Source organism: Hyperoodon ampullatus, assembly GCF_949752795.1.
Source record: "Hyperoodon ampullatus genome assembly, chromosome: 7".
Lineage (NCBI taxonomy): Eukaryota > Metazoa > Chordata > Mammalia > Artiodactyla > Ziphiidae > Hyperoodon > Hyperoodon ampullatus.
Genome location: NC_136920.1, coordinates 74,980,070 through 75,052,158, shown reverse-complemented (window position 1 = coordinate 75,052,158; position 72,089 = coordinate 74,980,070). Strand labels below are relative to the sequence as shown.

Below are 72,089 nucleotides of genomic sequence, written 5' to 3'. Positions count from 1 at the left end.
TGTTGTTTTAAAGGCCCTTTTATTGATCTCAGAAATCCTAGAAGTCACAGGGACCCCAACAAAGGGAAAAGGTAGTCTGAGTCAGACCTTTAGAGCTTTCCCTCTCTTAAAGCTTCTGTGTAATTAGTTGGCCCTGTGGGATGGAGCTTTTAGCAGGTTCCATTAAAAAATAAAGCAAGGCATATGTTCTGTCAAAGCTTTGCAGCATCACATCCATTAGCAGTAACAAGTGTTAATCTTAACAAGGTCATAAATCTTCCTAGATAACTAAGTACTTCAATCTCCTCCTATAAATGCATTTGAGTAGGGATTTGGAGTGTGTAGCCTAAGGTAACCTTTACAGAATTCGTCTATCAAATTTCTGTGGTGTCAATTAAGGGACCACGTGGCTGTGATGTTGGGATATTGCAATGGGATCCATGCTCAGTGAAAGCAGTGATGAGGCTTGGTTTACCCAATACCATGTCCCAAGTCCACCCTGCCCTTCTGAATGGCCTCCCTCCATGGTCTCTCCAAGAACCAGAGACTTCCTTTGATCATCCCTCTGCCTCTTCTTCCTGACCCCTAAATATTGGGGAGACTCAGGGCTCAGTCCCCAGTCCTCTTCTCTTCCAGCCACACTTCCTCCTATGTGTTGTCATCCAGCCTCCTGGCTTTAACTACTATCTACACATGGATAATTCTCACATGCGTATCTCCAGTCCCCACCTCTCCTTTGAACCCCAGGCTTACATACCCAACTACCTATCAGTGCCTTAATTGTAATATGGCCACATCATCAAAATTAAAAATATTTGTGCTTCAAAGGACATCATGACAGGTGAAAAGACAACCCACAGAATGGGAAACAAATTTTCAAGTCCTATATCTGATTGAAACTTGTATTTATTAAAAATTATTATAGGGCTTCCCTGGTGGCGCAGTGGTTGAGAGTCCGCCTGCCGCTGGAGGGGACACAGGTTCATGCCCTGGTCCGGGAAGATCCCACATGCCACGGAGCGGCTGGGCCCGTGAGCTGTGGCCGCTGAGCCTGCGCTTCCGGAGCCTGTGCTCCACAACGGGAGAGGCCACAACAGTGAGGGGCCCGCGTACCGCAGAAAAAAAAAATTATTATAACTCAATAGTAAAAGACAGATAACCCAATTTTGAAATGGGCAAAGGATCTGAATAGACATTTCTCCAAAGAAGATATACAATCAGCCAGTAAACACATGAAAAGATGCTCAGCATCATTAGCCAGCTGGGAAATGCAGATCACAACCACAATGAGACATCACTTCACACCCACTAGGATGGCTAAAATCACAAAGCCAGTAATAAATATTGACAAGGAAGTGGAGGAATTAGAACCTTCATGTACTGCTGGTCAGCAAGAATGTAAAATTGTTCTTCGAACAGTTAAACATAAAGTTACCATGTGATCCAGCAATTCTACCCATGGGTACATACACAAGAACAGAAAACATATGGCCACACACTAAGTTGTACACAAATGTTCATAACAGCATTATTCATAATAGCCAAAAAGTAGAAACAGCCCAAATACCCATCAGCTGATGAGTGGATAAGTAAAATGTAGTATATTTATGTAATGGAATATTATTCAGCAATAAAGAGAAATGAAGTACTGATACATGCTAAAATAGGGATGAATCTTGAAAATATTATGCCAAGTGAAAGAAGCCAGTCACAAAGAACCACATGTCATATTATTCCATTTATATAAAATGTCCAGAATAGGCAAATCCATAGAGACAGAAAGTAGATCCTTGGTTGCCTAAGGCAGGGGGAAGGGGAAGGGGAAGGGTTGGCAGGCGCCAGCTAAGGAATGCAGGGTTTATCTGGGGGGTAATGAAAATGTCCTAAAATTGATTGTGGTGATGGACGCAAAACTCTCACAGATATTCACAATATTCTAAAGGCCACTGACCTGTACACTTTAAATGGGTGAGTTGTATAATATGTGAATTGTATATCAATAAACCTGTTTTTAAAAAACTTCATTAATGGGCTTCCCTGGTGGCGCAGTGGTTGCGAGTCCGCCTGCCGATGCAGGGGACACGGGTTCGTGCCCCGGTCCGGGAGGATCCCGCGTGCCGCGGAGCGGCTGGGCCCATGGGCCGTGGCCGCTGGGCCTGCACGTCCGGGCCTGTGCTCCGCAGCGGGAGAGGCCACGGCAGTGAGAGGCCTGCATACCGCAAAAAAAAAAAAAAACCACTTCATTAATGATCATGAAAAAAATTGTAATATGGCCAAATGAGGACTTTTGATTCCGCCCCCCAAACTCCCTTCCCGCTGCCTACTAAGGAGATGGCACCAGCCTTCATCAGGTGTTCCAAACAAATGACGTGGGGTCATCCTTGACTTGCTTTCCCTTAGACCTAGAGAAAAATCCCAAATCAACTACTTCTCACCACCCTTCACTCCTCCCACCTTCCTCCAATCCATGACTACCCCTTCCCTCGGCTACTGCCCTAGACTCTCAATCATTCTCTCAGCCTCCACTCTTGCCCCTGACAATTCAGCCATCCCCCAGCAGGCATAGTCTGCTTTTTAAAACATGTATCAGATCACGTTCCCTTGCTCAAAAATCCCCTGCATTTTTCCATCATATCTTGAACAAATCCAAACATGTTACAAGGTCTCTGCCCACCTTCCCAGCTCTCTCTCCCTCTCCCCTTTATGCACTCCAGAATCTTGCTATTCCTCAAACATTCCAAGTTCACACCCTCCTCATGGTCTTTGTATGTGCTGCTTCCTCTGCCTGGAACATTCTTTCCATAAATCTTTGTGTGGTTCACTTTTTTTTTTTTTTTTTTGCATTACGCGGACCTCTCACCGCTGTGGCCTCTCCCATTGCGGAGCACAGGCTCCGGACGCGCAGGCTCAGCAGCCATGGCTCACGGGCCCAGCCACTCCGCGGCATGTGGGATCTTCCCGGACTGGGGCACGAACCCGTGTCCCCTGCATCGGCAGGCGGACTCTCAACCACTGCGCCACCAAGGAAGCCCCATGTGGTTCACTTTTTACCTGACTTAAATCTCTGCTCAGATGTCAACTCCTCGGGGAGACCTGCCTAAAGAAGCTTCTCACTTCACACCCATGGCTCTCTGTCTCCTAACCCTGCTTTATTTTTTTATAGTGCTTACTACTATCTGAAATATCAATTGATTTGTCGACCTTTATTCTGTCTCCCCCCAGAGAATGCCACAAGAGTAGGATTTTCATCTTCCTTGTTCACCGCCATATCTCTCTACCTAGAACAGTGCCTGGCACATTTTAGGAGCTCAATAAACCTTTGTTGAATGAATCAATGGATGTTCTCCCAGGAAGCAGCATAGAGAACTGACATTTCTCATTGACCATCACCAAGGCAACAGTAAGACTGCCATGTCCCACTGGCCCTGAGAGCTGCTCCACTGCTGACTCTATGGAGGGCAGCGGATTCCACAGAGGAAGAATGAGGAAGACTCCTTCTTAGTATCCAAGGCTGAGAAACTCTCCATCTCATACACTGCCCTCCAGTCCCCCTCCATAAGTCACTCTCCTTTGTCCAAACAGCCTTCCAACTACCTTCATATTTATGGGTGCACAACACATTTCCTTGTAAAACTGGAGAGAATAGAGGATAGTGCTGTTATGGATAGGATTGTGTCCCCCCAAAAAGATATGTTGAAGTCCTAATTCCCAGTGCCTATGAATGTGATCTTATTTGGAAATTGAGTCTTTACAGATGTCATCAGGTGAAGATGAGGTCATTAGTGGGTCCTAATTCAATGTGACTGGTGTCCTTATAGGAAGAGGAAAATGCCATGTGAAGACAGAGACGTAACAGATGTCAGCATGTGACAGGCAGATACTGAAGGGCTGCGAGCCAGAGAGTGCCTGGGGCCACCAGAAGCTGGAAGAGGCAGGGAAGGATCCTCCCCCTAAAGGCTTTGGAGAGAGCATGGACCTGCCAACACCTTGATTGCAGACTTCTAACCTCCAGAACTGAGAGAGACCAAATGTCTGTTATTTTTAAGCCTTCCGGTTTACAGTGCTTTGTAGCAGCCTTAGGAAACTAACGCAAGTGCCAATTTGCTGACAGAGCCCAGGGAAGTGCAAAAACTCCCAAGATTCCTTCACAAACCCAGCAAGCCCCAAACTCTCTAGAACTATGCACGCCTGGACCTGGGTGGGTATTTTCATTTCCTGAAATGCACATGCAATCGTAAAGAGGGGTAGATGAATATATTCACGCCCATACCTCTGTTTCAATATGAATATAAGGATTCTACACACAAAAAATGTATTCCCTACTCCAATTACTACAATCAATTTCAATGACATCCAGATTAGAGGGACCCATATTTTGTGAAGATAACTATTGTCCTTCTGTCTTGCAGCTTCAAACACATTTTAGAACAAAGCTAGGTGTAAGTCCGTAGGAAGACATAGAAAAATCTGTACATAGACATATAGATAAAGGCATCTCATAATTCTTTTGGATGAAACTCTCCTAATCCATAAAATCAATAATCTGAGTTTTGAGTTTCTAAGGAGAAGGACCAAGGTGTACATAATATCCAGGTTTTAAGTGTGATATAAGTACATGTCCATTCCTATAACCAGGGGAGAGCAGAAACCCTATCCTCTAACAGGCCCTAGAAGCAGACCTTGCCCCAACACTAACCAGAATGATAATGGCCCCATTTATTAAGTGTAACTAGGTGTGGGTTACTGAGCCAAGTGCTTTCTATGGATTTATTCCTCAAAGCAGCTCAATTAAGTAGGTGAGATTATTATACCCATTTTACAGATATGGAAACTGAGCCATTTGTCAAATGTGTGCCCGAGCAAAGCTTCAAACCCAGACAGTAGGACTGCAGAACCTGTGCACTTAACAGTTGAGCTATACCACTTCTCCTGGGCTAAAGCCTGTGGATTCAGTCTCCTCGTTGAGGTCTTGTGGGAGACTAATAATACATAGCAGCCCTATTTCCTGCATGAGTTCTGACCAACTGAGAAATAAAAGAATTAGCAGGAGGCCAAACATGGCCTTTATGAATATAGAGACAGTGTTGGGAGAACACAGCCTCATGTGAAAGCCAGAATGGACTGGCCATCTGCCCTCCTCCAGGCTGGACTTTGGCACAGCCATCTGCTCTCACTGATCAGGGTGGAGAGAGAAAGTGAAAGAGAGCTCATTGAGAAATGAGGACCAGTGGCCATCCGCCTCCTCTATACAGGTGGAGAGAGTAGGGAGTATAGTAAAGGGCCAGGAGGGTCTAAGGAAAATCCCTCACTTGGAAACCAAAAGGTTGGGGAAGAAACAATCCTCTTGATCAACTCTCAAACTTTCCTCCATAAAGCCTCCTTCTATTGTCCCGTGGCCCTGGGCTGCCCACAAAGTGCTCACCAGCCTTCTTTTCCAGGGCTGAAAATGAGCCTTTATTCCTGGTAGAAGGCCCATGTTCTCAACAGTGTTACCGTCACTCTGCAGGAAAATTAGGAGGAAGGCATCCTTTTGTACTTACACTGAATTAGGGAAGATGGAGCATCCCTCACTAAAGTACCACATCAATGAGCCGGCCTGTTGACACAAAGCAATGAATATCTACTGGAGGGAATTCAGACCGTGGGATACTATAGTGGGAGAGGTATTTTTGAACAGGGATAGCCTGCTCTAGGTACTTTAGGCAACAACCTATCACATCAGTTCTTGAGACTGGCTCTGCCCATCTACAATACATAAAACAGAAATGGTCATTTCCAACACTTTTAAGACTGCTTTCCAGAGTCACAGGCCATGAAAATTCTCCTCTCCAACAAAGTAACATTAAACTCTCCCACATCTCCCAGCGGTTCCCTGGGTCTCCTTCTAGTCAGCCCAGTTCATTTTATTACCTATTATCAGTAAGGATTCTATCTGCCTTCATATAACAGGAAAAACTCCCAAGTAATAACTTACATAAGAGACGTTTAAGACTCTCTCAGGCAAAAAAAATATCCTAGAGTTGAGTGAACCAGGTTTAATTTAGTGGCTCTATGAAGTCCACAGGGAGCCAGGCTCTTCCCAGATCTCCGCACCATCATTCCTAGAATGTAGTTCTTGTCCTCATGGTTCAGTATGGCTACTGGTACTCCAGCCATTACATCCACCTTCCAGACAGCAAATATGGAAGAGAATGAGAAGGAGAAGGGTATGCCTAGGAGCCCCATGTATCACTTCCACTCAAACTTAGGCAGAACCTAGTCACATGGTCACTCCCTATGTATCTGTTATCTACTGCAGCATAACAAACAACTACTAAATTTCAGTGGCATCCAACACTAAGCATTTACTCCCACACATCTGCAGGTTGGCGAGGATTCAGCTCATTCAGTCTCATTCAGGCATGTGTGCTTCAGGCTACAGTGGCTGGGCTGATCCCACTTCTCACAGCAGGCCTGTGTGTCAGCTGAATGACTCTGTCCCACATGTCTTTCATCTTCCTTGGACCACTGGGCTAGCCAGGACATGTCCTTCTCAAAGCACAAAGAGGACGTGGAAACAGGCCAGGTCTCCTAAGGTCTAGACTCAAAACTGGCACGCTGTCACTTCTGCTTACATGCTAGTAAAGTCAAGGGACAAGTACAATCTGTCCACGATGAGGACATAACCCGGGTGTGATTCAGATTGGGGTGAAAAAAAGTAGAGCCAGTAGTCCATCTACCATACCTGGCTGCAAGGGAACTAGGGAACATCATGTTTTGAATGGGTGACAACAAGCCTAGCTAAAGTCAGAAATGTTACTGAGGAAGGCAAGAAAGAAGCTCAGAGAAATTCAGTCTCTGTAGCACTCCCTCACATTGTTCCAGCTTTGCAAAATACCAATACCGGTCTAGTGCAAGTTCATCATCATTCTTACCCTCACCCCAAGACACAGGGTGTATAAGAAGCACTCACCGGAAGGCAGGAAAAGAGAAGGACCGCACACCAAGATTGTCACAAGCCTATGCTTAGCAGTGCTCTCCACTTTCAAGCAGGTAGGGCAGAGTGATTTTTTTTATTATTATGGTCTCTTCTCAAAACCCACAGCCAAGAAAGATCAAATTCATACAACCTTGGAAGGTAGCACCCAAAGCTCTCTCGGTGCATCTCTCCCCAACACCAGCATGGGATGTAGATGGCATGCAGTCTAGATGCAAATGGTACAAATGAGTATCCCTCATAAATAACCACAGAATGCCTTAGCCTCCCCTTCCTGAGTGAGAGGAGAAAGCAGGAGGAACCGAGTAATGGGATAAGAATATCCAGGCTGTCCTGAGAATCCTGAGACCCACTTCAAGGCCCCACATGTCCCAGCACCTCCCCTGGACTCTGAGAATTTGCCAAGATCCAGAAACTAACATGGCAGCACCTGGCAGGGCAAGAGTCTCCAGGACCATGCTCAAGCCTCTGTCTCTATTGGCTCATGTCATCTCCATGCTGATTGCTCACATTTTTAAATCTAACCCCTGATGGCCCCAGTCACTTGAGTCAGAAAGGAGATTACCTGTAAACAGACCCCTATGTTTCTAGGTTTATGACCTGGTGTCTTGGTGTTCCTTCTAACATTTTGAAAAGGCTGGTTTCTTGAACAATCAAACCAGTGTTCTTGCCCCAGGTCTCTCCCCACTTCCACCCATCCTTGACACTGTGACCAGGTCAATATTCCGAATGCACAGATCTGACTATAACAGTAAATATCCAACATTTATCTGTGGTGTTAAATTTGCACATACAGATTTTAACTTAATGCTCATAGCAATTATGTGAGATGGGTATAAGTTTTCCAACTGTACCAGTAAGAAAACTGAGACTGTGCTAATAAGATATAGAGCTGGCACTTGAACTCAGGACAGTGCTTTGTCTCTGGCATCATGGATGCCTCTGCTGGGAAATATCTCTCCATGATTCAATAACTGTCCCTGGTAGCCTCTGAACTCTTCTTGTTGCCACTGAAGGCACCTGACTGTCAAGTCCTAAACTCTATTTTCAGCCTTAGTTCTCATTTCCACAAGCATATGTGATACTTTCCAATTTCACCCACCACTCTTCCTTGAAAGAGTCCTATCCTCATACCATCACTCACTTGCTTTCATCCACCTGGGAAGCTCATCCTAATACCTTCCTCATGGTCAAAACCCTCCCCATGTCCCTATCTCCTGAAGTCCTGCCTAATCCTCTCAGCCAGAAGGCATTTCTTCCTCTGCATCCCCTCAGTATGTTCTTGTCCTAAATCCTGTGGCCACACTTGGTACTTGCCACCGTGTGTCATGGCAACGTGTGTACCTGTCTTAAAGCCCCACTCACTCTGAGTAACCTGGAGGGAGAGACCAAGTCTTACTCGTGTTTTTCCTACATGTTATAACACTGAGCTCTGTTCCTTGTACAGAGCCAGTACTCAGTATTTGCTCATTTGATTAAAAAATGCATTTATTACCTACTGTGTCACAAATTATTAGGTACTGGAACTATATTACCATCTTAACATAATTAACACATTGAGTAGAGGGTAAAAATAAATACATGAGTGAATGGATCAATAATGATGAAAATGTGATTGTTTCAATGCCAATCCACACTATATTCCAGATGTTATTTTCTCCTCATCCTATAAGCAACAGGAGAAGTTTTCTGCAAAAGGGAATGGGGCTGGGTTCAATGACTAACAATATGAAAATTCTCACAAAATTACAGATTACACTAAAAGGCAAGAAAGGAGCGGCCCAAACCACACACAGTCTCAGTTTATGCAGTAGAATGTGTAACTCAGAGAAGTAAATCCACTTTTGTCAAGTTGAGAAAGGCACTGGAGGAGCTTTCTCCTGTAAAAGGCTCCTATGGTGAACCTTTCAGACAGCGACTACCCACCCTCCTTGCATTGCCTTGTAAATCCAGTTCCCACAAAACAGACTGTCATAGAAGAATCTGTGTATCAGAGATGCTGGAATAAATGACCTTGGACTTCTATGCAGCTGTGAGATTCTGAATGTCTGGTTCCAGGAGAGACATCTGGGGAGACGGAGGAAGGAGGCAAGAACAAAAGCAGAGAGCAAAGGGGCAGGAGTGAGCTCCTTAGGAAAATAGCCACAAAGTCCAGGGGGAGGAATAGTTGCCAAACAAATGAAAACAAGATGAAAGACTGGACGCGGGAAGCCAGGGGAGGTATCAGAGCAAACACCGTTAGCTCCTTCCAGACAGATCCTTGTACCCTCTTTAACAGCCCAGAGTAGATCAACCTGCTCCAGATGTGTGGGCGCTAAGCTTCCCACATTTCATCATCATCATCCCCATTCAGAGAAAGACTGTTTAGAGGGGTACATACACATATATACGCTACTATATATAAACTAGATAACCAACAAGGACCCACTGTATAGCACAGGGAACTGAACTCAACATTTTCTAATAACCTATAATGGAAAAGAATCTGAAAAAGTATATACACATTCACATTCGTATAACTGAATCACTTTGCTGTACACCTGAAACTAACACATCATTGTAAATCAACTATACTTCAATAAAAAAATAAATAATATAGGGCTATAAAAACACAACAGCACATTTCCAAGTGAAATTCCATGGTGTCTGGCCTCTATTTTGAAATATACCAAAGAAATAAAGTTTCAGTTCAGAGTGGGGAGAGGGATACATGAAATAAACTTGGACATGAGTTGGTAATTGTTGAAACTGAGTGATATGGACATGGGAGTTCATTATTCCACACTCTCCACTTTTATATATGCTTGAGAATTTTCCAGAAAAAGTTAAAACACAACTGAGCAAATACATCACAGGAAGGAAATCAAGGATGACAAGCCAGCACCAAATTCTGATGCCATGGAGCGTTCTTCTTTCAAGATGAGGTCTTCACTGAGTTTGGTATTTGAGGCTCCGTCTGCCTGCTGAAGCAAAGTATTATGGACAAGCCTGAGGGGATGGGTGGAAGTCTCCTTACCACAGGATGGACACCTATGCTCATGGCCTGGGGTTTGCAGCATCAGCTTCTGAGGGCATCTCTTTTCCCAGCAAGAGCTCATGCCCATAGCCTGCCCACGTGGCAGCTGAAGTTGGAGGTGGAATGCGAGTGTCTGTGTTTATTGGAGGAGGACAGGGTCAAGCTTCCGGGTTAACATGATCAGACAGGAGCGCCCAGCTGCCAGTCTCTACACATGACACCAGAGATCAGGGCCCCTCTCTGGGCAGGGAATGTGCGGGCTCCACACACTTAAAAGGAGAGGAATGACATTTATTTATTTGCTTGTGTGTCGGTTTAATATGAGTAGTCTTTCTGCTAAGCTCTGTGTTCCATGAGCTCTGGGACTGTTTTATATTTTATTCAGTGTTGCCTGGGGTCCGACTCAGTGGAGGAGCAACATAAATGTTTGCGGAACTGAAATAAAGTTGAATTGAAGACTGACAAAAATGGTCATTAAAACACACCCAAGGGGCCTCCCTGGTGGCACAGTGGTTGAGAGTCCGCCTGCCGATGCAGGGGATACGGGTTCGTGCCCCGGTCCGGGAGGATCCCATATGCCGCGGAGCGGCTGGGCCCGTGAGCCATGGCCGCTGAGCCTGCGCATCCGGAGCCTGTGCTCCACAACGGGAGAGGCCACAGCAGTGAGAGGCCCGCGTACCGCAAAAAAAAAAAAAAAAAAAAAACACACCCAAGGATTTAACTTGCCCAATCCTTCTGTTCAGATTCACTCAGATCCTCTCTCCCTCCCCCTCCCTCTCCTTCTCCAGGAGGGATGATTAATAAATCAACAAACAATAGTGTATTCCGATGGCTAAGAATATAACAATTTAATTGATGTTTGTTTCTGCAGCAGTGCAATATCTCATTTTCCCAAGAAGGCAGTTTTCCATTTCTGTTCCAGGTTTCTCCCAACAAAACAGATCAATCTTGGGAATACCTGAAGACCATTTGTTAAGAAAGAAAGAATGTGGGTAACGGGTTTGAAATAGACACAATTCTGTAATCATCAGGTTAAACACTGACATTTATTTAGGGTTTTGCGAACTCATACATTATTAGGATAAATTCTAATTTATATCAGTATATAATAGGCAAATATATAATACCATAAATTGCATTTGTACACATAAATACAAAATTTGAGGTAGGGCCTCAAGAATAATGACTTCTTAAATGAATAATGCACAGTATATAATATGTACTCTATAAGATATATATATGATGCATCATTTATAATGTAATATATTTTCTTCAAGTACAGTTAATGAAAAAATATAAGGACCTGATTAGGGAACATATCTTTATTCATAGGCGACAGGACCATGTAAGATGCCTGCATTTAGGACATTAGCCAAGTACAAATTTAAGAATAAACCTATTCCATGATAGGTCCATATAAAGTGCAAAAAAAGACCAAAAAAATGAAAGGAAAAACAGTTCCTAGTCAGTTATTAGGTATCACCCTAACAATAAAATACACCTATAAGGCAAATGGTTACCTGAAGATGTATTTAATCCATAGCAGGCAAATCTAACCACTGCTTGCTCTTCAGAGGCGATGAATGCCCAATCTGCGAACACATTCTCTTTCGCAGCAGGCTGCTCAGAGGTGACCCGAGCAGAGACCACAATTCAAAATTACTTGGCCTTTCTGTACAGTTGAAGCAAAATCCAGGAAAGATAGGAAGCTTCACTTTTGCAAATCCTAGGGTCACTTTGCAGAGAAATTAGTATCAAGATTAAATCACCCAAACCTTTGCTCCCAGCCTGGAGGTTTTCTGCATGATGCCTGGTACGAAACATAGGTAACGCTCATTCCATTCGTTGGCCTTGGTCTTTATTTCTCTGCAAGATAACCTACCACCCAGCCTGCCCTTGCTCGAGGCATCTGCCTCAAAGAAGTGTGTCACAGACCCAAATCCAAGTGCAGCAGCAGTATGATCTTGCCCTCACACTTACTTTAAGCAATAGTTATTGTGCAAGTCTCTGAGAAGAGAATGATGACCAATAGCCAAGGGGAAAAAAGAGGAAAGAAAAATATCTTACTTTTAGGCATGGGAAAACCATGCTGACAGGTTAAGGTTATCAGGAAGCACTGAGGCACATGTAGATAACAAAACTAGAACTTAATTAAAGGAAAACTCCACTCCAGTGCAACATTAGCAAAGACAACCCAAGTCTTATCCATTCACGGGTCATTTTGTTCAGTGTCCTTTTAAAGTGCCGCTCACTGAAAAACAAGTTGATTCCGTTTCTGACATATTAAAAACACCTTGGAAATTTCAAAGACGTTGAGGTCATCGAGATTTTGCATTGACCACAGATTTCATGCAATAAATAAATATAAAAGAAAAAGAGAAAAAAGACCAGACTGGACACATTTGTACATGGCAAACACACAGCCTTAAAGAGATTAAAAGTTACTAATATGCAAGACAAATATTTGCATAAGAAGCCACAACACCAATTGTTAAGACATATACATTTTTTTTCTCCTTTAAGGATATTACAGCGTTACTGTTGTTAACATATGGCTTTTTTTTTTCTCTGGATGGGTTTCTGGCATTTGTTGGTCTTAGGAAATAATCTCACAAGTGGAAAATACCCCACCATTCTGCACAGTGAACCAATGAAAGTCTTTCCTCAGCAACTCGGTTTTTGCCTCAGTTTGAAGGGGAACTCTCAAGTGGCACTTTATGACAATGCTGCTCATTTTATTTTTATTCATTCATTTTTTTCCCTTCCACTTGACTGTGCATTTTAATAGCATGGAAACATCCATCTGGTCATATGCATCTCAGCTCTTAGCGTCCCAGCCAAGTCTAGGGGAGGTGCAGCGCGAGTAGATTGGTGATGACTAGAAACAGCTCAGATACTGAACACATCTCTGGCAAGGAAAGCCTCAAAAGTTAAACACGACTGTAGAAACTGGCAAAACTAAACTCACAAGGTAACTATTTCCAGATAAGCTTAGAACCTTCCACCTTTAAGGAAACTGTACATAAAACTTGAAAGTTGTAGGAAAAAGGAAAAACAAACAAACAAAAACCCAGCTGCTCAGGGAACAGGTCCTGGGTCTTAACTGGACAAATTGTAATGAATACAAATGTCGCTGCCCCCAAATGCAAAACACACTAGCTAGTGAGGCTGTCCCCATTCTGACAATTAAGTTAACTTGCAGTGCGTACAAAACAAATCTGGCAGCATCCATGAGTTTTTCCCCCTTTCTTTTAATCACAACAGCAATAATTAACAGAAACTGGGTTGGCATCCAGCATCAGACTTGAGTTTTAGCCAAGAGGCAAGAGAGGAAAGCCAAAAACCACTCATCCTGACACAAACATACCAGTCCTATGGGAGAATGCTAATTGATTTCAGCTCTCTTCTTCAACCTTCAAATTGGAAAGGCTGCAGAACATTTCCAAACCTAAGTTAGTCCTTCCTTCCTCTCCCACCTCATCAGATATCAACTGGAGAGGCTAATTTTTGGTACCACTATGCAGAATCTGCTACAGCAAAGGGAGCTTCTCTACAATATGGCTTTCTTGGGGAAACCAGTGTTAATGGCGGACAAGTCACTATGGGAAACACTGGGACAGGGGAAGCCACAACTCAGATTCCTAAAGCTAAGTCTAGGGGAAGCTTAGGATTTAGTCTCTGTGATGGATTCTAGTAAGTTCTAGCTTTGGGAGGTAAGCAGAAGAAGAGAACGAGGAGGGGGAAGAACAAACGTGCCCTGCAGACAAAAGAGATGAAAAGCCTAAAGTTCAAAACCCATCTTTGTTTCCTTTTCTGAAGTTTCCACAGGCTACTCTTGAAAACCGGAGGTTCACGTCGGTGTTGGCAAATGACAACAATATTTGCCCCAGAAAAGGGAGAGCTCAGTAAGATGAGTTGAGATTTTCCTTTTTCCTTAACAAATGAAGTCATTTTTTAAAAAGTGTTATTTTAAGGTCTGTTGTTGGGTTTCATTACTGTCCAACAGGATGAAAATGTCACATCAATATACAAGATTTGAACTGAAAACTTTGCCTGAGACCCTGTAATATGAAGACAAACAAATAAGAAAATGATTGAAATGGTCTCCCCTAAGGAAACAATTTTAGGTTTAGATATTATCACTGTAAGGGAAAAAAAATAAAACAAAACCCAGACTATGCTATCCTATACTCACCATCTCTACAGTGATTAATAAGATATTTATAAAGACAGAAAACACCACTACGAGTACACACTACGTGAACACGTATCACATTATAGAAATCTCATATATGTATGTTCAGGATACAAGAAGGTAATAAAGGTTACGGCTTCACCAACCTCTGCAGACATATGATTCGCTCTCATTAGAGTGTGGTTATGAGTACTGTGAATTGGGGACTCTTAAAATTGAATTAGCTAAATGTAGTCTTAAAAGCTATAGCTTTAATTAGCTCACTTGCTACTGACCTAACCTGTACTTATCAGAAATCTCTGTAAATACAGTGACCTAAAATGTACTACCAGTGCAGTGAATATTGTGGTTGCTGTCTCTTCAACTCTCCATTTCTTTGATTCTATGGCCACAATCGGCATTGACTGTGAATGAAAAAATGAAGAGCAAAAACCGAGACATTATGTTTTTTAAGAGTTTGTGTCTTATATATATAATATATAGACAGAACCAGGGTAAGTCTTGTTTTCCCAGAGGCTGAAAGACAAGGTAGCTACAGCTCATACAAAGACATTTAGAAGAGAAGAAACATGGAATGGTGACATTGAACCACAGTGCTAGACATCATGGAGAAACAAAAAGGGCACTCTGCTATGAATGTACAACTTTGGGCACAAATAATACGATGCAGAGGTGGAGGAAAGGATCCAAAGAATTCACAAATACAGTTATTCAAAAAAAAAAAGACAACTGAGGGGAGAGAACCAACTCTTCACTGAGATTTGCAATTTGCAGAGAGAAAGCATCTGAGTCCTTGGTACACTTGAGGCAGTTGGTCCAGATGAAGGAAACAGAGCCCCAATCATGAATGGAAATGGGAACTTCACCACCTCGGGGGTGTCCAAATCCACCGGCTCGTCTTACTCAAAACCATTTTCTGACCACTGCTGACCCTCCAAAGGTACCCAGTCCTGAACTTTGTGTGTCAGAATGAAATCACTACATTGCTCACGTAAGTCCAAACTAACAGCCTGGTTATCCTGCCATTCTGCTGCATAAGCCTGACTGGCACCACCAGTGACAACCACAGAGGATGCTTCTCTATTGACCAATGCACGCACATCTACTTGTGACTTCGCTGGAAAGCGCTCCCCTAGTTGATTCGAGCCTGCGGGGTAAACCCCACCAGAAACTGACAGCATGGACACAGGCAAACCATTCTTCAAGTGGTCCATCTAGCTCCTGGCTACAGCATGCGACACTATGTCCTACTTCTAAGTCACCACTCGTGCATGGGTATGAACCAAGATGTGGGGAGAGAGAAGAAGAAAAATGGGAAGAAAGCTGGGGAAAACGCTAGGGGAAGGCAGAGAGGAGAAACGGAATCAAGTCTGGGCCACCCCATGCCATTGGACTAGCACTGGGTACCCAGTTCCAAATCCTTCACTGGCAGTTTGAGTCCCAGGGAAGAGGTTCCCAAGGGGTCGATCATGTTCTTGTAACGCTCCCCACGGTGCTGAGCTAAGAAGGGGCCCCAGTCCGGCTGCGGCGAGCACACCAACTTCAGCCTCTGCAAAGAAGCCAAAGACACACAGGGTCACAGAAGCAAAGCACCCTCTTCCCCCAGGTACCACCCACCCATCCCCAAACTGCGTGTGACCACATTCGCCAGAACGCCTCCTGGAACCAAGAGGTCCCCCACCAAGAGAAGCAGTTAGGAAGATCAGCCCCATTAATTAACAAGGCCAGGGATGCAGTTAAGAGGAGACTTAGTTTAGTTCACTGGAAATTATTTACATCATCCTGCAAGCAATATTAGAGTTGCCCAGGGTTTGCCTTGCACAAGATTAATAGAGAATAAAAGGCCCAGATTTTAATTATACATTTTTTTCCCTCCAAATGGAGAGGATCTACAAGCTGCTCTCTCCACTGCCAAATGCAGTCTGCAAAGGACATGTACTCACTTTTGTTCTGTAGCCTCAACAGTGAGTTGTTACATCAAAATAATTGGATTTTGTTTAGCATATTTCCCCAAAGTATATAAATGGCCGGGAAAAAAAACCCTCAACCACAAAGCTACACTGCCAAGAGTGAGCAAAGATTTTAATTATCTGTTGACAAAAATATACGTTTCTGACTTGGTTCAGAAGTGTGGGTTCTTGCAGGCAAGCTAAAAATAATGGGAATGTCTCTAATTCGTCAACTGAACCTTTCATGGAAAACATAATTTGACTGGAGCATTTTCTAGAAAAAGGAAAGAAAACATATTTCTGACTACATAAGAGGGAAAAAGTATGTGTTTATTACCTATTAAAGTGAAGCTGCTTCTTATAGCTGTTTTTTTTTTTTTTTTTTTGGCGTTACGCGCGGGCCTCTCACTGTTGTGGCCTCTCCCGTTGCGGAGCACAGGCTCCGGACGCGCAGGCTCAGCGGCCATGGCTCACGGGCCCAGCCGCTCCGCGCCATGCGGGATCCTCCCAGACCGGGGCACAAACCCGTGTCCCCTGCATCGGCAGGCGGACTCTCAACCACTGCGCCACCAGGGAAGCCCTAACTGTTAGTTTAATCTCCCGTTAATCATCAGTTTGCAACCTTTGTGTCCCGAAACAACCATAATAAATGTATAATGCTGACTCATCAGTTTAGAGGATTTCAGCCTAAGACAAAAGTAGCAGAGGCTAAAGCAGCTTCTGTTCAGAGGGAAAGAGATTTCTGGGTCAGTGGGTAGGAGGAGGTCCATCTGAGGCTCGGGCAAGCCATCCCTGGCGGTAAGGGGGCTGAGTCCATTTACCTTAAGGAGATAACAGACAATTTCCTGAGGATGGAAACTGGAACACTGCTTCAGTAAGAAGACTCCTGCATCTCCCTTTGTCAACTCTGCCTCCATCTTTAGTCCAATAAAAACAAAGGCCACCTCCTCATCGCGTGGACATTCGTGTAAGGTGTTTACTCACATGCTCTATTCCCATCGGCTTCTCCCCTCCCGAGGCTGCGAGAGATGCTCCGGAGCCCTCTCCTCCTCAATATGGCTGACCAAGAGCAAAACCCACCCAGCTGTTCTTCATTACCCTCATCAGCAGGTGTTTCTTTGCCTGGGTCTCATCCAATGCCTCTCAAGCTTGAATTTGCATCAGAATCACCTGGGGGCTCATTAAACAAGGGACACAAGAGTCCTACTTCCCTGAGAGTCGAGTTTAGTGGTGCAGAGTTGGAGCCCGATCATTTGCATTTCCAACAAGCCCCCAGGTGGTGCTGATGTTGTTAGTCCCTGGGCCAGACCTTGAGCAGCACCGGTCTGGTCCTAAACGGCAGCCCTCTGGACCGCCAAGACAAGGCAGTGCTGATCTCTTCCTAACACGTCTGAGCACGTGATTTCTCATGAATAACAAAAGCCTGAGCACACTTCACTGGTGGCTCAGCAAGTGGCAATCCCCTTACCATCCTCTCCGGAGGGTGGGGAGTTTTTTGCCTTAGAAATGGGAAATGGGTCCAGCAAGGGACTAACCGACAAAGACAACCAACATGCCTTATACCAGGCATGCTCTGGACCTTTCATTACATCCTTCGGGGAGGGTGACATTTTAATCAGCTTGGACCCCTCAGCCATGCCGAACACAGGCAAAGCAGGAACGGGGGGTGATTTTAAACGTAATCGCAATAGGTGTTTGGGGGGAGGTACCTCGGACAGAGAGGAACGTCAGGAAAGGGGGAATCTGATGTGTGGTTAAAAACCAAACACTGGGATTTAAGCTCTGGATGAGGGGAGAGGAGGGGGAAGCGCCAGGAGAGAGGAGACACTCTGATCGTTTATCCCCCAGAGCCGTCACTGCTCAGAGGAAGAGCATAATAACAGCTTGGCCTGTGGGCTGGCTGAGTCCCTACGTTAGAGGAGTAATACATAATAAAAATGGGTTTAATAGAAACGGTAGCAACTGTAACCACTTAATCACCATGTCTCCCCTTAGAATAAGTGCACCAAATCTTTTGTTTTTTTAAAGCACAGAGCTCTCAGAGCTTCTGCCCTGGGAGGGGACGGCAGGAGAGGGAGCTGATACAATTACCTCAATAAATCTGCCAGGAGCCAGATGCATTTTTATCACAAACATAATCGGGATCCAGATAACAGAGCAGGCGAGCATTAGCCATCCGAGCACCATGGACCAGTTAGGGTAGCGGTAAGAGCCATAGGTCATGGGCTCCCACTGGTAAAAGCTGAAGCAAAGGATAAACTGGGAAGAAAAGAGAAACACACGCGTTAGGGTGGGGATGTGAAGTATTCCTTCAACAGTCATGTACTGGACGCCTGCTGTGAGTTGGCTGCTTTTTTGTCTATTATCTCATTTTACCCCAATAACGACCCTGAAAGGGAAGTATTATTACTTCATTTTCTAAATGAAGAAACTGGATTTCACAGAGATGAACGTGACACACACTGAGCCACTGATGCTGAATTTGCCATCCCATAAAAGCTGAGCAATGCATATGGGTGTCTATACACACAGACTGGCTGAGAGGACGATTTTAAAGGCTATACACCGAGGTGACGGAGGGGTGGAGGCAGGAGAGGGGATGGTGGGTGTGTTTAAGGAGAGGGGTGTCTCTACTGTCTATAATGGATAATCAAGCTTTTGTTATAAGGAAAAAATCCATTAGATTAATGTGAAAAATGAATAAAATCTACTTTGCTTTCACCTTGAATGGGGAAGAGCCCATCTGCAGGAGCTGCCTCTAAAGCCGGCTGAGAGGTCCCCAAGCAGTGGCTGAGCAGGAAGTTTGGTCCTATAATCAGCTGTGGGACAAAGAGAGTGGAGGCCCAGCCCACCCCTCAACTGATACAAGGTGAACAGGGCCTCGTCAGCAACCCGTGAGCCGAGAGGCCGGGGACGGGCAGGCTAATCCCAGCTCTACCACTAATTGGCTGAGGGACCTGTATGTCTCAGACTTCTCTGCTATATAACAGATCCACTTCACACCAGGTATACAACACAGGGATTTTCTGGGAACAACAGTCTGGTATTTACTCAGGAGCCCCCCTCACTTTATTTTTTATTTTTATTTTTTTTCAGTACGCGGGCCTCTCACTGTTGTGGCCTCTCCCGTTGCGGAGCACAGGCTCTGGACGCGCAGGCTCAGTGGCCATGGCTCACGGGCCCAGCCACTCCACGGCATGTGGGATCCTCCCAGACCAGGGTACGAACCCGTGTCCCCTGCATCGGCAGGCGGACTCTCAACCACTGCGCCACCAGGGAAGCCCTCCCCCTCACTGTTAAGAGAGGTGATGATGCATCGTCTGCCTGTTTTCCCCCATCACCGCACACTTTGGCTGGCAACAGTGATGCGAACCCTCTGAAGTCTTGGTTAGTGCAGCTGAGGAGGAACAAGGCGACAGATATGCTGGAAAAAGAGGCACTGAAAAGGACAGAAGAGGGGTCCTAACGCTCTAGCTAAGCCTCTGTTGGGGGAGGGGGCACTGCCCTCAGAAAACTGAGTTCTTCCCGCCTATGGCGGCCTCCGCCTAGAGCAATGTACCTGCCTGAGTACTTCCCTCCTCCTCAGCTCCCTCATTCTATCTTAAGCAGTAAAAGAACTGCCTGAAAACGATTAGAGGGAATTATGTCAGGCAAGATCATATATGGAAGTGTTTTGCAAAAGTGTGAAGCATTAGACAAATGTAAGGCATCTGTATGATTGCTGTAAAGCCCAGGCTGCCGGGGCAAGTGATTATTTCAATGCAACAGCAGTTCAATATATGGATTCGAAGCAACATGAGACTGAAAACAGTGGTTGAGAAAACTGCTCCTATACGAGATATCTACTCTAGGCCCCCTTTTAAATATTTGCCCCTAGAGTTATAAGCTTTATTAACCAGTCTATTGGAAGTATGGCCTAATGTAATTATGGTAAATTGCTCCATTTCATTTACTATATAAATAGCAATACATCTGCTTATGTGTGTGCATAATTCAGTAACGTGATCTGCCTATGTATAAAATAATTGCATGCAGAATATTTATAGCTCTATAAATCCATGAAGGCACATAATGATCAATTTTATTTCAGGGTTTTTTGTTTGTTTGTTTGTTTGTTTGTTTGTTTTGCAGTACGCGGGCCTCTCACTGTTGTGGCCTCTCCCGTTGTGGAGCACAGGCTCCGGACATGCAGGCTCAGTGGCCATGGCTCACGGGCCTAGCTGCTCCATGGCATGTGGGATCTTCCCGGACCGGGGCACGAATCCGTGTCCCCTGCATCGGCAGGCGGACTCTCAACCACTGCACCACCAGGGAAGCCCCCTATTTCAGGGTTTTTGAAGTCATTTAAACCATAATCTCAGCTCATTCTAGCCTACTACAAGATAGCCGTGTTACAGAAGGGCAAATGGCAAAAAAGAAGGGTTAGCCTTGGTCCTTTGATACCCATTTCCTATTACACAAATATCACATCAAATTTATCTGTGCAAACTTGGTCTTGCCATCAATTTCCCTCTGCCAAGTCAGGTTTGACAAAAACCCTGCCCTCAGATGAACCTGGCCATGAGAAAGGATAATTTAGCCACCGAGCCAGGGACCTCTCCACAGGTTTCTGAGGTGAGTTTTATAATGGAAATCGAGTAAAGCACAGCACAGTTGAGGAACTTTCTCAAAAAAACACAGCAAGTCCCTAGAATCCCTTTCCCCTGACATTCTGCTCCTAGAGATTAGGATTATTTTAATCCAGAATTGGCCAAACTCCACTTGGAGATGAAAGCAACTAGGGTTTTAGAATTGTAGTAGAAATGTATTTAGAAATGTATTATCTTGAAGCCTAGGTAGCCTTGGATTCCATTCTTATTCTGCACCCTGCAAGCTTTGTGGCCTTGGGCAAGCTCCTTAGCCTCTCCAAGCCTCAGCACAGGCAACTGTAAAATGGGGGAGGAATCACCCACCAATCAGAGTGGTTGGGAGCTTGAGAGACATAGTTAATAAAGCAGCTACCACAAGTCATCCTGCTGATTATTATTATGTGGTCTGCATCTGCAGAATATAATAAGATTCTCTGAAGCTTAATCTCTTCCAAGACAGGAGGGAAAGGTCGGTAGAATCTGGAACAGATTCTAACTTTGATTCCACCCAAGAATAAATTGTGTGTAGTAGGAACTGAGGGACGTGGCAAAGCTCAGCAGAGATGGGGAACAGCGGGGAGGGGGTCTCCCGTCTTCCTCCCAGGAGATGGGTAATCCTCCATCCTTCACACACACTTCAGTCCTGGATTCAAGAAACTGAAAAATCTACCTTAGTCCTTTTCAACTCTCATGCCCCAAATCTGGTGGGACTTTTCAGACAAATGACAGCCTCTGAAATGTGAGTACAGATGTGGGCTTCTGTATGATGTCTTCCTGTCAATGCGGAGGGAGGTAAACGCTGAATGGTTTTTCTGTCTAAACTTCTCTTTTCAGAAAGAAATTGAGATGTTTTGATTAAAATTCACTCTGTGACAGTTCGGTTTTTTTTTTTTTTTAAGGAAGATATATGTTTTCTCTACAATTTTACTGTCTTGTTTTCCTTTAAAGAAGCTGGTACAGTGTAGTAAAAGGGTCTTAATCTGGTTTCTAGTGCCACCTGCTGGGCCCAGAAGGAACTACAGCCAGCTTCCTGCAGCCTTTGCCCAGATGACACCTACAAGCCAGGGAGGAAGAGAGGGAAAGGCAAGGTCTCTGTCAATTACTGTGCTTGGAGAGTAGATGGAGGCAAAGCCAGGAGCTGGGGCACAATAAAGGAGGTGACAGGATATGCTTGTAAGTCCCTATGCAGATTTACTGGCACATGAAGGGCTCTGATCTTTAAGAAGATGAATGTCAGATGATCTCAAAATGTCATCATCACACTTGAGGATGATAAGATAGTCCTCAAAAGCAATAAAAATGAACAATAAAAGTCTAACTTCTGCTATACATATTAGTTGTAGAGTAGCTGTGTTGAGCAGTGTTTAGGATTAAGTGTTCTGGAGCCAGACTGCCTGGGTTTGAACCCAGGCTGTTGCTAATTATAGTTGTACAATCCTAGGCAAGTCACATAACCTCTGGGTGTCAGTTTCCCCATCTGTAAAATGGAGATGATTATAATACCAACCCCTCAGAGCTGCTGTGAGGGAGAGATGAGGTGATACATATAAATCAGCAGCCCCCAACATTTTTGGCACCAGGAACCAGTTTCACGGAGAGCAATTTTTCCACGGATGGGGGTGATGGTTCAGGCAGTAACACGAGCGATGGGGAGTAATGCGGAGCGGCAGATGAAGTTTCGCACACTCACCCACCACTCACCTCCTGCTGTGTGGCCCGGTTCCTAACAGGCCACAGACCGCTACCAGTCCTTGGCCCAGGGGTTGGGAACCCCTGATATAAAGCACTGTGCACAGAGCGTGGACCCCAGTTAGCACATGGGAAATGGGATCACGTGAGGCAGACCGATATAATGGGAAATGTTCCATAGGGATGCTCCAAACTGTGCATGCATCCTAGCTCTGCACCCAATCAGTCAAGCACCTTCAGGCAAGGTGCTTCACCTCTTCAAATCTGCATTTCCTCAGCTGAAAGACATGAGTAATACTCAGCCTACTAGCTCCGCAGGCTCATCTGTATGTAGGCACAGGTCTTGTTCAACATAAAGCATCACATATGCATGCAAGGTGCTACCCACGCAATAAAGCACATGGTCCTTACAGTTAAAATGGTTGGAGTAACAAATGCCCAGCAGACTTTCCAGAAAATGTTTGGCTGGAATCCAATCATCATCTCGATATCTTCACAGAACCTCTGCAAGCCTGCAAAGAGACCAACGGAGATCAAGCATGAGGTGCCATGGCAGGGGACGGCGTGAGAGCCCCTCACTCGAGGGCCGTTGGCTGGGACGGCCCCATCCTGGTGTCAACGTGACCCCTATTTATGCAGGAAACAATCAGACAAATGACTCGCTGCCGGGGAGATTAAGGCAAATGGGACATTTAAATGGATAGTAAACACCCTCTGCAGTGATGTTCAAAGTGAGAAGTCATCCCACCATGACATCTAAAAAGCTTCATCTCGGCCTGCCCCGGGAGTCTCCACACTGCCACAGCCTGGCATAGTCACCCATGCAGCTGCTTTTGGAGGTAGGCTCATGGGCTCAGCAACCAACTCTGACATAGCCAATTAAGACTGTGATCGATAAGCATAGTGTGTTAGGAAAGCCTTGGGATTTTGAGGGAGACTCACTGTATGTGGCTTTTTACCTCTCACCCTCACAAGGACACTCTCCCATGAGTCAGTTCATCTCTGCTCTATGTAAGATGCTACAGGCAGGCAAGAACCAAAGTGAATGCCACGTGGCCATCACCCACTTTGTTGGAACTCAGAGGATTGTGATCTTCTTGGTTGCTGATCGACCTAACTACGTAAAGTAAAAAGTAGACAAGAGAGTTATTCTCAGGACCCCACGTAACCGGCATCCACTCTCTGAAAGGAAAAGTGACAGAGGATGTTTGAGGAGGGAACGGTTTCCTGTATTGTTTCCTGAGCTCATCAGAAGCACGGCTTTCTCAGAACTGCGGGATCGCTATGCTGAAGGCACTTGAAAGGGCCCCAAGTTCAAGCCCTTTCATAGTCGGCGGTTCTGACTGGTGGCCCCAAATCATGGGCCACCACAGGCAAGAACTGCACACTTTGAGCAGCTGAACTGACCATCTTTGGGTTAGTTGGTTTGTCTCCTTTCATGTCATCAAACACCTTCAAGCGAGTGGCCTCTGGACAGAAGACCCTCTGGGCATAAGTGAGGGGTGAGAACAAAAACAGAGACAAAGGTCAAAGATGAGGCCCTCAGAAACACACATGAGATCCTGCAAGCAGGCCTCAGTTCTTAAAAGATTCTAAAAATGGGGCTTCCCTGGTGGCGCAGTGGTTGAGAGTCGGCCTGCTGATGCAGGGGACACGGGTTCGTGCCCCGGTCCGGGAAGATCCCATGTGCCGCGGAGTGGCTGGGCCTGTGAGCCATGGCCGCTGAGCCGGCGCGTTCGGAGCCTGTGCTCCGCAACGGGAGAGGCCACAACAGTGAGAGGCCCGTGTACCGCAAAAAAAAAAAAAAAGATTCGGGCTTCCCTGGTGGCGCAGTGATTGAAAGTCCGCCTGCCGATGCAGGGGACACGGCTCCGTGCCCCGGTTCGGGAGGATCCCACATGCCGTGGAGCAGCTGGGCCCGTGAGCCATGGCCACTGAGCCTGCGTGTCCAGAGCCTGTGCTCCACAACGGGAGAGGCCACAACAGTGAGAGGCCCGCGTACCACAAAAAAAAAAAAAAAAGAAAAGAAAAAAAAGATTCTAAAAATGTCTATTATCAGTATCAATCCTGTTACCAGGCTACTAAATCATCCCCAGGAGATGACGGTGCGCAGCTCACCTGGGGAAATCGATTTGACAGGGTTCAAGGTTAGACAGAGGAAGACATACAGATAGCCTCCTACGGGAGGAGGGGGGTGGCAGTAGAAGTGCTCAAGCTCCCCCAGAGGGGACCAAGAGCTGGACCCAGAGCTGTAGGAAGGGGTGGATGACGGGGGCCCAGTTGCAGCAAGAGGCAGTTTGATGCTGAAGAGCAGTGCCGGGACTGAAGGGGAGATGGCTTGGTTTCCAGAGTCAGCTCCAGCCCTGGAAGTCAGCTCTCCCCGTGGGCCTCCGCGAGGGCTCTGGACGACAGGCCTCTGCCTTCAACAGGTTCCAGGTCCCTTGACTGCTCTGCTTGTTCCACAAAGGTGGCCCCCCAGACGCAGCCCAGGGACACCAGCGGGGAGCCACCAGGCAAGCCTCCTTCCCCTTGCTCATTCCTGAGTCAGGCTGTCCCGTCCCTCCATCCTCTGGCTGCTCCAGCCCCCACCCAGCACAGCCCGCCCACGCCCTGACTCACTCCAGAGTCCCCACCTGAGTCCCTTACAGCTTCAGTGTCTACCTTCCCCTCCGGCCTTCGTTCATATGACTTCCTCTGCCTGCTCTATCCTTCCTGCTGGTCCAGGTCCCTCTTCAAAGCTAACTCTTTTTTTTTTTTTTTGCGGTACGCGGGCCTCTCACTGTTGCGGCCTCTCCCGTTGCGGAGCACAGGCTCCGGACACGCAGGCTCAGCGGCCATGGCTCACGGGCCCAGCTGCTCTGCGGCATGTGGGATCTTCCCGGACCGGGGCACAAACCCGTGTCCCCTGCATCGGCAGGCGGACTCTCAACCACTGAGCCACCAGGGAAGCCCCAAAGCTAACTCTTTTTATTTTTTTAATTTTTTTTTAATTGGAGTATAGCTGCTTTACCTTGTTGTGTTAGCTTCTGCTGTACAGCAAAGTGAATCAACTAAACATATACATATACCCCTCGTTTTTGGATTTCCTTCCCATTTAGAAGGCTAACTCTTGATAGAGGACTTGACCTTGAGTCCTGGAGCATGTGCATGGAGACTTGCCTGCCGCATGACCTTGAACCTGAAGGGGTAAGAGAGCTCCAAAAGGGATCAGAGCAACTGTTTCTCACTGAATTAGCAAAAAAATAGCAGCAAAAAAAGCGAAAAAAAAAAAAAAAGTGGTGAACTCATAGCAACTGTTCTAGATTCAAACCAACAGATTTGGTGCCCAGCAATGTGCCCACCACAACCTCCATATAACCAGCCAATCCTGAACTGTAAGTCAAGGACCTCCTTCAACCAACCGATCACTTTCACCCATGCAACTTTGTGGCTTTTGTCTTTATGAACCATACCCTTGCCCTTGGTCTGAGTATGATCTTCCAGGGGCTGCTCTCCCCACTGTGTGGCCAGGGCCAGCCTCCTAGCCTGTGAGCCAAGTACTCATACAGGGCCTGGTGCTCAGAAGGGCACCACCCCTGGATTAATCTTAATCTCTCCTGTCGCCATCTTGAAACTCTTGACAATTTTTTTTTTTTTTTTTTGCGGTATGTGGGCCTCTCACTGTTGGGGCCTCTCCCATTGCAGGGCACAGGCTCCGGATGCGCAGGCTCAACGGCCATGGCTCACAGGCCTAGCCGCTCCACGGCATGTGGAATCTTCCTGGACCGGGGCACGAACCCGTGTCCCCTGCATCAGCAGGCGAACTCTCAACCACTGCGCCACCAGGAAAGCCCTCTTGACAATTTTTTTTTTTTTTTTTTGTGGTGTGTGGGCCTCTCACTGTTGTGGCCTCTCCCGTTGCAGAGCACAGGCTCCGGACGCACAGGCTCAGCAGCCATGGCTCACAGGCCCAGCTGCTCCGCGGCATGTGGGATCTTCCCAGACCGGGGCACGAACCCGCGTCCTCTGCATCTGCAGGCGGACTCTTAACCACTGTGCCACCAGGGAAGCCCTCTTGACAATTTTTTAACACAGGGCTCCACATTTTCATTTTGCACTAGGTCCCACAAATTAGGTCTCCAGTCCTGTGTGTATCTCAAATATTATTCTCTTACAGTTAATGTAATGTTTTGGCCGCATCTCTTGGAGCCAAAACCCTATGTGTGGGCTCAGATTTTCCCTGCCTTGGTTAGCAATAAACTCAACACTAAGTCTCGTCTTTATATTCTTTTATCTCCAAAACTCCACCTTCTCAAAGTTTTTCTGGCTACCCTGGCCCTCCTTTATCTCTGGGCAGCAAAAGCACACAGCTGGGATGCACAGCTTAGTACTGGCCTTCTTCTCAATATACGAAGTAGATTTGCTCTTCCTGGCAGCTAGTTGGAAATATCCGTGAATATAGAAAACTACCTCTGCCCTCCCCACTTTCCTAGAAGCATGCAGGGCATACAGTGAACACTTAATAAATACCTGTTGAGGACTTCCCTGGTGGCACAGTGGTTAAGAATCTGCCTGCTAATGCAGGGGACACAGGTTCAAGCCCTGGTCTGGGAAGATCCCACATGCCACAGAGCAACTAAGCCCATGCACCACAACTACTGAGCCTGCGCTCTAGAGCCCGTGAGCCATGACTACTGAGCCCGCGTGCCACAACTACTGAAGCCCGCGTGCCTAGAGCCCATGCTCCCCAGCAAGAGAAGCCACCTCAATGAGAAGCCCGCGCACCACAACGAAGAGTAGCCCCCCACTCACCACAAGTAGAGAAAGCCTGCGTGCAGCAATGAAGAACCAACGCAGCCAAAAATAAATTAATTAATTAAAAAAAATATTGTTTAAACACAGGCATTTACCTATGTGAGTTATGAATGGACTGAAACCTCTTGTTCCTAATGTTTTCTGAACCCCAGCAAATGGAGCTGGGGGAACTTACACCCTGAATGAGACAGTGACATTTCAGCCAAGAACATATGTGAAGATGGAGCTCACGGAGGGGGACCAGAGAGGAACAAAATTAAGCTTGAATTTGTGGGGTTTCAGAGAGATCACGTGTTTTGTTTTGTTTTCTTTTATACTAAAAACAAAAACAAAAAAACTTTGAGGTGTTCAGCCTGCAGGATGGACAACCAGAACTGGAGAATGACATATTCCATCCTGTAAAAGTCACTGCCTGTGTGACTCTAACATCCTTCACAAGGATGTGGAGAAAGAGTGGGGTAGGATGTGAAACAAGTAACTGATCAACATGGAAGAAAACAGATCAAGACAACTGAGCATATAGTGATTTGGGGGAAATGCACAGTGTGGAGCCAACAGATAAGCAGGCAGCAGGGCTCTGTGGTGTCAGGTCAATCCTATGGTCCCCCCAGCCAGAAAGTCCCTGTATTGGCTCCTAGGAAAATACAAATCACTTCTTCAAAGCGACTCTGTTCGGTAACAGTCTGTTAAAGGGATTGTTCCTACACCAAACTCAGGGAGTTCCACTTTTCTAGCTACCTCAAACCCAAATATTGGCCTTTGAAGAGTGTTGCCTTGAGAACCTGAATCAGATATTTTGATCTAAAGATAAAACTTGAAAATTGTACCTACTGTATTTTAAATGTTTGAATGGCAACCTCTAGAATCTAGACTCTAGAGATCATTAGAACTAAGAAGAAAACACAAATCTCTGCAATCCACCTATTTATTTTTCAAATTCAGCAGCCAGGATGGGGGGAATCAAATCAGTCAGGTTCATTTTCACTCTTCACAGGTTCATGTTCAACTTCCTTAAACTAACCTTGCATTTGTTTGAGGCCTCATTATCTCAATAAAGAATCCAGTGTCCTCTGGAGCATACATTATATATTTGTGCAGGCTTTTGCTTTCACCTCTAACAATTATGTTAGCTTATTTCAAATATTTCTTCTAAGAGTCCCTTCTTAGAATTCCATCCAGGTCCAAATCAGAGGTTCACACCCACATCCAACACAGTAGGAGTCAAGTTCACCTTAAGCTCAGCACAGAGTCCACTTGGACCTGGAAGCTGGCCCAGCACCAGCTCTCTAGAGGCCAGGCGATTTCCTGGGCGGTCCCCCAGGAAGATTAGCAGAGCCCAGGGACTGAAGCGCTCAGGACTTATTTTTTCCTTCAGAACCAAAAAATCTACCACCAGTTTTATATGGAAGCTGGGGGGAGCTACTTAAGTTCTAAAAATAGAGATGTTAAAATGTTTCTGTTTTAATGATGCTTGTAAACCACACTGAACAGCCCTGTTTTATCGGAAAGAATTGTGCAAATGTGTCTTTTGTGGCAAATAGCAGCGAGGTTACCGACCACAGAGGAGGTCAATGATATGGCCACCTGCACTTGGGCCAGAGCTGCAAGGAAGAGCTTTCCTGACTTTGCCAACAGACTATCTGGTGACTTTAGCTTATATATAGACCCATGAGGGCTTGAGTTTCCAAAGGAGGGCCCCAGAGGCCTCTCCATGGCAAAGCCTTTGGTATCTGGGCAGAAAGTTAGGATTGTGGTAGATTGGCTGGGTTTCTGCCACTCTCTGCTCAGGTAGGAAGCTCTTTGAAGCCTCACTCTAAATGCAGGTCCTCAGTCACAGTGTCACTGCAGGCTCCAGGCTGTCTCATCAGCCCAAAGTGTTGGCAGTTTGGCCTCTGATCCCATGACGACAGCTGGCATGCCTGCCCACTTCTCTGGCCAGAAACTAAACTCTCCCTGCAGTGGGGATGTAATCTCCAGCTGAGACAAAGTTCCCTTCTGCCAACACCTAACAATGAACTACAGTATCTTCCTCTTTCTAGGGCACCTAACGTTTACATGAGAGGTTTCCTTTTTCAGGCAAGCAAGAAGCTGCTGAACCCTGATGGACAGGAGGCTAACAATTACATTAAAAGCAAGATGCTCATACCAAGGACATCCTGCATCCAAGTGATACCCTGCCTTTCTTTTTACCATCTCTTTTTGGTTTTGAAGTACAGATGGATCATCTGAGTTGGCATTTTTCACCTTCCTGGTATTTGCTAAGGAGGCCTTATCTATATTAGGAATGATTCTGAGACTTCGAGGCACAGGGAAGTCAGCAGTGCCTTGAACCCAATAGGACTTGCTTGTGCTGACTGGCGGGGCACACATGGAGCCCAGGAGACCACCCGGTGAGACCCCTCCCCGCATGCACAGACACCTCCACGTGAAGGGCAAAGATAGCATCCGCTGGCTTACCATTCCTATTCTTCTAGATAATGGCCCTGCTGATTATGGGATGCAGGTTGCTATGGTGATATTAAGAAGGGCTAATCTGTAAGGGAACAGGCAGTTTCTTCCTGGGAAAATCTGGGGTTAAGATCTTGTATCACAGGCTCCCATGATGCTAACAAAGTCTCCTAAGGATCTGTGAGGCCTGTGTTCTCTTTTCTCACTAAAGTATCCGGGAACCAGCCATGAAGCTTCTCCTCACCTCAAGCTACAGGAAGACTGCAGCTACCAAGACCTCAAAATACAAAAGAAGCCTTCCCCCGCCACCCAATCTGGCCATTGTCCTCAGGCGTTCACTTGCCAGACCACACCCAAAGGCATGTCCTGGTCCTAGTAGTTTCTGGTACAAAGACTACTGAGTTTCACCGTCAGCCGTCTTTTGTTTCTCTATTAAATCTAGACCCCAGCGGTCCTGAGGCAAGTTGGAAATAAAGGTGCAGCTCTCTTATGTTTCCTAAATAGCTGCAATGAAGCCCTTTCATTGTCTTACTTAATATGGAAAACCTGCTTGCCATGGAAACTTGGCAACAGACACTAAGTTCTGCCTCAGCATTAGGCACAGTGGTTCCCTTACCGTACACATAGGAGATCCCCACGAGCTCAAAAATGGCAATGATGACGAGGGCGTAGGAGGCGGCATACGTGTCCACAAGCTGAAACATGTAAATTCCACCCTGGTAGGGGAGAGAAACAACCGACATCAATAGGCCTGGACCTAGGCTCTCTCCCACTTCTAGCAGTCAATCCTTCCATCCTGAGCAGGGCCAGGTGCAAACAGGAGTCAAAAGATCTCCCCTCCCCTTGACATCAGTAACCTAACACTGGCCAGGTATGTAAGCTGGGGGCCTTGCCATGTTAGCAAAGCAGTCCCTGGAAAGACTCCAAGCTAATCAATAGAACAAGCCCAGAAAAGTAATCTAACATCTTACTCTTGAAAGGCAAAGGTCAGCATCTGAAGACGTATATATATGTGAAAGTAGCCAGATTGCTTCATTTTTGCTTTAAGCAATAGATGACCATTTCTACCCATATACCTGCATGTGACTGACCTTCATATGACCTTTAGGTGTCTCTGGGCATTCCTCAAGCAACCCCCTGCATTTTCAGCTCACTCTTTAAGTCTCTCTACAATAGATGAGGCTTAGAGACCATCTCCTTTCAATCTATCATTTTACAGATGAAGAAACCAAGGCCCAAAGTAGTGACTCGCTCAAGGTCACAGGGACAGCAATATATATATATATATATATATATATATAGATATAGATATATATAGATATATAGATATATAGATATATATATCAGGTAAGCTAATACTCAACTTACCAGACACTCAGGACTAGAAGGAACTCAAGTAGCTATAAATCTCATATATTACAGGTAATCAATTTCTCTGGTCAGTATTTTCATGTATTCCATTTCCTTAAAGTAGGACACACCTGTCTCGTTGGCTCAAGAAGGCTACATCTCAATTACTAAGATGCTACAAGTATCATTAGTAGCCAAGGTGACATATTTCCCTCTGTGGTCAGAATCCCTAATGAACTGATGCCATCTACGTGGAAATGGCAATGATTTGGCTGTTGTTATAAGGTCCGGGAGCTAAGAGTAAAAGGCTGGAGAGCCATCAGGTTGCACCCCTGCAACCTGCCCCCATTCCAAGCCTGTGCCCAGCAGGCAGCTTACCTGAGTGATCATCGGGAAGCCCATGATGAAGAAACAAATGCAGCAGCCCAGAGTAAAGACCGGCTTGTGTGTGCGCAGGTACTTGGGAAACTCGTCCGAAATGGAGGTCACTATGGTCTCGATGGTGGCAAACTGGAATGATGCCAGCAAAGTGACACCTGAGACACACCGCCCAACCCCAAAGGCTCCAAAAAGCCCTTTGTGTTTCCCACCAGGCAAAGTGGTATTTGTATGAGGTTTGGGTTTTAGGGTTGCATTCCCTCGATGGGCCTGAAAGACTTTGCTGGGATCCAACCCACAAGGCCAGCGAGGGGAACCCAAGCAGGATGTGGGCCTTAGAGCAGTGTTTCCAGCCCCCAGAGGCTGCACTCATACCCATCCATCAGGACACTTTAAGCTTCATTTTGTGTTCATGAGATGTAAATTCCTCTCCTCCCGTTTTAATCACATTTGATCTTCTGCTTGAGGAAAAACCCTCTTTGCACCCAACTACTAAACTCTGAGTGCCTGTCACCATGATCTGTAGTAGTCTCAGCCCCAGAGCAATTCCCCTAAAATTGACCTCATATTATTTTCCCTTATTCAGCCCCAAAGGACTTGCTTTGGCAAAATGACACCAAAAGCAGGAAGCACACAGGCTAAAACTTGCATGGAGAACAGAGAGAGAGAGAGTACGGCTCCTTTGCCCCATCACCTGAGTCACCCAGAAATGCAAGGTTATCCTGAGCCCTGGACAGGTACCACACCATCCTTACATCCCTCAGGGAAATGTTTAAGTACCACTAAGCTCAACCCCATTGCAGGCTGGATACAGGACCCAGGACAGGAGTCTTCAGAAGAAGCAAGGATCGAAGCGGGGAGGGGCTCACCATAGTGTCAAGTCCGAGAGTAAGGAGCATCAGGAAAAAGATGATGGCCCAGAACGGAGAGAGGGGCAGCCTGGTTAAGGCCTCCGGGTAAACCACAAATGCAATGCCTGGCCCTGGAAGGAACAAGACACATGGCTGCAAACAGGTCCAGCTCAAGGCCCCCTCTTCCTGGAAGCCCACAGGGTCCTCTCTCCATGGAAGCCCCGAGTTGTTAGCTATCACATGCTGCTCCTGCTATTTGCTATGTTTTTACTCCTCTCTATCCATTTCCCCAATTAGACCTCAAGCTCCCGGCAGGGAAAGACCAGGGGAATTAGGTCCACACCTCAGGAAACTCAGAGGAGATGCTCAAAAAGAGTGCCAAAGCAGAGACTCGGGGCCAACGCGACTCTAAGCCCAGGCTGTATCCCATGCAAATAACATGAAAACCTCCATCTTTGTATTTATAAGGTGGGGGAGAATGTAATAATTACCCTCTAGAACAGTGGGTGATTTTGCCCTCCTGGGCACATATGGCAATGTCTGGAGACTTTTTTTTTTTTTTTTTTTTTGCAGTACGCGGGCCTCTCACTGTTGTGACCTCTCCCGTTGCGGAGCACAGGCTCCGGACGCGCAGGCTCAACGGCCATGGCTCACGGGCCTAGCCACTCCGTGGCATGTGGGATCTTCCCGGACCAGGGCATGAACCCGTGTCCCCTGCATTGGCAGGCGGACTCCCAACGACTGCGCCACCAGGGAAGCCCCTGGAGACATTTTTGATTCTCATAACTGGGATGCTATGGGGGATGATTACTGGTGTCTAGTATGTAAAGGCCAGGGATGCTGCTAAACATCCTTCAATGCATGGGACAGTCCCCACAACAAAGAATTATCCGACCCAAATGTCAAGAGTGCTGAGGTTGAGAAACCCTGCTGTAAGGGTTAAACATGCCCAGAATGACATCGTTTCCCCATTCTGTTACCCTTCTTCCTAGTCACTCCTCCAGGAGAAGCCATGGACATAAAACATGAATCAATCTAACACTTTTAGGAACTTGCCCTGTAAAGGCTTGGTAAAGATGGGGCTACATCAGTCCACAGGTAATTAAGTGGGGAAGAGGGAAGCATGATATAAGGGTTAAGAGAGTTTGGTCTCTAATAGTTAGACAGATCTGGGTCCAAATTCAGACTCCATGACTTGCCAGCTGTGCAACCCTAGAGAAGTTATTTAACTGCTGTAAGCCTCAATCTTGCCCATCTGTAAAATGGGGATAACAATAGTTCCTCACAGGGCGGTTATGAGGGACAAATGAGGAAACGCACGTAAAGCACTGAGACCAGTGCCTTGCACATCATCAGCACTCACAGAATATTAGCTTTTCTTAGGGGGGGACAATGAACTTGGAAATTAGCAGCTCTGATTCCGGTTTTCCCAAGAAGATCGCGTGTGGTCTTGGTGGAGGATGTCTGAGCTGCAGTTTTCTCTGCTAACATAAAGCCCCACCAGCCGTTCCTGTCTTCTTCACAGCCTCAATGGGAAGATGGCTAAAGACCTGGCAGTTGTGAATTCCCCTGTAGGTAGAAACCTAGATGATAAGGGGCAGAGACCAGGGAACGTCGGGGTAATCCACGGCCAGCGCACGTCTGGAAGCCAGAAATCGTAGCTCCTGGAGTTTTTATAACTCAAGCATAATGACACTTTTTTAAACTGGAATTCATCAGGTTATTAGCTCCCAATGTTGCCTAGGGCCTTGGGTATTAAAAACATAAAGCCTGGAATGCCTAAGACACCCCTGCTCGATGCATTTATTGAACAGACAGTAGAGAGAGCCTCTGAAGTCTCCCTGAGTGAACCATAAAAGAAAAATCTGTATTAAGCTACAGTTCAGAATAGGTCTCAAATGCAATGCACCGAAGAAGCCAGTTCAGTGCCCTGAACACCGAGGAAGCCAGTTCAGTTTAGGCCCATAAAGTGGACAAGAAGGTCTTCAAATGGCCACTGCCGGAGGACCTCAGCTCATTGCTTTAACAGGATTCTGGCCATTTGGGCTTTACTGCTTTTTCAGGGAGGGGAATGATTTCAAAATATTCGGCCTGTTTCCATTTCAGCGGCCTCCCTAAAGTATGCAGGGTAAAGGCATCATCTTCAGCACACTCCATTTATCCAAGATGGCTAGAGAGTGGATTTTTTAAATACATTTTTAGAACATTTTGTAGAGTTCAGAAAGATGGACTGTCCGAGCCACAGCGGAGTTTTCCCCGGGCTAGGCCCTCGTGTCTGATGGAGGCTGAGTGCTGCCTCTTTCCTCTCCCTCTGGGAGGCAGCAAGTCCCCGCGGGTGGACTGCAGGCTTCTCTCCCCCATGGGCCAGAAAACTGGCTCTGCCTCTGACTAGCTGCGGGACCGTAGGTAAGACTCTGGACAAACATCAGTTTCCTTATCCGTACAATGGAGATAATAATAGCACCTACACTCAGGGAGTTTCTGTGAGCATTAAGTGTGTTGATACAAGTAAAGGGCTCAGAACCATGCCTGGCCATGGCGAGAACTCAGTAAGCATAGACCATTATTACTCTTCCCATGAGAGGGGATCAAAGGGGTTCTGCATGCCAGCATCTTGGGCGGGGCCCCCAGAGACCTACAGTGACAGCCTCCTTGGTCCTAGAGAGCCACTGAAGACACAACCAGGGGCTCCGGTCAATGGACCCATCACGACCCGCAGCACACGGGGAGTCGTTACTCTGCTGAGAAACCTACTACACGCGGATGCGTTCTCAGAGGACGCAGCACTGGAACCCTTTCCTGTGCCTTTGGAAGGACTGGCATCCAGGTGACAGACAGCTGGTGGGACGGTCAGTCCAGTTTGAGAGCGTTCATCTTCATCAGCGGGGTCTCTGAACTATGAGGGGGTGAGGGACCCAGGGCAGAACTTCCTAGTGGCCTGGTTACCTGACAGTTACCACCTAGACCTGGGACTCTATATGCAATACGCACCTCTGTGTTCCTCTGCTGTGGTCTAACCCAGTCTTGCTGCTAGTGGGTGAGCATCTTGGTAGGGCTCTGAGTTGGATTCTGACCCTGAGTCAGTGCTCCCCAGGCTCCCCAGGCAGCAGTTGGCTGGGAGATGACTCTAAAAGGTTGACTTCACAGCAAGCTCCTTCTCTGGAGTAGATGCCTGAGAAGACCACACCCCCTTCCCTGTGCCCATCGTAAAAGCAGAGGACAGCTTGGTCTCATCACCAATCCCACCCTCAAGCCCCCAGAAGCTCTGATACAGCCAAGGTTTGGGGTAATGACTTTGAGCCTCCCTTCCAAGGGAGCTGTAAATGAAATGGACTAGTGTTAGGTCATTAAAGAGAACGTGCTTTTGACTGAATACCAAAGCACAGTTACTAATGTTGGGTCAGCAAAAATGAACTGAATGTCTATGTGCCAATGTCGTCCAGCTAGGAGAGCTTGGGGCCGGCACCTAATGCAGGCCTGACCCCGATCTCTGTATTCTGCAGAGCCTCTGTTACAACAGGGGAAATCAGACAAGCCTGCTAATCATATATAAGAATGTATGCGAGGGCTTCCCTGGTGGCGCAGTGGTTGAGAGTCCGCCTGCCGATGCAGGGGACGCTGGTTCATGCCCTGGTCCAGGAAGATCCCACATGCCACGGAGCAGCTGGGCCCGTGAGCCATGGCCGCTGAGCCTGCGCGTCCGGAGCTGTGCTCCGCAACGGGAGAAGACCTCCCGGGCCACTGCGCCTCCCCTGTGGGAGATGAGACCCACTGTCCCTGTGCTGGTGACAATGAGAAACTACCAAGTACAGTTGGCCCTTGAACAGCACAGTTTTGAACTTCACGAGTCCACTCAGACATGGATTTTTTTCAATCGTAAATACTACAGTACAACACAATCTGCAGTTGGTCGAATCCATGGATGCAGAGGAAATGCAGATTCAGAGAAAGTGTATCTACGAAGGGCTAACTCTAAATTATAACACGGATTTTTGACTGCGTGGAGGGTTGGCGCCCCTAAACCCTTGCATTGTTCAAGGGTCAACTGTATGAACACAACACGTTAGAACCTGTGAGAAGTACTCCTCTCTCCCTGTTAAAATCAGAGGAAATGAAAAAATTCTGGAAAGGGGAAGTTTCAGAGGGAAACACAGGCCATTTGTCTGATGCTTTTTATATCAACGAAAAACAAAATTTAATTTGGGTTTTAGCAACTCGTGCCCCCAAATCCCTTTCCTGGGGCAGGAAACGCTCAGAAGAGTTAACGAATGTGGCCCACATCTTAAGAATCACTATCTCTGGCCACTTGGCCACTGGTTCACAAGGAGCTCAGTAATGTCACAAAAATAACAGAACACCTCAGATCTGCTGGCAGGTGGAGCAGTGCCTACCTGCTCCAGCTACGCTGCTGGAAGGAAATGAGGACAGTGCGGTGGTACAGGCACCCCGAAAACAAAGCCTCCGCCACTCTCTCCCTCCCCCTCACCACCTCCCTGCTCCCCAGAAGGTTGAAATTTTTCAACCAGGGAAGGGCATTTGCTCAGCTCTGGGACTCCTAATTTAGTGCACTGCTGCAGGACCAAAATCCCTGGGGGTTCAGCACCCTCTGCAGGGAGAGATAGCTCCCCCGCACCAACAATCTGGCTCTTTAACCCTTTGAGGCCTGCAGTGCATCATCAGCGCCGCTGAAGCAGTAATTAATTATCCTTAGGGAGCCAGAAGACAGCCAGCAGCCCACCAAGAAGGTGACATTGCTAGGGCCTAGTTCTTTCTCGTGCTGGCGTCTGAGCCATTATCTGAGACTTGCAGTGAGCTCCTTGAAGAAAGATAACTGCACAGAGAAGTCACAGACAGGTCCACACTCTGGATCGTCCGGGCCCACAGCCCTGTCCCCACAGCCCCTGGCACAGTCCCTACACCAAGGCAGCTCATAAATGCCTGATGAGAGAATGCCCGTCATGATAGACAACGCCACGATGAAATCCCTCAATCACTGAGACCTGCTCAGCACCCAAATCCTCTGTAGAATAAGGCTGGGTGGAAGTAAAAATATAACTAAAAGTATTACACACTCTCTACAAGATTCTGTGCTAGAAATATGGATTAAATGAGATAAAAAAGGAGCGCTCTCTGTACACTCCAGAGGGACCACACAAATGTTAGCCATTAATAAAGGGATCACTTGGGCAGACGGTAAACATTTATTCCACATCCCTCCCACCACCACCATCCATCCTTTCCACCCACTGGGGAAACAACTTGCAGGGTCTGCATTGCGAGCTAAGCAGAAGACCCTGAGAGCACATCTGACCTAACAACCAGGAAAGTGCTTCATCAGGAAAAGGCTGCGCTTGCTAAGCATTAGCGTTTGGTGCCTACAGAGCCCTCGGCAAGGAATGCCACCCTGAAGCAGGTTGTGCCTACATCCGCTGCAGGAGCATAGTTTGCCTAGAGAATCCTCTCCCCGTGCCCAACAGGTAGAGACCTTACTTCTGCTGGAGTTGATTTAAGAGAGGACGGGAAAACGAAGGAAAGGAGAGGGAAGCAGGAAAGGGGCTTTTACAGCCACACCTCTGGGGAAGGACCGGCCAGATCTAACCCTGCATGAGCTTCAGACTCCAGCTGTTCTGGGTCCCTCTGCAAAGGGGGACCTAGGCTGTCCCCCTCTCCAGCCTGTTCCAGAAGGCCAACTTCCTAGCATAGCATAAATGAGGAGCTCAGGGTGTGAACCTGGAACCTGCCCTACGACAGCAGGGTGACCGGCGCACTGTACCTTGGTCTGCCACGTTCTCGATGTTAACCTTGCGTTCATTGGCCATGAAGCCGATGACTGAGAAGATGACGAAGCCGGCGAAGATGCTCGTGGCACTGTTGGTGCAGGTAACAATCAGGGTGTCCCTGGGAGGAAGAGACAAGTTTGCCAATAGGCGTGCTTTGTGAGGAGGAAGGGATAGGGGAGGGACACATGAATGTGTGCTCGCGTGTTTGTGTGCCCACGTCCACATGCCCATTCCTAAATAGGTACTCACTGTAGGCTGGTCTTGTTCTCTCTTATTCACAAGGAGAGGAACCACCAGTCCTGACCACAGGCTCTCTTGGGCCAAGTGGATAAGCACCACAAGACTCAAAAAGCTCTCCCTCCCCTAACTGCCCTGCTCCAGGGCCTCTGGGACAGAGCTCTGGCTCCACCTGCCCGAGAACTGGATCTCCCCTCCTGGCAGTGGCAGAGGTAAGTCTGTCCATCAGAGCAGAAATTGAGGGGATGAGGCCTTTTGCAGAGTCCGGGACAGGAACGACGTATGAGAGAAGAGAAGGCGGTGGGACCAACAAATGCCACCAAGCATGAGAACAGCCTGGGGTTGGGGCACACGGGCCTAGAAGGGCAAGGGAGGCGGGGAGAGGAGAGAGACCAGCACCTCGGTGCTGGCGCCCTCTGCTGGCCATATGGCTGCCGTTCCCGGCCTGCCCTGTCCATCCCAGACACAAGAGAGGGGTCACAGCTAGATGGAGCCATGAGGCCAAATTCTCTTACATGTTAGAGGCATGACCTTGACCAAGTCACTTCCTCTCCACTCTGACTTTATTTATTAATTTTTTTACACATATCCACTCTTTTTTTTTAAATTCTTTTCCCATACAGGTCATTACAGAGTACAGAGTAGAGTTCCCTGTGCTATACGGTAGGTCCTTATTAGTCATCTATTTTATATATAGTAGCGTGTATATGTCAATCCCACTCTCCCTATCTATCCTTCCCCCTCTTAACCCCTGGTAACCATAAGTTTGTTTCCTACATCTGTGTAACTCTACAAAAACTTCTGTTTTGTAGATAAGTTCATTTGTACCCTTTTCTTAGATTCCACATACAAACGACATCATATGATATTTGTCTTTCTCTGTCTGACTTACTTCCCTCAGTATGACAGTCTCTAGGTCCATCCATGCTGTTGCAAATGGCATTAATTTGTTCTTTTTTATGGCTGAGTAATATTCCATTGTATGTATGTGCCACATCTTTATCCATTCCTCTGTTGAAGGACATTTAGGTTGCTTCTGTGTCCTGGCTATTGTAAACAGTGCCACAGTAAACAGTGCATGTATCTTTTCAAATTATGGTTTTCGTCAGATATATGTCCGGTGGGATTGCTGGGTCGTATGGTAGCTCTATTTTTGGTTTTTAAGGAACCTCCACACTGTTCTCCACAGTGGCTGTATCAGTTTACATTCCCACCACCAGTGCAGGAGGGTTCCCTTCTCTCCACTCTGACTTTAAGTGGTGGCAGTGACTCCACCTCCCTCACAGGTTGTTGTGAGGACAGAACCAGATGAGGCCTGCACCACACAGAGCCTGGCACAGAGCAAGTGCTCAGGATACAGCCCACCTTGTCCAGGACCTTAGTTTACTGATGGGGAAACTGAGGCCCAGGGGAAGGTAATGGGCTCATAATGGTAGGTTCTGATTTGAACCCAGACTTCCTGTCCGTTAGCCACACCACACAGCCTCATTTCTAACAAAGCACAGAGCAATGCTTCCACCTTGGACGATGATCAGACTGATTCACGCGGGTCATAAGTTAATAAGCAACTATGACCAAAGAAGTTCAGACACCTTAGTCTGGCATTCTAGCTGTTATGGGCTGAACTGTGTGCCCCCAAAATGTAAATGTTGAAGTCCCAACCTCCAGTTCCTCCGAATGTGACTGCATTTGAAAATAGGGTCTTTAAACAGGTGAGTAAGTTAAGAGGAGATCGTGAGAGTGGGCACTAATCCAATACGATTGATGCCCTTATAAGAAGAGGAGATCAGGGTGCACAGCGGGAAGACCATGTAGAGACACAGGGAGAAGATGGCCAGCTACAAGCCATGCAGAGAGGGCTCAGAAGAAACCAGCCCTGTTGACACCTTGATCTTGGACTTCTAGCCTCCAGAACTGCGAGAAAATTAATTTCTGTTGTTCGGGTCACTCACTCTGTGCTATTTGTTATGGCAGCCCCAGGAGACTAACACAAAGGCTCTCTCCAATCTGGCCTCAGCCAATTCTCAGGCCCCATTTCCTTCTTGCCCGGTGAGCACACACCTGCTCCAGTCCCATCAACCTGCTCCCCCCGACGTCTCCATCACACCCATCCACACTCATCCCCACCTGAAAACATTCCCTTCCTCCCCTAACACCTTTTGAAATTTGGCCCAGCATAGATGTCACTTGTGTGAGGCCACCCCAGCCAGGCTAGGCCACAGTTTAACTATAATTTCTTCCTTTTGGTTCACGAAATATCTCATGCATGATTAAAAATAATAAGAATGGCAACTGCTGTCTACTGAGCACCTACTATGTACAAAATATTGCTGTGAGACGTTTGCATACATCACCTCTTACCCTTCAACAAAATATTATAATCTGCATTTTACAGATGAGAAAACAGAGATCCAGAGAAGTGAAGTATCTTACCCATCCATGTCTTGGAGTTTTAGAAAATGGTGAAGTCATAATACAAATGCAAGTCTCTCTGACTCCAAGGTTCTTTCTTTCTTTTTTTTTTTTAATCAGCCCCTCAGTATTTTCTTACTGTTTGTCACAGATGGATTTAACTTTCAGATGTCACCTCCTCCAGAAGCTGTCCAGGCTCTCTCAGATCTTTGGGGTTCCAGAGTCCCCTAATATCACACTATCCAAATGTCACCCTGCACCAGAATCACCTGAGGGTCCTGTCTCGATATGTAGATTCCCGGGCCCGGCCCACCTCCTGATGTTCTGTTTCCTAAATCTGGGAGGGGACTCAAAGTTGGCATAACTTTGGGTTTAACTGACAGATAAAATTGTAATACATTTTAACATATTTCAAGTGCACAACGTGATGATTTGATGTACATATGCATTGAAACAGGAGCCTCACCACTGAGTTAATTAACCCATCCATCACCAAGGTATTCTTTCCACTGTACCATGCTGCCTTTCTTACAGGGCTCTCTAGAAAAGTGTTTGTCGAGTGACTGAATGACCATACTTCATCAGCGACTACCATACCACTGTATCCATGGACTAGATAGCTCACAAATGACTATTCCAGGACACAACCAGCTGCATGGCACCTCCAGAGAAACTCAATTCCATCCCACGCGTCAGAATCAGGGTGCAAGTTGGGGTCCAAGCCAGGCCACCAGAAGCCAGCAGCTAGGCCTTAGCAGGCGATTTCCCCTACACCAGAGCTAACTGTCTGGCTCTGCCTTGGGTGAAGTGTGAGGCTATGGCCTCAGGTGTCTGATGACACAGCCCATGATTCTGTCCCCAGGCCCTAGTCCCATTCACCTGCTACCTCTGGGACTTGAAGTGCCTCCTCCACATACCTGTAGCAGTTGTTGTGGAATTTGTTGTAAGAAGAAAGAGTGATCAGGCCTCCCCATGCGGCAGATAAAGAGAAGAAAATCTGAGTGGCAGCGTCTTTCCACACCTGGGAGGTAAAAGAGGGGAAGATTTAAGGTCACTGAAGGAGGCTGGCCCAGGGGAGGAGAGTCTCCCAAAGCCACATCATCTCCCCTGGGGAAAAGGCAGTCAGGACAAGATGACTTTGGCACCAACGTAAACGAGAAACATACATCATTTGCACTGGAAGCCAAAAAGGCAGTAAATGACCTGGGAGACTCTAACTTCATTCTAATCAAAGGAGAGGAACTCAATAAGCAATGTACACATTTCATGCTTGCAAGCCCTACAATGTAAAACTATACAGAAGGGGAGAGTCCTTTCTTTAGCTGGAAACACACTCAAAAAAACAATTTGGAACAGCAAAAATATTCATGGATACAAAATGAAAACCTTTTAAAATTGACATTCCCCCCCCAAAAGTAAAAAATAAAATTGATATTCCTAAAGATTACGACAATTTACTAAAAATCTGAAATTCTGTAGCCCCTCATCAAAGTAAAGCAAGCTCCGTGCCACAGCTGAGTGGATTTTACAGTGCCACCTCATTCTCGAACTTGGCTGACAACACCTCTTGGTCATCTTGGCGATTTCTTTTAATTGTCCTCATTAAACTCCAGAAAGCTACTCAAGAGTTTGAGCTATAGATTTATATGATTTGATATGGACTTCCTATCATTTTTATTAATTAAAACTCGTTTTTAAATTGTGCTTAACATATGCAAAGAGAAAGTTCAAGTGTGTGCCAGCAAAGTCTGTACCACAACCTCCATTCTCCCATGCTCCTTACTAGCAAAGCTGTGGTTTTATTTAAAGGCAGCCATATGTCCAGCCAAATGGCCACCTTCCAGAATCAAGGAGAGGTGCAGCTGAGAGGAAATCATCATATGACTTAGTTTCTGGCCAATGATGAGAAAATCAAGTGTTATGTGGAATTTCTGGGCTTTCTCCTCTTTTAAAGAGAAGGAGAATGCCTATCTCTGTCTCTTCCCTCACTGCTTTGTGCCACCTGGAATGCTGACATGATGGGTGGAGCTCTGGCAGCTACATGGCAGCTATTCACTGAGGATGGTGGGGCAGAAAGATAGGAACCTGGGACACTATGGAGCCACCCAACCAGTGCTTGACTATCTACCACTGGGCTGCAAGCGAAATAAACTTTTGTTAAAGCTGCCATTATCTGGAGGTTTTTCATTATGTGCAAACTCAATCCTAGTTATGCTTTCTTAAAATCTTCTGGAAAAGCAGATTTTTCTTTAAGGTGAGAAAATGCATTTCTTATTAAACAATCACCCCCCCATGTGAAGTTCTGGGGGTTGGGAATTTTAGAGTAAGATATGCCTGTACAGAATATGCCAAGAGAAAGTGTAAGTGTGTGCTGGCTCTGTGTCTCGGTGTGCCAGAATTATTCAAATCTGTCTGAGCCCTTTAAATTATAATTGCTTGCGGTGTGCCTAAGTGCTATTATTTTCCAACCAGCAAAACTCCATTTCCAACACACTATAATTAGCAACAGATAAGTGGCATGAGGTGGCCCAAAGCTATTAAGGGAATTTCACTCTTCATTTCAGCCTCCGCAGCCTCCCAGATGTAGGACAACTATGCCAGGAATCTGAAACCCCCAGCTGCTCACTTCTCATTAAAAACTTCCTGAGTGTGTAACATTTCAAGATTATCACGAGTTTGTAAAGGCAAACAGTGAGATGCTCTGTGGGCGGAGGTCTGACCCCTTCTGCTAAACAGTGTCCCGGAGCGGGACCCATCCCCATGTGCCGTTCCCCCCACAGGCGCGTCATAAATGAAATCAGAAGCCCACCATGGCATCCGTAAGTTTCTCCCACTTAGGTGTGATGAAGTACCAAATCCCAGCACCAGCTCCAGGCAGGGTAACTCCTCGGATGAGAAGAATCACTAGCACAACATACGGGAACGTGGCCGTGAAGTACACCACCTGGAAAAGCCACCGACACGGGGGCAGGAATGAGCAGACACACAGGATGTGACACAAGGAGCATCGACAGAGGCAGAGTGTGATCTGCCACCCAGACACAAGTGCCTGAGAGGGTAGTTTTCTCCAAACTCTTCCAGGTCTGGGGACACAAGGACAGCACTGGGACCAAAGGTGAATCAGAGAGAGCCAGAAATGAAGTCTCGAGGGGGACACCCAAGGCTGTGGATTGAGTCAGCCTGCGGTGCAGAAGTGGACAACTCCCTAAGGACCAACTGAAAGAGAAAGGTTATGTGCCCCCCTCCTCCTTAACTCCTAGCCCACTCTGCTTCAGGGCCCAAAACCCACCATTAGAGATTAATTTCTTTAGCTTAAGGTTTCCATCCTTGTTTATACACACACCCTAAGTGAGGCAGCCCAGTGACATGAGAGGACCATGGTCTTAGAATTAGACATATTTCGGTTCAAATAAAATCACATCTCTGGCCCTGAGTAGCTATGAGACTTAGGTCAAGCTAATCAGCTCTCTGAATCTCAGTTTCTGCAGCTGTAAACTGGGGATAATAGCACATTTCTTAAAAAAAAAAATTGAGGATTAAATGGGCCCCTAGCACAGCACCTAACTTGTAACAGATGGTCATTCAATGCAGTTAACTTCAACAAGCATCTATCACGGCCTACTATGACCTGGGAGCTGTGCCAGGGCTTAGATGCATAATGGTGAAGGAACTCGACCTCGGAGACCCAGAGACAATGTCTGAATAATGGGCTAAGCAGTTCCAAACAGGACACTGTGAAGTCCAGGGGAGGGCACTGGGCTCAATCCAGGAGATTACAAAAAGATGCATGGCGATGACGCGCGAGTCAGATCTTAGAGGCCAAGTGCAACGCAGAGGAGGTGAGGTGAGGTGGGAAGGTGAGGGAAGAAAGTGGGAAAGGCAGGGGTGAGGGCAAGGCCCTAAATTCACTAGGAGCACAGCACACAGTTGAGGCTAAGAGTTATGGGGTACTAGAGACATGGGAGGAGACAGGTCGTGGAGGCCCTGAGTACCAGCCAAAGGAGGCTCCTAGATTCTGAACGAGAGGGAAAGACCAGAGCCGAGAAATATTTGGGAAATATCATCAGCAGAACTTGGGGGCTGTGGTTGAATGGGGATGAGTGAGAGGCACCTTCTTTATCTGTCAATCAAACCTCAGAGTGGAGGAAGGGCTTGGGACCAGGATTCAGTAGACAGAGAGAAGAGCAGACTGGGAGAGCTTGGGCTCTGCACTCCCACGGGCCTGAGTTCAAATCCCAGCTCCATCACTTATGAGCTGGGCCACCTTGGGAAGTGGCTTAACCTCACTGAGTCTCAGTGTTCACATCTGCAAAGTGGCAATAACAAAAGCATATTCCTCACAGGGCTGTTGGAAGAGCACAATGGGACAATGCATACGACATGGAACAGGTCAGGGACCCTGGAAAGGGAAGTGCCATTTCTGTCTTGCCAATGACTCACCGGTCCTAAATTTAATAACCCTGGCAACCCTCAGCTCATAAGCCAGTTACACCCCAAAAGTACATTAGGAGACACTTGGAAGGATGAGGCTAAGCTCCTGTCCTGGACCACCAAACCCTCCCTCATCCACAGGATGGGCATAGACAGCCAGCGGAGCACTGTTGGTTCAGAGCCCCTCTGTGCTCACCCACAGCCTTCCATCCTGGGGAACCCAGAACACCTGCCTCCAGGAGGGAGATAGAGTCCCCATCACACACTGGCTGCACAGACCCCATGGCCTGACAGGGGCTCCAGCCTGGCAGCGACTGGCAGGCACTGGGATTTTTAAGAGATGAGAACTGATTCAAGGACTTGCAAAGGATGGATTGAGGGAAAGTTAGGGTTGAGATGAAGATAAATCTCTCGGGGTTACTTCTTATTAATCCAATAAATACACACATATGCATACATAGGTACACATATTTTTGAGCATCTAATATGTTCCAGGCACATGCTGGGGAGGGTGGCTGGGACAATGGCCATAATAAAGGGGAGGACAGGGAAGGCCTCACTGAGAAGTTGCCCAGGGCTTGAAGGGAGTGAGAATGAGCCAACTGGATATCTGGGAGAACATTCCAGACAGAGGGAACCGCTGGATAAAGACCCTAAGAAGAGAGTGTGCCAGCCTTCTAGGAGCAGCCAGGCAGCCACTGTGGCTGGGCAGGGGCACGGGGGGAGAGGAAGGCAGGGGTAGGGGTGGAGGCAGGGACAGATCCTGCAGAGCCTTGTGGGCCCGTGTGGGTGGGGAGGGGATGGGGTACGACTGCAGGGATTTGGGCAGAAGAGGGATACGATCTAACATTTTAGCTGTTACCGGCTTGCTGCGTCACGTTTACACTGCAGGGGCAGCGGTTAGGAGGCCACAGCAGCAATCCAGGCAAGGGACAGCAATGGCTTCATCCAGGGTGTTTCAGGGGAGCTAGGAGAAATGATCAGACACCGGATACACCGTGCAGGAAGAGCAACAGAACTTCCTGACCAATTTAGTGTGGAGTGAGGGGGGCGGGAGGCAGGAGTCAAGGGTGACCCCAAAGGTTGTGGCCTCAGCAGCTGGTGGGCAGAGGTTCCGTCAGCTGCAATGGGACAGGCTGCAGGTCAAGGAAAGATAAGGAGTTATTTCTTCCTCTAAACCCAATTACTCGTCAAGGCCAAAGTCTTCCTGTCTACAGACCAGAGATGGGCTGGTCTCCTTTTCTCCACACTGCTGCCACCACCGACCAGGAGTCTCCTCCCCGTTCCCCGGGACAGCAGCCCCCTTCACTCTTTGCCCTGAGGCACTGGAATTACCAGGGACCATGACGGGGGGCTCCCTGCTCCCTCCTATCCAGCCCCAAACCTGCTTCTCTCCTTCCCCTTAAGTGAAACCCTTCCACACACAGACGGTAGGAAAACCAAAGGCATCTGACGTCTCAGGAGAAAATCACCCACCACAGGATGACCTGGGCTGTCCTCCCAGCTGTTGGATGGGGCTGGGGAGAGGAACGCTACAGGGCCGGGCGGGGCCCCGCCAAGACAGCAGGGGCAGGGTGACAACTAAGGGATATCCTCTTCACCTCCTGACCATGTGGAGCTGGTGGGAGATGAGGATGGAAGGAGGCAAGGGAGAGGAGATGATATAGATAGTGGGGTCCAGCAGGAAGAAGACCCCAAGAGTGGCACCAGTCTAACCGGCTGAGACGTTGCCCCCGTTTGAGTGCGGGAGACAGCCCATTTCTGGAGTTTCCTCCATGGATCAGCTCTTTGCAGTCCCATTTTACAGAGGAGGAAATTGAGGCTCAGGTTAAGCCTCTCACAAAGGGTTAAATATCTCACTCAAGGTCTCCCAGCTGGAGCCAAGATCCAGACTTGAAGCTTTCTAACTACAAAGCCTATTTCCATACCTTTAATGCCACTCACTGGGCCACATGATCAGAAATGTGTGAGGCAGGGCGGGGACTAGAGTGAGGCAAGGGAACACCCCGGGGTGCACAATTTAAGGAAGCACTCACTCTCATGGGGTCGAGCCTGCACATGCAGGAACCTGAGAATGAGCGCCGCCTTAAATTTCACACCCTAGGCACTTGTTTGCCTCACCAGGTCCGACCCTGGTATGTGGAATGATGCACTCACTTTCTCAATGGGGATTGCGGTGAACTGAAAGGGCACACAGTTTCATTTCAAAATCCTGGGGATGCCTCCAGTGTGAGTCAAGTGTTAGTCAGGTGTTTGTGGAGGTTTCTTCACAGCTAGTTCTCCTGTGTCACGGGGGCTTCAGAATGCACCTGTTTCAGGATGGACTGTCAGCGGAATTAAACTTGAACAGTAATGAATTATACTTGGCAGGAGTGACAATGATGAGTTGATCTGAGCCCGCTGGCCTGACACCTGGCAGCATAGTCCTCACAACGGGAGCCCTGAACAGGTGGTAAGGCCACTGCCCCCACCCCAGCCAGTGCCAGCTAATTAAGCTAGTTTTGTGTCCTTGTCATAACTCTCAGGCAGAGCGGCCCCTGAGGTCAGATGGGCTGCATTTGACCTTCAGGCTGCCTGCTGGTCGCCCCTGCCTCTGGAATTCTAGCTGCTCAAAGGGAGACTCAGGTCTCATAGGAAGCAAGCGGCCACTCTTGTCTCCTAGGGCCCTGAACAAGAGGAACTGAGTTTATCTTGCTGCAACAGAAGAAGGACATCTCTGTTGCTTAGAAATGACAGTCTTGGTGGAACTTCCATCACAAAGGAGCCTGTCATAATGAGGTACTGCAGCCGTGCTTCCAAACAAAGCTCCATGATTAATGTCTGCACAAGCCAGGGCAGGATAATAAACTGGGATGCATTATTTCTGGTGGTATTCCTCATTAAAAGAAAATTAATCATTGATCCCTAATTGGAAACCTTTCTCAATGAAGCAGAAAGATAACTTAGCAGATCTAAAAGAAAAGCTTACTTGCTCAGGGCTACTCAAAAATCCCCATTTCGACATATATACACTACCAAACGTAAAATAGCTAGCTAGTGGGAAGCAGCCGCATAGCACAGGGAGATCAGCTCGGTGCTTTGTGACCACCTAGAGGGGTGGGATAGGGAGGGCGACGCAAGAGGGAAGAGATATGTATATGTATAACTGATTCACTTTGTTATAAAGCAGAAACTAACACACCGTTGTAAAACAATTATACTCCAATAAAGATGTAAAAAAAAAAAATAAAAATCCCCATTTCAAAGAGAGAGAGCCCGTAAAATCTAGCACCAAGGATTAAATTCTAAATCAATGCCAAGAACTGATTCTAACACCATGTCCCCCAAATTGCAGACTGATAAGCAAAGAAGGATCTTAGAGAATATTTATCTTAACACTTGAATTTGCAGATGTGGAAGATGGGACCCGGATGCCTCCTGGGACTTGCCCAGCTGGCAATGACAGCTATTGACAGCAGGACGGGGTAGCAGTACAAGGGTCCTGATTCACAGTGGGGGGACTTTTATCCCCCCAGATGCAAATGATGGCTCCAGAATTCTGCATTTCCATCTATTTCTAACAGCCCCTCCTTGGGAGAGGATGTCACGTAGTGGAAAGAGTCTAGGCTTTAAAGGGAGACAGACCTGGGTTCAAATCCCAGCGCTGCCACTTAAAACCTGTGTGACCAGGACTTCCCTTGTGGTCCAGTGGCTAAGACTCTGTGCTCCCAATGCAGGGGGCCTGGGTTCCATCTCTGGTCAGGGAACTAGATCCCACATGCTGCAACTAAGAGTTCTCATGCCGCAACTAAGACCCAGTGCAGCCAAATAAATAAATAAATTTAAAAATAATAAAGTAAAATAAAGTATTCGGGAGTTTGTAAGTAGGTTGTATGTAAATACTACACCGTTAAAAAAAAAAAAGCTGTGCGACCTCCAGCAATTTACTCTACCTTGATGCGCCTCAGCTTCTCTATCTATAAAATGGGAAGAAATGTCCTTACCTAACTGGTTTTTGGGCAGATTGAATGCACTAATGCAGGTTAAGTAGTTAGCAGAGTGCCTGGCACACAGAGTGTTCAACCAAGTTCCCTTTCTCTTTCCATTTTCCCACCAGAGCCACTGCTTTCAAGATGTCAGCACGGCACAATATCCACTCAATACATCAGTCAATCATTATGACAAAAATGAAAAGAGTTAATGTCAATTAAGAACTGACCATATGCCAGGTATTTTATATATATATATATAATATATATATATATATATATTCTCTCACCTAATCTTAGAACAGCTCTACGAGGGATGTACTATTATCCCCATTTTACAGATGAGGAAACTGAGGTTCCAATGGTTAAATAGCTTGTCCAGAGTTACACAACTAGAAAGTGATCAAGACGGGATTTGAACTCAGACTGGTCTGACTCTAAAGCCACCAGGCCATCCTTCCTCATGTCGCCAACAAGGCTGCTGTTCTGATCCTCCTCACCTAACACCTCTTCTCCTGCCAATCACACCTTCTAGCCTATCCTGCTAGAGACCTGTCCGGCCACTTCGATTGTGGTTGAAGGTGCCCTCTCTCCATCTCTAGCTATACGTGATGGTCCTGCAGTTTGATTTTGGCTGAGCAAAGACATGGTCCCTCTTGCTAAACAATCACCTGGCTGGCCCTTTACTGCCACTCCAAGCTCAGTTCCAAGTCACGGAAGGCGAGGAGCCCAGGAAACCTCAGGACTCACAGGGCGTTACTGTGAGGGTCATGTTAACATTTCCTCATCTTCCTGCTGCCCTAGAAAAACAATTGTTCCAATCTCATAATACTCAGTCAGAGCTAGCAGGGTCCTCAATCCCAGCTCTCATTTTACAGAGGGGGAAACAGAGGTCAGAGAGGAAAAGTACCCCCACCCAGCTCACCCAGCAAGTGTTCCAACAGAATCGTGTTAGAGCCAGCAGATCTTAGACATCGCCCAATCCAATTACCTTCACTTTAGAAATGAGACAACCGAAGGCTCCTGAAAGAGCTAAGATAAAGAAAATCTGCTTTCCACTTATTGGCTAAATAAATAAAAGCTAAGGGCAAATCCGAAGCTCAGCCAGGTTTCATCGTCCAAGCAGAGATGTCTCTACACAGAAAACACCACAGAAGGGCTGGGGGGCTAGAACCCAGGTCTCCTAACCCCCAGTCTGGCTCTCTCCCCACCTGATGTCATTTAAGGGCACCACTGGCTCAGGTGACCCTGACCAAGCTGCCGGAATACACCATTCAAGCCCGTGTGGAACCAGATTACATGGAGAGCACCAGAAAGAATTGTTATCAGAAGGCCCTCGTGAGCTTGTCCTTGCGTCCGGGGAGAAGACAGACCACTCTCTGTGGCTGATGGATGCCAGGTGTGGGTGCCTGGTGGGGCCTGTGAAGCACGCCTGGGAGGTGAAGGCGGCATGGACCCTCACCCCCGTGAGGCCGGATACTTCCAAACGGGTTGTTTGCTATTGTGACCACAGTAAACCCTGGCCTGGACAACTGGACCAAGCCAAACTCCACAACCTATGGTCTCAGAGTCCACCATCACACTCTATTCCTTGGGCCTTAAAGACATGTGGGGTTTCATGCTGAGACATGCAAATGACTCTCCAGATGATGAACTCGTACTGGTTATCATCAAAGTGGTTGGTTAACCATTTCATGGGGGTTTTCTAAAGCAGCAGGAAGAGGAGGGGAAAACACTGGGACCTTTACCACAACATCCAGCGTGTCCTGAGGGACCCTGCACACCGTGCCTGCCGTGCCTTGGAACTGAGCTTGGGGTGGGTGTCCCACCACCTCCAAAGGACCTGCCAAGTGACTATCTAGCAAGAGGGGCCAAGCACGTGCTCGACCAAAATCCCGCTGGCAGGACTATCGCCCCGTCATGCTGGGGGCACGTGGGGTGGGAGAGTGTTGGGATGGGGTTGGAGAAAGGGCACGAAAGGCGGAGAACAGGGTGGTCAGGAGTGAGGAGAGGGAATCCCCTTCACAACTTTGATCTTCTTCCAGCTTCCTGGGAGGAGCAGTGACTGAGCTGGCAGCCAGACCAAGAAGCAAAAAGCCGGCAGCACCAATTCTAGACTTTCGGGAGAGATGGAATCATATCGGGGAGTGCCATCTGCTGAATGAAGGGCCCCCGATAGGGAAGGAAGGAGACTCACCACAGAGCCCCCGCCACCCACTAGGAGCCCTGAGTACATCTGTCTCAGTTAACCCTTAAAAACCCCCGGGGAGAAAGGCATTATTATCCCATTTAACAGACAGCAGTGAAGTCACTTGTCCAAGGCCTCACAGCTACTCAGGGACGAATCAGAATTCCACCCACACCTCCCGACTCTCATCCCAATGCCCTTTGGCTGCTCTATGACACAAACAGCCCTGGGGGCCCCGAGTTTTCTCTCAGATAAATACAAGTTCTTACTTTTCCTGAACTCTTGATTCCTTTTGCCAGGGATGCGTACACAATCACCCAAGCCAGGAAGAGGCAGAACGCTAGTGGCCACCTGACCTCGCCAGGATGTTCAATCCCTGCAGAAATCTTCAGCACAAAGTACCTATGAGGTGAAAGGAGAGAGGAGGGAGGGGAGGAAGGAAGGGAAGGATGAGCTGGCGGAGGTGACAGTCTGCAGGCTTTACCTTCCTGCAGAGCCTCAGACAAAATCCCAGCATCCCCACCCTCCCGATCAGGGACCTGATCAGATCCGGTTGTGAGGGATTGGCTGATCCGGGCTCCCTCCCACAGCTGTCTGCGGTGAGACCCACTGAATTTACCCGGCTTTTAATTAATTATGGCCCTAAAGGGGCTTCCCTGGTGGCGCAGTGGTTGAGAATCCTCCTGCCGATGCAGGGGACACAGGTTCGAGCCCTGGTCTGGGAAAATCCCACATGCCGTGGAGCAACTAAGCCCGCATGCCACAACTACTAAGCCTGCGCTCTAGAGCTCGTGAGCCACAACTACTGAGCCTGCGCGCCACAACTACTGAAGCCTGCGCGCCTACAGCCCGCGCTCTGCAACAAGAGAAGCCACTGCAATGAGAAGCCCGCGTACCACAACGAAGAGTAGCCCCCACTCGCTGCAACTAGAGAAAGCCCGTGCACAGCAATGAAGACCCAACGCAGCCAAAAATTAAAATAAATTAATTACAAAAAAAAATTATGGCCCTAAAGGACCTACTGTATTAGCACAGGGAACTATACTCAATATTTTGTAATAACCTATAAGGGAAAATAATCTAAAAAAGAATATGTGTGTGTGTGTGTATAACTGAATCACTGTGCTATATACATGAAATTAACACAATATTGTAATTCAACTATACTTCGACTTAAAAAAAATTAATTATGGCCCTGGGCGGGCTCTGAACAAGGCTATGTCAGCTCTACCGTCATCTGGAGCTGCCCCAGGAGCAGTGCAACAAATCCAACAGCGTCGGGGGTCCTGGTGTAGCAGCCCCCGGAATGGGCATTATGGAGGTTGTTGTCTTTACATAAGGACACATCACTAACAGAAACTCTAAACTGTCAAGGATGATTTTTGTGTGTTTCTGTATTGTTCTACTCTTTTGTGAGAATGTATCCCAAGAGTTTTTGTACAACTTTAAATTTTAAAAAATCAGTACAGAGTCATTATGGTAAAAGAATTAAAAATGCCGCTGTGCATTTTAGTTCAGGTTGTGATGAGCATGTCCCAGGGCTGAGGTTGGCTGAAATGTAAAAGCAGGGCTGGCTGGGCCTTACTCAAGGAACGTATTCGAAGACAGACAACCAGCCGCAAACAGAAGGGGGATGGCGCTCATCTGTAGAGACTGCTGGCACCTGTGTGTAAGCTGAAGGTGGCGACGCCCACATCCCTGGATAGAGGGCGAGAAGGCAGCCTCACCCCTGGGGACAGGAAGCAGCTTCAGAGACCATGAGTCATGACGCCAGATGGGACAATCCCCTCAACTCTGTAATAAAGTCACACAGCCTGGATGAAAGTGCTGTGCGTGTAGGTGGGTGTCTTTCTGTGACCTGAATCAAGGGCCAGCCAGCATCCAGACTCTACTGAGCTGCAGACATGACAGCCGAGTGTCCTGACCTGCTGAGGGAAGTGAAGGGGGCAGCACCCCTCCAGCCAGCTAGACAGCGACACTGTGAGAGGCTGTTTTGCGGTTCACAAGAGCAACCTGGAGCTCTTTTAGCCTCAACTCCTGGGGCAACCTGGGCTCTAGAGTAGAGTAGAAGTCACCACGGGTGGAACCAGCCTGGGCTACCAAACCTTAGGGACCATACTTCTAAGCACTGGAAAGGAGCCCCAACCCTACAATGGGCAGGCCATCTAGCCAACAATTCCACGGCCCCTTGGCCATCTCAACTACTCCATGATTTAATAAGGGATATTGGATGGGCCCCAAGAAGCTCCTAATAACATTCCCTCTTGGAAATGAAGACTGGTCCCAGAGGATTAGCAAAGCCACCAAAAGCAGATTTGCAAAACACTTCGTAACACACCTGACCACATGGATTATGTGATCAGATTTCAGCCCACCACGAAGTCAGACTCCTTTCTCAGAGTTCAGGGTGAATCAAGGCCCACCCTCACTGGTCCTACGTTTCCTTCAAAGGGGATTATTTCTTCATTCAGCCTAAGTGCCCCTTCTGTTCTACAGGAAACATCCATGTGCCCTCTTAGTCCACAGGAGAGAAAGCTTGGAAGAACTAGTGGGAACAGTAATAACCACTTCCTATTATCTAAGTAAAGGCCACAAACCAGGGGTCCCCTGACACATGCATTTTACGTGACCCCAGTGTTTCATCTGAATTACTTTGCTAACATTTAAAGTGGGAGAGACACAGAAAAACTCCTATTTTATTTCCAACTTCTCTTGTAAAATGGAAGCTCTGGCAGCACTGCCCACATTCCCATAAGACAGGGGCCAGTTGGAGCTGAGCATCAGCAGCCTCCCTTACACTGGGCAGACCTCCCCTCCCGTTGGCCACAGTCCCCACCATTCTCTATCGTCTTAACACTCCCTCCCTGCCAAGCCCCCAAGTACATTTGAGTTTACAACCCCTGACTTAAGGCTTAGCTAGAGAACATTATCTACTCTCTGTTGAACTCTGTCTCCATCTACCTCCCTTATGAAATAATTCCCTGAACGTTATTAAATCTTCCTGTGGTGGCTGAGGATTTCCTAAATCCCTAAACCTCAATCCTCAATGTCTGGCAAAATGAATGAAGAAAGTATAAAACTAAGACAGAACTGTTTAAAAAAAAAAAAAAAGGAAAGAATTAGTTCTTCTTTAAACCAAATCACTGATCATGATTTGTTTCCTGACTTGCCTGAATTTTTGTCTCTCTTCCCCTCACAAGTGCAGAAGGAAAAAAACAAAACAAGTAAAAGCAAAAAACAACCTAGTCAACTGAAGGTCTGCTTAGATGGCATCGGAGGAAGGTTTTGCAATGTTTTTGGCATCAGCATCATGAACTACAGCAGCACCAATTCTGTTCCCACCAGCATTCAGCCAAGTCTCCTCTCCAGGCCCACAGGGCACAATAACCCGCTCCCAGAAGCCAGACCAGGGAAAAAAATCTTCCTCCCTGAGCATCTGAGCAGGTAGGGAGGGTACAGAGGGAGGCAACCCATCCCTCTAGTCTACAAGTTGGATAGTCACTAATTCACTGGGTTTCTCTTAGAAAAGTTTTTTTTTAAATCTTACTTGAAATACTCTTCACTCCCACTGACAAATGTTTTATTGGCCTGGCTGGTGAAATTAACCATGGTCAAGTTGGGATAGGCCGTCATGCAGAAAGTTGAGTTCTTGATCTGTATTTTGGGATGGTCACTCATCACACAGGAATCTGTTTAGGAGAGGATGGAACGAAAACACAGTTAAATCTGTACAGAAAATAGACACGTGTATCTCTCTAGCAACTTAAAAACAAAAGCCAAACATATTTGCCAAATATTGGAGAGTAACTTTGCGAGGGTATTAACTGAGCAAAGCTAGATGCAGATGAACCCCAAACTTGTGTGCTATTCATCCCAGAGCCCCCAGTACCCCCCAGCAGTGCCCGGTCCTGGCAACAATGGCTCCCATTTCTGGAGCGCGCTCTACACGCCAAGCGCTTTACATGCATTACCTCACGTAAGGCTCACAACAGCCTCTGCTGTGGGTACTATTGCCTCTGTCTTTCAGATGAGGAAAAAGGCTCAGAGGTTAGGTCATTCTACCAAAATCACACAGTTAATGAGGAAGAGAATCAGGATTCAAAGCCGGATCGTTACGACTCCACAAAAAATAAATGGCTTGCAGAAATGAATTTTAATCAGACATAAGTAAAACTTCTGAAGGGCTCTACCACAGAAGGCTTACTAATAAGCCCACCTTGAACCCACTGCTTGGCACAACGGCCAACATACAGAAGTTCCCTAAGATATGTGCCATGTGCTTTCTGCACACTCGCGTGTGCTCGTGAGCCTGCAACAGGACTGAACAAAGAGGTTCTCAACTGGGAACGAATTTGTCCACTAGGGGGCACTTGGCAATGTCGGGGGACATTTTTAGTTGTCATATTTGGGGAAAAGGGTGGTACTGGCAACTAGTGGGCAGAGGCCAGTGATGCTGCTAAACGTCCAACAATGCACAGGACAGTCCCACGACAGAGAATTATCGAGCCCAAAATGTCAATAGTGCTGAGGTTGAGAATGCCTGACCTAGGCTGGGATGGGAACAGGGAACTAATCAGGTGAGTCTTAGCATATCAGGTACCATGCTGGACGCTTTACCAATTATTATCTTGTGGAAGCCTCAGAAGACCTGGGAGGTGCCTGCGATTATCCTCATTTGAAATAGGAAGATACTGAAGTCTTTCTGACCACATTACAATGTTTCCATGATCACTTGATGGATATTTTAGATAAAGAGTCCACCAGGATTAATGCCAAAGGATATTAATTTATAAAGAAAGGAAAAGTAACAATAACAACAATAACTAACACTTATAGGGCACTTACTATGTACTATTTTAAATGTCTTATATGCATTAACTAACTTGAGCCTCACATCACGCCCGCGAGGTAGGTATTGTTATTATCTGTATGTTACAGGTAAAGAAACTGGGCCCAGAGAAGTGCGGTTGCTTGCCAAGGTCACACAACAGAATCAGGAGGCAAACAGTCACTCTCTCTTTGGAGGCCATGCTCTTAACCACTTTACTGGGAAGCAGAGAGCAGGGAACATAAACTCAAACACCTTCAGAAGCCAGGCTGGTGACACAACTTTGAAAGATATAAAATGGAGGGCAGGGCTTCCCTGGTGGCGCAGTGGTTGAGAGTCCGCCTGCCGATGCAGGGGACGCGGGTTCGTGTCCTGGTCCGGGAGGATCCCACATGCCGCAGAGCAGCTGGGCCCATGAGCCATGGCTGCTGAACCTGCGTGTCCGGAGCCTGTGCTCCACAACGGGAGAGGCCACAGCAGTGAGAGGCCCGCGTACCGCAAAAAAAAAAAAAAAAAAAAAAAAAAGGAGGGTAAAAAGGGGTGGCAAAACAGAGAGTACGGTCTGCCCTCCGTATCCGCAGTTTTACATCCATGGATTCAATCAACCACGGATTGAAATTTCGATGGCGGTTGGCTGAAAACTGTTTTCATTGTACTACACCATTTTATATAAGGGACTTGAACATCTGCAGATTTTGGTATCCGAAAGGGCTCCCGGAACCAATCGCATTGATACCGAGGGATGACTTACCAGCCAATCAGTGCCATGCTTTTCTAGGTGTCCTGATAAAAGATGCAGAAAATCCGGATATTTACACGAAATCTCTCCATTTTGAAACATTGGAAATAAGGCCAAACTGTCTTTAAGCACTGTGGACCAAAACGAAACCAAACCAAACCAAAAAAAAAAAGCACATGCAGCCTAGATCTGGTGCATGGACTCCCAATTTATGCCCTCTGTGGAACAGCAAAGTGGGTAAAACCGTGGGTTCAGGAGTTCCACTAGCCCTGAGAGCTTGGATGAGTTCCTTCATCTGTCCAAGCCTCCATTTTCTGATAATAGTGTATCTAGTTTGAAGGTTGTTCCAAGAACCAAATTAAGTGAGATAGATCATGAACGGAAAAATTTCATGCAATGCCTAGCACACAGCTGGATTCAGTAAAACTTAGGCGTAATGCAATCGCCATCGTTATACCTCTGCATGGGGTGAGCATCTCTAATCCTCAACATCATGTCTCAATCCCACTTGCCAGCCGTAAATTATCTACTACCTCCCACACATCCCCCAGAATATCTCAGAATACTGGATAAAATTGAAAAGAGTAATTAAAAGAATCCCTTCCCTCTGATTAGTCCTTTAGACCAGAATTTTTCTAAACAGCAGTACTACTGACACTTGGGACGAGAAAACTCCCTGCTGTGGGAGGCTGTCCATGCATTGCAGGGTATTAGCAACATCCCTGGCCTCTGCCCACTGGATGCCAGGAACATCCACCCCACCCCCACCCCACCCCTGCCCAGCTGTGACAACCAAAAATGTCTATGAACACTGTCAAATGTCTCCTGCCAAAATCTCCCAGGTTTGAGAACCACCACTATTAGAGTCCTCAAAATACCTTCTTACTCAAAATTATCTTCTTTAATCAAATAACAGAGACTTTCAGGGGAATTCTCACCTCATAATTATCAACTATTTACTGAGGAAGCATTTGTTTCCCCCAGCAGGGACCAGAATGAAGACAATTAAGCACCATCCATAGCCCTTTTCTGTAAGTAAGCACAGAAGTTATTTCTGGCCCTCCTGCCCAAAAGTACGTCCCCTAAGACAGAAGAGATCGCTAACACACGGGCAAACGCCAAATCGCTTGCTTCCAAAACTGGCACTGAGAAGTACATGGGCAGCTTCCCTACAGGGCATCTCTGGATCACCGCTCTCCGCTGCAGTGCAAGGTCACAGCGTCCCTCAGGCACTGCAGCAGGGCTCCCTGCAGCCTCAAGCCTCCTGCAACATCCCTTCCCACCACTGGGCGGCAGAGGCGTGCTTCCCAGCACACTGCGCCTTCAGGTCGGCCAGCAACAGAACGATGGGCCGTGTCATCGGCTAGCTCTGCGGCCCAGCAACCCTGAACAAAGAACAGCGATAACGATCGTGCTGAATTGGAAGCTGTTCGAATGAGATTCTCTTTACGCGAGCAATTATGAATAAATGAAAGCACGTGAAAGACTAGGGAGAAAAGGAATCACTGAATTAAGGTTCTAATGAAAATTAAGCCATTCCAGAAACAGAAATGATATTTATGCACTTCCCATTTTAAATGACCCAGCTAGCTCCTAATTTCAAAGAACAGTTCTTGGTCTTACTTGGCAGGGCATGGATTAGCCTTTCAACATTACAAATACCTGGAGGGTTGAATGCCCCTAAGGAAGACAGCCTCTCTCACAATCTACACCTGAGAAATGTGTGGCAAGCTCAGCCTCCATGGTGGACGGAGGCAGGGCTTTTGCCCATGGCCGGAGCAGGTACAGGGTCCTGGCATCTGAATGATGAGGTAGGGCTCCCAGGCAGTATGTCCCTAGCAGAGCTGAGGGGCCATGGGATAAACCCCTCCCTGCTATGAGTGAAGGTCGTAATGGCGTGGGAATCCACCCCCTCTTCTGGGACAAGCTACCCACTGTCACAGGGTACGGTGGTTGGTTATGGGGTTGTAAGGGGGAGGGTGAGCCTGGAAGGTCATTTGTGGAACACTGCCCTGGGGGACGGAGTTTTTCCATTTCCTAAACAAGCCCCTCTCAGTATGGCCACTTGGGAGGCAGCCTGGGACATCACTGTCTGGACTCTCTGGTCTTGTCCAGCAGAGCAGTGGGGCTACAAAGCTACCCATGTCTCTGTAAGTCAGGCCATCATCCCCTTTTCCAAGACACCCCAGGACCCCAAAGGATCAATACTTACACAAAGAATACCTGGCCCCGGTCAAGTGCCGATAACCCAGGGAAGGACAGATGGAGGGGCTCCACTAAGAGAGGGGAAAGGATTGATACCTCCATTTTCAACAAACAAAAAACATTTAAAGCACTGGCTAAGAATGAAATAAGATCTGCCCAGCCTGTCCATAGGTTTCCAGGGAATAGAGTGAAAAATGTCCATTGTCTCTCTCTGCTCAGAGCTTGCATCGTTTTTATGGTTTATACCAGTCGACGAGGTGCTTAGCTATATAATGTCTTCACTCTGCCTTTCATGTTCCCTGGGATATTGTGAGCCAGGCAAAAAATTCCACAAAACCAGGGGGGCCTGCACCCACACGCCTGGCCCAGTCATTTTGCTCAGCTTGCTGTAAAAAAAATACACACACTATATATATATGTGTGTATACATATATACATGTACACATACATATATATACATATATATTCTGACTATAAAATAAATACACATCCCTGATAGAAAATGCAGAAAAAAAGAATGGCCCCAAGTTTACCAGTTAACATTTTGCGTATCACCTTCCTATATGTTTTCTAGCCAGCACATATTGTTAGTAAAAATGAAATTATACTATAAATTGGTATTCTGCTTTTACATTTAACATGATATGCTGACGATTTCCCTATGTTTAATGAATATTCACTTTTAAAGACTATAGAATACTTCATCCTATGGATGCACTATAATTTATTTGAACCATGGAATTATTGAATTTTTGTTACACGTCTAAATGTTTCCGGTGTTTTCCTAGATTGTAAATGTGACTGCAATGAACAATCTCGAATAGTCCTTACCTGTGTCTCTGATTTTTCCTCTAACAATAGATCCCCAGAAGTGGAATTACTAAGTCAAACTACTGTTTAAAAGAGCTTTCTTTTTTTTTTTTTTTTTTTTTTTTTTGCGGTATGTGAGCCTCTCACTGCCGTGGCCCTCTCCTGTTGCGGAGCACAGGCTCCGGACGTGCAGGCTCAGCGGCCATAGTTCACGGGCCCAGCCGCTCCGCAGCATGTGGGATCCTCCCAGACCAGGGCACGAACCCGTGTACCCTGAGCTGGCAGGCGGACCCTCAACCACTGCGCCACCAGGGAAGCCCACGAGCTTTCTTTTAAACCCACAGAATCTCAGCTAAAAACATCAGTTAGGGAACAACTGGACAGATGTCACTCTGCCAGGGCTGATAGAACAGAACCTTCAGGAACCCTGGATGAGCAGAGAATCAGGGGTCGTGAGACCCAAATCCTTGTGCTGGCTCTACCTTGAGACTTGCGGCCTGATACTTCCACCCTCTAAGGCTTAGAGTCCACTTTGTCACCTGTGAAATAGTGATCATGTCACCTGCCCCTTGGGACATATAGAGCTCTTATTAGGAATAGCAGAGACATCATTTATGAAGCTGCTTTGTAGACTGAGGAGCATTTAACATGGTGGTTAGGACCATGGCCTTGGGAGGCAGGCAAACTTGGGGTCAAATCTAAGGTCTACCACAGAGCTAGCTTTCTAAACTTGAGCTCCAGATTTTTCACCTGTAAAATGGAAATGATAGTTAAACCATATGTTGGCTTGTTGTCCATCTTAACATTGGTAATATGAGTTAAAGGGTTTAACATGGTGCTTGGTGTGTAGTAAGTAATGCTGGCTATTATTATTAAGGTGCTGCACACATATTAGTGGATATTGTTAGCAGAGGAGAATGTGTTTCTGAACTCCTATCCCTGGCGTGGAACAGCTGTGGGACACACGTGATCCCTGAGGGAAGTGCCCAGGGAAGCTTCCTTGGAGGCTGGATCAAGGCAACAGCTCTCTTTGGAAGAGGTACTCCCTTGGAAAGTAACTTCCATCCCAGACACAATCTGGGAAGGACAGGCAGGGCACTGGGATGACCTTGAGGTTTTTCTCCATTCCAGCCCCACATCCTAGAAAATGCACTTTGCCAAAATGACATTTTTGGGAATCCATTCCAGCAGCAGATTATTGGTTGTGAATCTGAGAACAGCTACCTTAAGTGGGGTATCTGAGTGGAGTTCTCTCAGACAGCAGCTTTGCAGAGGTGACCCTGAGTTGGTAGGGACTGCAGGGCAAAGAAGGCGGGTGCTCCATTCCATACGTTGTTAAGGGCAGCTTAATTAAGGGATGTGGGCAAACATCAACCTGGTGGTTCTTACCCTTGGGTGCAGCTGGGGAACTGTAAAAATAAATCCCTAGGCTCCATCCCCAGAGAGTCCAATTTAACTGGTCTGGGCTGGACCCTAAGTGATGTCTTGATTTGCTAGTTCCCCAGGTGATTCTACTGTGTAGCAGCTTGAGCTGAGAAACACTGCGCTAAGTTAAGAATCCGTCCACATGGAGATTGTAAAGATGAGGGCACTGAGGCCCAGAGAGTCTAGAGGCACTTACTCTTGGTCATTCCACTAGTGGGCCGCACACCTGGGAACCCAACAAATCCCCATCCTCCCATTCCTGAGCACTCAGGTGCACTGGGTTTGAATTTGATGGGCGTATGTCTCCAGTTATAGCTTTCCTGCAGTCTCATTCAAAGCCTCTCAAGGTGGAGGCTGGACATGTTGTGTGCATACATGCACATGTGTGTAAAAATACTCCAGTGTGAATTACTGCCTTTAGGAATGTGCATCTCTCTGGGGTGTGGGAGGGATGGATCATCTTTCTCTCTGACACACTCAAAGCATTTAAGTAACTTCCTAGTTCTGCAGTGTGCAGGCTGTCAGGGCAAAAGTGCTGGTTTGGGGGACCAACACTAAAAGCCAATCATACAGAGACCACAGGATTCTGACTTCAGCCAGATCCAGCTTAAAGGGAATAACAGCTCCGCTGGGGAGAGAAGAAACTACTTGCTTATTGGTGTCCATTAAAATGATCAGCACCTTCAAAGGCAACTGATACTAGCACCTTCTATTTGTATGCTTTTCCAACTATGATCATATCCTCCCTTTCTTTTCTCCTTACAGAGGTAAGTAGGATGAAGAATGTTGTTAGTAGTTCTATTTTTCAAATGAGGAAACCTGAGATCCAGAGAGGAGAAGTTACCTGACACAAACACATGTACCATCAGGGGCAAAACGTCTTACAGACCAGGAGCCTTGCCAGCCACTCTGCCCTGTTCCTCCTCACCATCACGCTCTTGCCCTTGACCCAACAAGCTGACAGTTCCCCCAAGTCCTCAAGTCCCAGTGGATTTCAGGCCCGAACCAGCCTTCCCCCAGACACACGCCTTGCCTCCCTGGGCAGCCTTTCCCTCTTCTAGGTTAGGTCTTCAGCATTATGCACCTTTCTATCACAGGTCCTCAGTTTAAGTGTCTCTTCTCATGTTTACCTCATGCACTGGGCAGCATTTTGTGAAGTGTGGACCCAGGATCACACGCATCACTCCCCTAGACGCTAGACCCCATTGCTTTACAAGCTGTACCGTGCATATGAGTCACCTGGGGACCTGACCCCAGCCAAATCTAGTAAATCAGACTATTTGGTGGACTTGTAATTCTACATTTTAAACAAACACTCCAGCTATTCATGAGCAAACAAAAATTTGATTACCTCTCCTCTAGGCCATGAGTTCCTTAAATATTAGAATTAAGTATATTTGATGTTGGTTTTAATCTCTGTGCCCCCTGCACCTAGCATAAAACCTGGCAAACATAATATGTGCTCAATTCGTCTTCACTGAATGAATGAATAGTTCACCTAGTGTAGGTATATCCAAACTTACCTAATAAAAGTTTGGTTTTATCTTTGCATTCTGGCGTGTTCCAAGGGTTGTTGCAGGACCCCCAGGGCAGCGCAGACACAAAGGAGGCAAACAGGTAGAAAAGTGTGTAGCAAATAATCACATTGTAGTATATGGCTATTAGGACGGAGATGATCAGCATTGCGATGCCACAGCCTGTGGAAGCAAAAGTTCCGGGGATTCATTTCCTCCAAATCCTGTGGAATCCTTACAGTTGGGCACAGGGTGGGGACCTAGGTCTTGGCTCTCTCTTACAGATGGATACACTAATAGTGGAATAGACTCTGTGTCTACCAGGGACACTGAGGCATTCTGCCAGGAACGGAACAATGCCAGAGGTGATCTTGGGCCATTCTCCAGAGGGCCCCAGTGGTGAAACTGATCAAACAGAGAAGGAAGGAGTGGGTTCTCCTGATCACAGAAGCAGGTCTCCCTCCCCGGGGCCACGTGGTGCCATAGAGGGCAGGGGAGGGCTGAGGGAGCTGGAAGGCAGGGGGGACTCACCTTGTAGGGCTGGGATGGCCTTCCACACAGACACCGGCCCCTGGCTGGCGAACTGGCCCAGAGACACCTCTAGGAAGAAGATGGGCAACCCTGCCAGAGCCAGCATCATCAGGTAAGGGATGAGGAAAGCACCTTGGAAAGAGAGAGTGGGAGGTGAGAGCCCAGGGAGGCCCAGGCCAGCTGGCTCCACCTTCCCCCTCAGGGAGGAAGCTCCCTTGCCTTCTCTAGGAAGCTTTCGATATTCCATCTCAACCACGGGTACCCAGGACATTTAAGAGCCCCCCCTCTAAAAAGTACAAGGGTACCCTGCAAACACGTTCTTATTTTCAGTTCCCCATTGGATGGGTCGCTAGGGGTTGCATACTGGGTGAGTTTTATTTTCTCTTCTTTTCTCTTTCTTATTCTAGTACCTCAATGTCTCCAAATTAAGCTCTTCTAATGTTCAAAAAATCCACACCTTTGATTCACTACTGGAGCCAGACTTGGTGAAATCTCATTGGCACCTCAGCCCTCCAAAACCTTAAAATCTTCTAAGCTAGGACTCCAGGAGCCCTCAACCTGTTACCTGAATACTTCTGCCAACCAGGGTTGGACCTGCTCTGCCAGACAGGTGGCAGGGACATCCCCTTCCCCACTGCCTCAGCCATCACACACGTCTCAACTTCCTTCTCCACATTAGAAGTCCCTTCCATCCTTCAAGGTCAACTCAAATGCTTCCTCCTTCAGGAAGCCTCCTTCCTCTGTCTTCCCACAGTACCTCTCCCCAGGCGCTAAGCACTTGACACTATTTATGTGAGTGTCTTATCTAGACCAAGGGCCCCTGATGTTGATCCTTCATGTCTATTCCCCAGAACGCCCAGTCTAGGGCACCAGTAGCTGGCAGGCCTCCACAGACTTCCTGAGGGTTCTCTGGGGTTCTTTATCCTCAAGGATTCTTTGAGGTTGTTTGGTAGAGGCTTGGGGAATAGCCATGATCTTTGGACAAGTGGGTGCTGTTGCAGAGTCAGAACCAATTCAGGACTCGAGATGCCAGAGCCCAGAACACTGGGCTCCACTGAAGGAAAGCTGATCTTTCTCTAGTCTCTTCCTCCTGCTGGAAGGGCCTTTCCTGTCGGGGCAAAACCAGGGCTCTTGCTTTAAACCAGGGCTCTTGCTTTATCCTCTCCTGAATGAGTTTTCGAGAAAGATGTAGATTGTGCAATCTTTCTCTTTTGCTCCTGGGAGGGAGGAAGCGAGCTCTCCACCCGCGCAAAGGGGCCCGGAGCCGGAGCCGCAGTGCGGAAGAGGTTGCCTACCCTCCCAGCGTCCGACTCCCTGGGCAGCCCAACACTTCGCAGATCCCGGGCGAGCAAAGCACGGACCCTTTTGACTTGTCCAGCAGAGAGAGCAGCAGGGCTGCAAAGTTGCCGCGCGCCCTGGACTGGAACTCCCTTCCCACCCTCATCCTGAGTGCCCGCCCCCTTTCCTGGTACTGTAAAGCTTAACACGGCACCCTGGTCTGGGGACTCCTTGCAGAGAACCAAGGGGTAACACGGCTGGGGCGTCCGTATGTGTGTGGCCAGCACGCGTTCTTCTGTTTCCGGGGCACCCCTGATTGCGAACGCTCTGCGCTCCTCATAAATACTTGTCAACGTGTCCTAATTTGGAATTAGGGGGAGAGGTATTAACACATTTTTCCGTTTCATCATCACATGGTGCTGCATCTGTCCCTTGTCCCTGTCCCTGGAGCGCACCGAGAGACCAAAATCAAAACTCAAAACCAACCAAACAAACAAACAAACAAAACTTAAGCCGCCTAACCCGGTGGGGTGAGGGGCGCAGCTCTGGTCTCCTTGGTCCAGTTGAGAAGCTGTGAAAGGGAATCTTAGGTGCAAATTCCTATTCCTAGAGGGGGTTTGACTTGTCAGTTTAGCTCCGCCTTGCAAAGGGGACCGTAAATGTGCCGGGTCCCTCCTCGGTGGGCACAGGAGAGGATCCTAGAGGCCTAACTGGCGTCCTCCCCATTTTAGAAACAGTTTTCCTTCCACCCAGTGAGGACAAATGAAACGGAAACCGTTTTTGCAAAACGATTTTTGCTAAAGTCAGAATATGCCCTGCTTGTGCCCATGAGGATGTGTGTGGGGGGGTGCTTCTAATAGATTTTCAACAGCACAACCCCCAGCCCCTCTGTTCTCCCCACTCCTGGTTCGCCTGCATCCTGCGTTCTGCAAGACCCAAGCGCCCATTCCCAAAGTCTCCTATGTAGGCTCGGATTTCCAGGTTATGATCTTAAAACCTCCTTAATTCAGTGTCCAGGATCGCACAGCTCCTGGCTCTAAAGTTGTTTAAGTGCGGGGAGTGTGTCGGGTACCGAAATACCTGTGGGCTAAATTAGGATTTGAACTTCCCTGCATCAATGCTCAGTTGACTCAGGGCCCAGCCCCCCAAGCTGGACCAGTGAGGAAGCGTGGGGACCCATCTCTTCTCTGAGCTCCGTCTCCAGATAAAAGCCTCCTGGATCTACTGCCAACCTCTTTCAATAGCTCCTGCCCTCTGGCTTCGCAGGGATGCCCACAGGGGACGAACTGGAGCGTGAAGAGGCTGCTCTGAGCCTCCCCTCTCAGCCTCGATCCCCGTCCGGGGGCTCTGCGTCACCCCCCAACCCACAAGTGCCCGCCCCGCCCCGCCCCGCCGCAGGCGGAAAGAGCGGAAAAGCCATACCTCCCCCGTTCTGGAAGGCCAGGTAGGGAAACCTCCAGACATTGCCCAGCCCTACTGCATACCCCACCATGGACAGGATGAAGTCCAGTTTGCTGGACCAGTTCCCTCGGGCCTTATTCTCATCCCCTTGCTCGTCCTCCTGGGGGCGGAAAAGCACATGGTCGGATACCAGCCCCTGGGAAGGTCCGCAAGCAGGCCCCATTCCGCCCCTCCCCCACTGCTGAGGATCCTTCCCAGCAAGCAGGCCCCCACTTTTCAACCGAGGATGCATCGGCAAGCAGGACCCCAATTCTGAAGAGAGGATGCATCTACAAGCAGGGCCCTGACCCTTCAACCCTGCAGAGAGTCTTTCAGCAGGAGGCTCCCAATTCTGATCTGAAGAGCCATCTTAAATAGACTCCTGAACCCCTCTTTCCCTGCAGTCAAATCACACCAGCAAGCAGCTTCCCCCAAACCTTGAACTGTAGGTTGATTGCAAGCAGGTCCCTCCATCCCCAACCCATGACCAAGAGTTCATTTGGCAAGCAGGCCCCCAATATCATGCCTAGAGTCCCCAGCAAGCAGGACCCTAACCAACCCCTCCTCCCAAAACTCCTCACACCCCTTACTCAGCCCTGTCTTTTTTTGGACACCATGCTAAGGCCAGAAGGAGAGCTGCAATGCCTGAAGCCAGCCAGAGCCCCTGCCTCACTTTCTCTAAAGCCTACGGGCAGGACCTGCCTGGTCAGCTCATTGAAGGGGGCGCCTTTCAGCAGTGGGGCAAGGGAGGTGGGAAGGAGAGAGACGCGGGGGTGAAACAACAGGGAGAATGGAGAAACAGACATGCAAAGAGACAGGACACTGAAAACCTTGAGTTCTGGTCTAAACTTTATCGTCCCAGCTGGATAAGCCCAGGCAAGCCACTGGCCCTTGCTGAGCTTCTGTGTCCCCATCTGTAAACGGAGGGGCTCAGAATCACTGTCCCCTGAGGCACCCCCCCAGCTCCCGCAGTCTGTGGATCTTTGGAGCTCACCTCTCCAAGCTCACACTAAGATGCTTTCTTGGGGCAGTCCCTGGTTCTGGAATGCCTCACTGGAAAGCAGAAAAAACTGTAGGTGAAGCCACTTCAAATAAACTCAGGAAATGTTCAGGACACCTGGACACCACACAAAACTGCCAGGGGCCCGAGCCACTGCACAGCTTCCACCTCCTCAGTCACCCTCCACCTCATTCTAGCAACCTGGCACGTCCACACTGTTCCACAGGCCATGGAGGGTAAAGAAGCAGCTGCCAAAATGGGAAGGAAGAGTCTTGGGGAGAGAGGAGGAGGGTCGAGGTGGGCGTCAGAAAGGCGAGAATCAGAAAGATGGGCAGAGCTGAAAATAGGCAAAGGCAGGGCTTGATCTATAGTGAACATCTTCAATATCCCCACTACGCTCCTCCCCCACACAGACCACCTCCAGCCACCCCTCCCCACTTCAATTCTTCCGGGGCTACGAAGGGTGGGGATTCCAGCTCCTTTTGCCGCAGTGCGGAGGTTAAGCAAGGCATGCGGAACAAATTTTCCGCCTCTACCTGAGGTCACACTCTTGGGCACATGCTGTCACTGGCTGTTAATGCACACAGCCAAACGCTCCAGAGGTGGACCCCAAAAGCAAGGGCGAGCGGGAAAGCCTAAGTTTATGTCCATTTCTAGTTATTGTAACAGCTGAGCTCTTGCTGTGTGGGCATGTGTGTGTGTGTGTGTGTGTGTACAAACACTAGAGTAACTAAGAAGGGCTCTACACACCCTAGATCTCACACAGGCAGATGCTCTGGTTCAAGAGCCCACCACTGGCTACACACGCTTAGCCCTGGAGCCCAGGGGAGGAGAGGAGATAGCAGTAGAGGCAGGCAATGGGAAAGGAAGAGCTAAAATATGTGAAAGGGGATGGAGGAAAGAAATCAGGGAAGGAGGGAGAGAAACTGGAGGGAGATGGAAGAAGACAAAAGTCTATATGGGAGGGGGGCCACCAGGAATAGCTGCCTCATCCCTAACTCAGGACTGGGATTTGCTTTGTGGGCTTTTCATGCCTCTGGTTGAGCGTAAAGGATCAAATGCACAGGTGAATCCAGGTTTTGGGGGCCTGAGGCTCATACAATTGAGAGAGGTACTCTAAGAAAAAATATATATATATACAAAATTAGGTACCAGGCTTTGGAAAATATAGGCTCTGAGGCTTAAACTTCAGTACTGGCCTCATGTAAGCCACCTCTCATCAAATGAGTTCTCATGTGATAAACGTAATTCGCAGTGCAAAGCCTACAGGAATTAAGTGATTATTCCCCCAGGTTTTTCTCTGTATTTTCTTCCCCCTTTTTAAATTAAGAATTGTTTTGGAAAAAAAAAAAAAAAAGACCCAGTCATTAGCAAGAGGGGGAGTCCTGTCTGCAGAAAGGGGTAAGAATCTAAATGCCTCAACTGCTTAATGAGTCTGCACCTGGATTTCCGCTACCACTGAGCTTGGGAAAGGGCAGGTAGCGGCAGATCCTGAGGTCGCAATTCCTCTGGCAGCTTCGCTGCAGCCCTCGCGCCCTGAACTAGTGACCCCAGCGCAGCGCGAGTTCCAGAAGCCCCAAAGCTGTCCCCCGCATCCATCACCTGGCACTGCCAACCGGTCTCCCCATCAGCACACGTGCACCCGCTTCGGCCTGGCTCGCCTCTCGCGCGGCTGGGGAGCAGGAGGCGGCGTGGCTCGAGCGCGACCTGCTTACCTGGGCGGCAGAGGTGGCCACGCTGCCCGGGAGCACGGACGTGATTCCATCCGTGCCCAGCACCACGGTGCTCTGGCTCATATTCACCCAGCCTACGGCCGGGGTACTGTTCCGCTCCAGGGTGCCCTTGCCCACGCTCACGTTCGCATCCCCCTCCGGGCCGCGCAGGGCCGGAATCTTACAATGCAGCGCGTTGCCGGGCCCGGCGCCCCCCGAAGGAGGGGCGGCTTGCGCGCCGTGCGCCTCGCTCAAGTCCCGCAGAGCCGCCGAGGCCGCCGGCGCCCGCGGGCTACCGAGTTTGCAAGCCCCTACTCCCGGCCGCTCGGCCTCGCAGGCTCGCGCGTCGGGGAAATGGAAAGTTTGGGCGCCGGTGGAAGAGGACCTTGGCACACGCGGCGGCGGCGCGGCGGCGGCCGCGGTAAGCCCCTGCTCCGGGCTCGTCCTGGGTGCGCACGAGCCATCGTGGTGGCCCAGCGACACCGCCGCCTCCAGGCTGTTGGCTGGTTGTTTATTCATTTCCTTGGGAGCACCGCAATCCTGCAAACATAATGTGAAGTTCGTGCAAAAAAAAAAAAAAAAAAAAAGTCACGGCAGCTTTAAAAATACCTGTATCTACATATAGAGACGTTCACAACTCAGGTCCAGACATAATATCTAGGGAACAAATTGGAATCTGGATTTGTTTTTCCTTCTCCAAGAAAAACTGTAATCATTATTTCTCAGTCTGTCCGTCTTGTGGATAACTGGATGACATATAGAAACTAATATTCTCCTCCCTGATAGAAGGTGAACTAAGAAAAGATGCAGAAATGTTTTTTGGAAGGGGGGGAGAAGTGGAGGGTGGAATTAACCCTACAGCCATGAGGTCCCTGCCCTCTTTGGATTTCACATCACGACTGTAGGGTGCCCACGTTCCCATCACCATTGTAGAAAGATTCTTTAATTTTCCGCCCCATTTCCTTTGTCATTCAACAATGCACATTGCTTTTTTTTTTTTTTTTTTTTTTAATAAGCGATAAACAAGCTGCGGCCACAAAAGCTGATGCCCTGGCACCTGCGAGTGTTTGAGGCCAAATTGGTTGTGCGAATCCCAGCACTCCAAAACCCACCCCCGCCCGCCAGGTAGCAAAAGCAAGAATAAGGATAACGACCAAAATAACAGTAACAACAACCCCACAAGAACAGTAATAAACCAGATTTCAAACACAAGGTAGTACCTGGATTTATCTTACACAACCTACATTTATTTCTAGATTCCCAGATATGTAAAAGAACGTGAGAAGTTTTTATCCACCCCCCCCAAGAATAACTATTCACAAGAGTTTAATATCCATGCCCCTACACTGGCTTGGGAACCAAAACTCACGACTAATTTTCATTTGCTTTCTCCCAATTGAGGTTCAAATGAAAATAACTGCCAGCGGTGTTTTTTCCATCCACTTTCTCCCCTCGTGTTATCTTTCAGGCCTTTGTAAATATTAGTTCCAATAATTACTATTATACTGTAAGAATAATCATATTACCTTCACCTCAACCACACACCTCCCGTCTAACCTTCTTTCACAAACGCACAGATCGGAACTCTTTAATCTGCACCAAATCTAAATTAATCTGCTCCAAATCTAAGTATCTCAGTTCTAGCCAGCATTCTTATCTCAGTAGCCTCTAGGACCCACAGCGGCTCTCCTCAGTACTGGCACCTGGCTTTTCAGCACCAAGGACAGTTCCCAGCAGAGCGGAGTTGGGAGACACTTCCAACCTCTCAGCTCCACAGCCTCGGAAACCTCTTTCCGACCCCAGGTGATGCTCACAAGTACAATGTGAGCCCCCTTCGCCTTCCAGAATGCACAGAACATTTCAAAAAGAAATGTCCAAAACGAATCTGCCTTTCCTACCCTCGCAGCCCCCTGTCCTCTTAAAAGAACAAAAGCAAACACTCACCATGTCTGAAACGGGCAATAGATTGAAGGCAGAGAGTGAAACCAGCTATGGACAAGACTGGGTTCGGCTCCAGCAAGAGAGGCGCTTTCTATATCTCCTTGGGAAAGGCCAGGTTTGCGTCAGCGCAAAGCAAGGTGCCCTTCGTTTGACATTTTCTTGATAAGACAAGTTTGATAAATCATTACCTCCTTGGATTCGAGTTTTAAAGGGACAACAGCCGAGAGTACGCTGGCCAGTTGTCACTCGGTCGGGAGGGGGCTGCGTGTTTGGCGTGACTCATGTGGGTCTGATTACTAAACCGAAGCCGGCGGGAGGGAATGATAGAAGTTTGCCTCCTCCTAATTAAGGGAAACATGGGAGGGACACGTCCCACTGCACCCAAGCTGAGGCGCAGCCGCCAAAGGAGCGCTTTGGGCTGCTGAGGTGGGCGCAGAGGAAGGAGTTAAATCACTGTCATGGTTCCCTCTTTCTCTTCGGCTAGATCCTGTTGCCACCTCTCCAAACCTGCAGGCAGCGGATTCCGCAATATTACTATAAAGAGATCGAGGGTCTCACGAAGCGACACAGTTCTGCAATGGCTGTACGCACGGTTCCTGCGTTTATAAGGCTGTACCAACCTCGCGTGTGGGACTTCAGATTCCCACAGCCCACCCTCCCAGCCAACCAGTGTCGGAGAGATCCTACGTTTTCGCTTAAAAATTGAGGTCTAGTGTTTGCATTTCTATTTTATCTCCATTAATACAATTAAGAGAAATCCCTGAGTAAAATTAGGACTATTCTCATTGTATGTTTTAAGCTCCTCTGAAAATATTACAAATAAAAAGGAAATTATTTCCAACACTGACCTGGTTCTTAGGTCACTTTCAAAGTCAAAGGAAACCCATTCTTTCTTCCTAGCCCTCTCAATAAAAATTCACCAGAGCCAGGAATGATTTGGACGCACAAGGTGTTATAGACCCTCCAAATCACCATCTGCTGCAACCAGGCGGCAGGGCTGGCCCACCGAGATGCCACCAGAGGACGTTCTACTGCTCTGTGGCTGGAGTGGAGGTGGCCGTGGCGATAGAAAGATGGACTTTCCTGCTGGTACAAAGCAATGGCTATAATCATTAGAGAGGGAAAACACCTTTACATAGGTGTAGTTTGGAGACTAGTAGGGGATTCGTATCAAAACCCTTCCCTTCTCTCCTTTCTGGCCGGGCTCGTTCAGGGAACTCCAGGCCTCGGACATGGGGAGCTACGGAAAGCACTTTGTCCCCTCCCTGCTGCCCGCAGCCGCGCCAACTGCCTAGGGGTCGGCTCCGTCACACTCGACTGGGCCGTCCCCACGCGGCGGGAGGACAATGCTGCGGCGGCCGCAGGCGAGGCTGCGGCGGCAGATTGCGGTGGGCGCC

At 47.7% G+C, this 72,089-nt stretch overlaps 1 protein-coding gene across 1 annotated transcript; it reads right to left on the bottom strand.

Moving 5' to 3' along the window:
• Nucleotides 1–15,559: 15,559 nt before the first annotated feature.
• On the bottom strand, nt 15,560–69,285 carry SLC6A5 (solute carrier family 6 member 5; the record flags this gene model as incomplete). Its single annotated transcript, XM_079708780.1, has 15 exons — nt 68,755–69,285; nt 66,022–66,160; nt 63,322–63,453; nt 62,800–62,973; nt 54,817–54,958; nt 51,539–51,671; nt 43,492–43,626; nt 41,600–41,703; nt 38,027–38,151; nt 32,272–32,384; nt 31,403–31,534; nt 30,291–30,390; nt 22,844–22,944; nt 18,207–18,374; nt 15,560–15,715 (listed from the first exon to the last, which is right to left on the bottom strand). Exons 1-15 carry the CDS (start codon nt 69,268–69,270, stop codon nt 15,560–15,562), a joined length of 2,370 nt encoding a protein of 789 aa, XP_079564906.1. The 5' UTR covers nt 69,271–69,285.
• Between the last annotated feature and the right edge of the window lie 2,804 nt (nt 69,286–72,089).